Raw genomic sequence first — 62,422 nt, 5'->3', positions numbered from 1 at the left:
CCTCCCTCCCTCCTCCCTCCTCCCTCCTCCTCTCCATCATCATCATCATCATCATCATCATCATTATCATCATCATCATAATCCTTCACCTGCTCGCAGTCCTTGTGGCTCCTAACAATGTGCTGCGTCAGGTCCTTGACGTAGACTCCCTTCTCCAGGTCCTGTCACGCCCCCTCGTCACGTCCCCTCACGGCCGCTGCCAACGACACCTCCTTCAGGTCCAGCTTCCTGCTGGGATCTTTGCTAAGCAGGTCTCTGACCTGTCTCAGCCGTCAGCCCTGCAGAGCTCTGGAGCCGCCAAGGGCTCGTGGACCTCCTCGTTGTAGATCTCGAGGTACGATGCTCTGATCAGGAACGACACGTTCCGCATCCCATCGATCTGCAGGAGGAGCAGGTCAGCTGGGAGAATGGCGGTCGACCGTCGTCCCCGACCTGCTCGAACATGAAGGAGAAGGAGCGAGGAGTGATCCCTCGGAGCTCTGGGACCTCCCACACTCCCTGATTGCAGGAGCAACTCAGCGGCACACTGGCATGCTCCCCTCGTCCTCCCTCACCTCCATGGTGTGCGTCTTTCCTGTCCCGGTCTGGCCGTAGGCGAAGATTGTACCGTTGTAGCCGTCCATCACAGACTGGCAGATAGGAAGTCCGGTCGTCTCGAAGAGGTAGTCCTGTTTGGTGTTGGGAGGATACACCTGGCCAGCGGCGAATCAGCTCTGCCTCCTTGCCCTCTCAGGCACCGACCATGTCGAAGGTGAATCTCTTAGGGGGCTCGTTGATCTCCTTGGGAGGGTTCACTGCGATCTGTGGGGATTTCCATTATGAGGGGGGGACGGGGGGAGGGGGGGAGGAAGGAGGAAGGATGAAGGAGGAAGCGGCACCTCCCCAATCTTGTCGTCGATCTCTACGATCATTGTCTTCTCGTTTTCAACCTCCTTGGAGGAGAGAGGGCGGCATCTGACCACAACCTGAACGAGCGTCATTCGCAGTTTGCAGAGGCTATCACGAAAAGGGTGACTCGGTCTTACCCGGACAGTCTCTGACTTTTTGTCCATCATAGTCACACCCATGACCGCATTGGCGGCAGCTGCAAACAGCAGGCAGCTCGCAGTCAGCACCTTGCCTGCTCCACCACAAGCCTCTAGGTTCATAATTTTATCGCTGCCCTATCAGGTTCTGCCTCCTAGTCCTCCTGCTGGTCATCTTGTTCACCTCTCTCAGCCCAAGTTCTCTCCTCGGAGGTTCTAGAGCATTCTCACGGTCTTCTCAAGTGCAAGGTCTTGTCGCACATGCGGCGACTCTCCCATAGCTTCTTGAGTTCCTCGTTCGCACTCCTTACCTTTCAGCATTTCGCCCAGTCTTCCAACTCCCGCCAGACTGGCAGGTTTCAGTGAGACTACCCCACCCCCTTGCTTCTTCCAAGTTAGCCTTGCTAGAAAGGTTGCCCTATGATGGTCCTGTATTCTCTGATCAAGGTAATAGGAAAATGAGGGTATCATCACTACCACCAACCCCTGCCATGCGGATGACAGGTCAGTACCCCCACCCACCTAAATAGCAGAGAAGTTTGGGTTCACTCTGGGTGGTACCTTTCAAATAGCTTTCAAACTCTTTCTATCTGAGGTCTGCCATCTTTCCAGGTTCTCAATGACCAACAGGTCTACCATCTTTCTCGGATCACCTTGGCGACGCATTACAATATTGCAATGGGTGGGTGGTCCCAGTACCGGTACTTTATAGGTGAAAACACCTGGTGATATGAAGGCACCTTCACATTCTGAAGGGGTGGAGGTCCAGAAGTGATGCTTTGGGGAAGAGATTATGCTGAATCGAGAAGCGAGGACTGGGAGAACGAGGGAGACAGAAAGGATCTGGAAAAGGGAGAGAGGAAGGAGAGAGATGACTGAGAGGAGGAGAGGGGAGAGGAGAGGAGAGGAGAGGAGAGGAATGGGCATTGACATCCATGGCCATCAAACTTTCCTTGTTGCGGGCACAACTCTTGCAAATTTCGAGGAAGTGATAGATTGATATGATACGGTCTGTTTCCGTTCAAGACATGATGCTGGGTCGGCAGGAGTTGTGTGGTTGGAGGAGGACAATGCCGCACGACAGCCATGGTTGACCAGAATGCTTGTTGGTTGAAGGTCCACATGACCAGAAGTGAACAGGCAACTATGTGGAGAATGCCTTGATCAAGAACGCGTTAGAGAATATGAACAGGTTTAAAGTCTCATCCATCTTCGACTCCTTACTCTCAATCTTCCAGGGTTGCCAAGAATCAGCAAAAGCTTGTGACCAAGGAGCTTGAAATGATCGCATCGGTCTTGGCAGGTGCAGCGGCAGCATCATTCATGGCATCAGAATGACATCTTTTCGGGCTCCCCTAGACTTGAAGAAAGGAAAGCCAAGCAAAGACGTTGCAGGCACAGAGCTCTCAAGGTGTGCCCTGTCTTGCACGCTGAACTCCCGCATGCCCTGAGGCCTTCAAGGCTGGTTGGACGGATACAGGTCTTGAAACGGAAGCTGGAGGACGTGGACAAGGTGAAGGATGTGCTGCAATGTAGGGGAAGGATGTGACTGAGCTGTAGGAGGAAGATACAAAATTGGAACATATGGAAGCGAGGCTTCACCTGCTGAGGTGATTGGGAGGCGGCACTTGGCTGCGACTCTTACCTTTGTTTTGCCCTCTTCTTCCTCATTCCTACATCCTCATCAATGCTGTTGGATGGTGATGAAGTTGCTGATGATCTCATGGCAGAGAAAATCAAGAACATGTCGACGATACTCGATGCGCTATGTGACGTGATCGTTAGCTCGACTTCCCTTCACTCATCCCACTTCGTAGAAAGGAGAACAAGCGGTTGGACAGATTTCTTGCAGATCACCTCGCAAGGTTTGGGATGCTGGAGACTGCGTCTATGATTATCAAGGTGGACATGTTATCTCTTTGTTATGATGCTCGAGCCAGAACAATGATGCTGAGATGATGGCAACAGGAGGAGAACCTCGAGAGATTTGTCGATCTAGACATGTACAAGGAGGTCCTGCGCTTGTTACTTTGGATGCTGTTGGTAAAAACTTCTGTTCAGGCAGCCCCTATTCTTGCTGCTCTCCTGGAAGGGGACTGCAGTCCAGGTGAGCTCACAGATGATGACTGTGAAAGGCTGCTGTCTCCCATCATCTCACACGATCTTAGCCATAAAATGGTGCCAAGCAAACAAGACGAAGCTAAAAAAATCAAAGGTGATGGTGTGAAATAAATGTAATCGCCTGTTGACATCTGGGGTGCTCGTTGGTTTTCAACAGTCAAACCTTGAGTTTCAACTTCGATTACAAGCTTTTGTGGAGCTGGTGCGTAAAGAAGCCGTACAGGTTCACGTCAACCACTTGTCCTATTTCTTCTCATCTCTTGTTCACAGGAGGCGGTGCAGTATGCTAGGAAGCACCTCGGGCCTTCTTGCAAGGAAAACTTTGTGACCATTAAGAAGTATCTCCTAGCTCCCAGCCCTTCCACTGTGATCTGAGAGGTTGTGAAGGTACATGGCAATCCTGGCGTTCCAGAGAGACACAGATGTGATGAGTTGCTGGGATTTGAGTGTGAGCTGAGTGTTGGGGTTCAGGTCCAGCCCTACAAAGGATTGTTTGAGAATGAGAGGAGGATAGAACTTGCCAAACAGTTCAAGAAGGAGCTTTGCCTTCTCAACGCGATATCCTCCCAGGAACTTTTGCGTCAACCCCGTTCATCCCTGCACTCTGACATTCCTTGCAGTCCCTGCTGATGATTACTCTCCAAGCAGGTCTGACTTGTCTCAAGACAACTCGTTGTGTCGAAGTACTCTTCTCCTATCCGTCCATCGCTCTTGCTCACCTCTCCTCATCAGGACCCCGAGCCAAACAGCGGATGCCCCGTCTGTCATCCCGTCCTTGCTCAGATTGCTCAGGATCTCCCTATTGCGGTCTTTCTCCCCTCCTCTATGCCTCTCTCCCTAGCTCTTTCCCTCTCTGCTCTCGTTTTCAAGATTCCTCTCTCCCCCCGCCCGTCTATACTTTGCTATTGACCCGTCCTCACTCTTTCTCCTCCTCCTCCTCCTCCTCCTCCTCCTCATCCTCCTCCCCTATTCTCGCTTTCTGGTGTACCCATCATGTCCTGACTAATGCAATTAGCATCACATGCACTCAACTCTCGTCTGCAGCATAAGCGGGGCGATCATGAATGAGCACAACCCGTGAGTCAGAGTCGATCACCGGCTATCCTCCTCCCTTCTCCCTCACTCCCCACCCCTCCTCCCTCCTCCCTCATCGCCCCTCCCTCCTCCCTCCTCCCTCCTCCCTCCTCCCTCCTCCCTCCTCCCTCCTCCCTCCTCCCTCCTCCCTCCTTCGTCCCCATCCAACCCAGCCCAACCAGGTCTCTACACTTCTCAGCTGATGCTAGCTTGCAGTCCTATGGCGCTTCCCAATGGCAACGTGTACAGCACCCAGGCGCTTATGGACATGGCGGCATCCAACATGGTACCTCCTCCTTGGCTGCTTCTTCCCCTGCATTAACTCTGGTTTGACTGCTTTCTTTGGAAGGGTCAAGTCACATGCCCCAAGTCTGGCGATACTTATGACTTCTCTGATCTCCGCAAGGTATACATCTCGTGACACCACTGTAAAAATCGCCGCCCTGAAGATAGGCTCAACTTGCCCCACACTGTAAAGCTCTCCGAAAGAAGCCGACTCGATCTCGCGGTCGGCGGGGCGGCGGGGCTGCCGCGTAGCCGCTGTTCACATGCTGTCGTTGCTGCACAACAGTATAGAGCCGGGGGACTCGGCAGACACGCCGGACCCGGCGGAGCCTGCCCTGACTCAGTGTCGGAGTCACAGCCCGGCACGGGCCGGCCGCGGACCGTCGGACTCGGGCGGCCCGGGGCCGCCGCGGGCCCGGCGCCGACACTGTCACACTGGCCGCCGGCGCAAGCGTGCCGGCCGGCCGCCGCCTGCAGCCGGGTCCGACCCTCGGTGTCAGCCTTCGAGAGTGCCTGGGGCACGGTCCGACGGTCGACGGTCATGACAACCCTCGGACGCCGGCGGCGTCCGACTCACAGTACGGTACTGCTACGGTAGACTGCGGGAGGCTGCTTGACCCTGACACTGCGGCGATCACAGAGCCTCGGAGTAAAAGGGGCTTAGTACCAAAAACTTACTGTAGTACCGTACGCGCCGCGGCGGACGGCCGTACCGTGCAGCGGGCCGCGCCCGGCCCGGCCGGCCGCTCACGGCTGCGGTCCGGTCCGAGCCGCCGTCTCGGGGCCAGCCTGGTGACTGAGCCTGGCCCAGTAGAGTCACAGTTGAGTAATTTTAATCGTCACATTGTGTGCTGTACCGTTGTAAAAGGACGGCGTTTTTTTTGTCAGGGTGTACCCCTGCACACAATAAAATAACCCCACCCTGAGATTAAACGCTTCCAGGACCCCCTACCCATCTAAGTTATGCATGTTACTAGGTAAAATACCCACCCTTTCACTCATTAGTTCATACTACCCCTTCCAGGAACCATAGATCCAAGCACCCTACCATCTCTGATTTTTTGGTATCTCGGTCTATTTTTCACAGCCAGCGGTACCATGACCCACCCCCATATCCCTACCCTACCCTTCTCAGTACCCTACCCCCGGATCCCCGGCCGATCCATTTTGTTGACCCAAGGGACGGGGTACCACCGGTGCTTGATCACCCCTATCCACCATTGGAGCCGGTTATACCACTGTGAAATTGACCACTACCCATCAAGTGACTTCAAAGTACCCCTACTAATCATCGAGAGGCGAGTACCCTGTGGATCATGAGGTTCCTTGTCAAGTACCTCTACCCTCCCAACATGACTACAGGAGGAAAAACCACCGGTATCTTTGCGTCTTTCCATCTCCGAAGGGGTGGTGTAACATGACATACAGGTCCATTACGCAGAGGGGTAGGGGTAGGTACAATACTTCAAAGGACCATTGTTTTTGAAGTAAAATGCACGGGTACTTGTGCACAAAGATCTTTAGGACACCCATACCAACTAGACCACCCCCCTTCTACCACTGTCCCCACCCGTCCAATTTGAATCATTTTGGAGTAGAGAACCGACAAGTGAACAAATTTTAGCTGTTTCAAATTCTGGTATTGAAACATTCTTTTTTGAGGTGTTTTTGAATGAGGGGTACTTTGAAGTGGTATAATAACGTAATTGGAAGGGTAGGGTGAGGAAAATTTAGTTTTTGTTTCGATGAAGGTGTCACTCTTCAACCCACAACTCTCATGCAGAGTCCCATGCCACTCTTCGTCTGCTTCCGCCGCTTTCCCCTCCTCCTCCCTCCTCCTATCCCCGTTCCCGCTCCCTCCTTCCTTCTGCTTCTCCATCCCTCCATCCCTCCTTCCATTGAACCTCCATCCTCTCCCCCATCTTTTCGAGCAGCTCAAGGAGTCCAGAGGCCAGAAACCAACCAAAGTTCTTGACCTTCTTGTCTGAGAGCTCATGCACCAGCTTCTTTCACTCAACGTGCTCTGTAGTCTCCCCTTGTTCATCATCTACCTCGAATGCTCTTGGTGCTCTATATATGACGATTCTCTTTTTCAACACCTGATGTCGAGTCTTTCGCTGCCGAAACATTGGCCAGCTAACTCCTGAAACAACGCTGCCTCTATTCATGTAGAATTCCATGCCAATGATCGCTTTCTAACAGCATTGAGACCTCACCGATGAGCAAGCAATGACTGTGCTGTCAGGTTTCCATCAAAAACCCAAATCTTCTTCTCAATGTCTACTATAGTACAAGCACCTTATACTATTGGGGCAGGGTAAGTCCATCCTGCATGTTACTCCTCTAGCTCCTTTAAAGGGTCGAGCCTTCCAATCTCATCCGGATCTTCTGACCCCTCCCTCCCTCCCTCCCTCCCTCCTCCCTCCACACATTGCCCCTCTGCAACTTCACTAGCCTGTCCTGTCTAACCATTGTGTAGCAGCATTTTTGGAAGGCCGACCCCCGCGCAGCTACTCAACTACGACAACGATGCAGATGAGGTGAGCAGGAGAAGATGGTGGCTGAAGTCTGAGAATGCGTGCAGGAGTCAGACAGCAACTTCATGAACCTGGAAGACCTGGCGCGGTAAGATCAGTCACGACACCTTGCGATGTTTGCTCACGCATGCTCTTGATTCCTGAGACTGTGATGTATCCCCGGTGCTCACTCGTGCACGCAGGTATGAGGGAGAACACGCCACCCTGCGCAACCTTGGCACTGTGAGTGGAGGACGGGAAAAGGAAGGACATGAAGGGGGAGGAAGGGCAAGAAGGGAAAGGGAGGGAGCGAATTGACAGTTGGTGGGGGGCAGGTGACTTTCTTCGATCGGAGAACGCGTACCCGTATGCCTCCCGTGGATCTTCTTGCTCTTTCTGTCGATGTCTCAAGACCGATCGTGCGGGTGCGAGGAGCCTCTGGGCTGCTCGGAGAACCGTTGACGGAGTGCTGTTCAGGTCACCGACGAGAATATGCATATGTACTACAGCTCATGGCTGGACATGACAAGGTGAGACGTCAGTGTGAAGTCCTGTATCCTCATGCTCCTCCCAAGGAGCAACCTCAAGAATTGCGGGATGTACGATGACTCGCTGGACGACAAAAACAGCATGTGACAACCGAGCTCCGATGTCCTCTAGCGCTGACAAGAGATTGCAGGATGATCCCAGACGGGCTATACGACGACGACATGGAGGTGTCTGCTGTCTTTCTCGTCCCCCTTGTTGCTCATGCGGCTGGTGCAGGATGAAAGTGATGAGTCGGAGCTGGACGAGTCACCAAAGGGAGGGAGCATGCTCGACATCTGAGGCGAGTACGTCCTCATGGTGGCGAGGAGGAGATGGTTGTAGAGATTTAATTACAGAGGAAAGGTGAGAATCAAATAAATGACACTATCAGGACAAGCGTGCGGGTCACAGGAGCACGGGCAGCAGCAGCAGCAGCAGCAGCAGGAGGACAGTTCTGTTCTCACTGTGGCAGCAAGAAGAGCCCTCGTTCCAGCGCAGGCCTGCACTACCGTCAGAGTCGCGCGAAGGTGCGAGGACATGCGACCTGCTGGGCGTCGGTCGCGGGTCGCCCAAGGAGGCGACGGCGCTGCCAGGAGGTCACGAGATGGACTAGCAAGATGCATCACCTCATGCCGAAGCCTCCGCCCACCTTGCTGCGGAGAGATCGCTCCTTCTCCTCGAGCCTCCTGCCTTCACGTCACGAGAAGAAGCGATGCCTGTCTAGTCCTTACTTGGGCGGTCGGATATGGCGGAGAACCTGCAGCAAACACGGTTGTGAGGGTAGAAGGAGGGGAACGAGGAGAAGCAGGAGCAGGGAGAGAAGCAGGAGTAGGAAGAGAAGCAGGAGCAGGGAGAGAAGCAGGAGTAGGAAGAGAAGCAGGAGCAGGAGAGGCAGACCGGGTTGACGATGGTCTTCACGGAATTTGCATCCAACTGTACAAAAGGCTCATCTGTTGTTCTCGGTCGAGCCACGTGGTAGCCTGTGAGAAGCGTAAGAGGGAAGCAACAGGTGCCATAGCTCTCACCTCCACCCCAGAAGCTCTGCTTGTCTACCCGGATCCATTCCCCTGACAGGGGATCCTTCCTCCAGGGGATGCTTGTTGGCGCCCATGAGAGGCCCGACTCATAGTTCACCCTGCTTACTTGTAACTTCTCTTTTATCTCCTCCCCCTGCTCTCTCTTTCTCCTTCTCCTTCTCCTTCTCCTCTCACTTCCTCTCTCTTTCTCCTTCTCCTCTCTCCTCCTCCCACTCTCCTCCTCCTCTCTCTTCCTCCTGGTCAAACCTCGAAGCTGCCGCTGAGGCAGGGTAGATGGCGATCCGGCCATGGCTAACGTCGATGCTGCGCTCAAGGTGCTTGCTCTCATTGTCCAGTTGCTGGCGAGACTGAGGAGACGAAGAGAAGAGGAGCTGGCTTGTACCTTGGAGATGCGAAAGCGCAGGCTCTGCTGCTCTTGCGTGTCTTGCTGAGAGGACCGGATGATTTCGGACTCGAGCTTGTTGGAGAGCTCAGAGCAACTCTGGGAGCAGGTGAGCAGGGAGCTGCGGGATCGGGTGCTCCTCTTGCCTCTCTTGCTCTCTCCACTCGCTGCAGGAACCTTGCTTGCTTCGTCGCTGCCGTCCATGGCAACCCCGGCTGAGTCAGGCCGTCAGAGGCGACCAACACTTACATGTCAGCAGACTTTAGCGTAATATGACAGGATCCTTTCTGCTCCTTTCATCTCTCGTGTCTGCGGGTAGTGAGAGACAGGCGGGAGGAGGGGGCTGCAGGACCTTAAGAGCTGCTTCCTGCCGCCCCGTTGGCGTCTGGTCCATGTAGTGAGGGAGAAGCTCCTTGACCTGGTCCAAGGGCAACGGTCAGCCTTGCACGGTCACAACGTGATGCAGACACAAGACACCACGGAGGGGAGAGGGCGGTGCTGCAGGTGGTTGGCGCCATCATGATGCTCATGTTGCGGAGCACTTGCAGCGAGTCAGTGGAACGCGATCATGGCGAGGACCACCTCAGGTGTGAGTTGGGCTGCTGCGATTGCTCCTCGTGAAACTTTGTTGAGGTGATGAAGAACTCGTCGTCCATGTGACTTGGATCTTTGCAGAACACACATAGGGTGACAATGAGAATGGAGGACGTTCAGGCGCAAACCTTGATCTTCTACCTCCAACTTCTCGTCGTAGAAGGAGACAGCGACAGTTCTTGACGTGTGCGGCTGTGGCACGCGACTCACTTTCAACCATCAGCTCACCGCCTCAAGACTTACCCGTTGCGACATGGCAAGAGGAGACGAGGAGCGGAAGTCCGGGTGACTTCGAGCCGAATCGATCTGCGGCCATGTCAGACGGCAGAAAGAGAGCAAGAGAAGTCGTCACAGACACTCTTACATTCCTCAAATGCAACGACTCCATCGACAAGCTTTGCTCATGGCCTGGCGTTGGCCGTCAGTTGCTTCCAAGATACAAGCATCGTCAACACCATAGTAACTCATCGCTGACTCTGACCGCTGAACGTCCTGTAGAAGGATGTTCAATCCTTGCAGTGATTCTCGTGTTTGCAAGTACCTCCCGCCTGCTGCTTCGAGAGGAACGGCGGCTCTCTTCTGCCATCACATCCTGCAGGATCTTTCTCGCAAACTCCTCCCGCTGTCCCTTCTCTCCTACACCCAGAGCCTGTCGGAGCTCTGGGGGAGTCGTCGGTCTGCTCCAAGTCGTTCAGACACACACCACCTCAACTCTCACGGCAAGACGATCAAAGACAGCAACGAGCACGGTGAGGAGACATTCTGCTGATGGCAACAGCAGCAATGAGATAATAACAGTGACATGCTGGAGCAAGAGTCCGGGCTCTTCCCCCTGTCCCCAACTCTCGCTGGGACCTCTAGGAGGGTACCATCAAGAGATTCGCATGTTTCACTCACCGCACAGGAGCTCTAACATGCTCTTCTCGCTTCCTCCGCACTCTTGTCATATCGCAGGTCTATCACGAACGGATCGGATGATCGAGTCTCTTCTCCCAAGTTCAGTCGTTAGCTTCCGGGCAGGTTCATCATGACTGTTTGCTTCATCGTCATCGTCATCGTCATCGTCATCGTCATCCTCATCGTCATCGTCATCCTCATCCTCATCCTCATCCTCATCCCCGTCATGCTGCCGTAGGTCCTCAGCCTGGCCGATGAGGAGGCTCCGATGGCTCAGGCTGTCGGCGGCCGTTGGTCACGGCGGAGCTACCGATATCAATCAAGATTAGTTCGTTACTTGCCTGATCGGCCCGGCCCCGGGCAGCCCGGCGGTAGTCCAGAACCTGGAACTTTACTCAAAGTTAAGTAACAGTACTTTCTCGGACTTCACTCAGCGGCCCGGCGCGGCCCACTGCCCGGCCCGGCCGGTGGCACCGCCGGGCCGGGCCGGGCGGCTCAGCGGCTCAGAGCCTCGCCGGTCGGAAATCATGGGTAAACTTTGACAGTAGATGTCAGGGTCAATGAATATTGAAATTTTGAATCATGACCGGAACCGAGACCAATCAGTGGGGGGACGCAGTAGGCGTGTTCGGTACGCCAATTACATTTGTCCTTCAAGGTGTTCAACTTCAGCTGCCCTGCAAACACAGGATGCCCGTTGAGCGCCTCCTGAGCCTCCTTCAGCGTCTTCTCCTTCTTCCCCCATTCAAATATGGCACCATCGTTGTATTGCATGACACATTTGATGATCTCTACCATGCGCTGTTCCCCATCCCCCTTGAATTGCATGGCCGCATGGGACAGTTCAGATGGCTCTCCCACGCCTACTGCATTAGGTTCTTCATCGCCTGCTCCAACACGTAGTGGAGCGCCGTGGGGATCTTCAGCCTGCATAGGTTGCTGCATGGTTGATGCGCGCGCGATTGGTGAATACAAGAAATTCAAATTAAATTCGCGTTGTAAGCTCGCGGTACATCAAATTGGCCTCTGGTACAAATTATTCATCGTACATTAAATTGCCTCTGGTACAACAATTTCATGGTACATTAATTCGAAAAGCTCTCGTTTCAATAGTCGGTGGAAATGCAATTGTGGGTGTATTCCACCAACTTTTGAATTTGCAATTCTGGGTCCGAGGTCCCATATTTGATTTACTCAATTTTTTGATGTACCAGCATTCCACCTGTAATTGGCGTACCGAACACGCCTAGTGCCAGTAGTTTATGTTGGGCGCTAGGGCGCGAGGAAAAACCCAAAAAAAAACATGTATTGATTTATTCAAAAATGTTATAGACAACGGTTATTTATTTGGTGGCCTTAAATTTGAACTCAAAAATCAAGCAAAAAAAAGGGCGCAGGTGAGGGGAGATTTAAAATGTGACAAATGACCCGGTCCTTCAAAACCCAATTCTTTCGCACAGCTATCTGCACGATTTAGCCAATCAATGGAGCGAAATTTTTACAACTTCTACATTCAAATTTTAAATTGCAAGACTTTGGTACAACGTTAAGTACTACGAGTAGTGACACATAACAATTTTAATTTAAGAAGTAATGTAGAGCACGAAAGCCTGGAGATGGGTGGGGGGTGGTATACGTTACATCGCAAGATGGGTAGGGTACCACAGCACCCGTTTACTGACACTCAATCCCATAGGGTACTAAGGGGTACAGCCGGGAGATATTGCTGGTCGGCAAGCCATGGGGTCGCACACTACCGGGTGTGGATGCACCCCACTTGCCATTGTAGAAGCCGAAGCGATCAAACAAGGGGAAGACTGGGCATCTTTCCTCGTTGCTATCACAATCATCAGAGTGAACCCTGCCAGGGACACAGAATCTCACAGATTCCACCACAATTGCAAGTATACATATCGAGTCACGGAGAACGTTTGCATCGTGGCAAACAATGTCGGCACCGGCTGGGCAGACATGCTTGTATGAAGCCTCATGTGTTATGCGAGGGCAACCTGAGGCTCAGTTGAAAGTCTGCCAGTATTGCAACAAACCCTTTCATCATCTTTGTGCTAGTACTCTGAAAGGCACAGATGATATGAACTATTGTGGGCAATGCAACCAAGGAGCCCATAACAACACCGTGACTCAAAGAACACCTTCGAATAAACGGCGGGTCAGTGCTCGCACTGACGAAGAATTATTGCGTGTCTTCCAGGATCGCAGAGTCATTGGTTCAGGGGGACTTGATTTGAACATCCAGGCATTTCGAGAATTGCAGTCAAAAGTGGTCAGTCTTAGTACGCAGAGGAACTACGCATACCGCATTCATGCTATCATAGCTTTTTTCAGGTCTCACCCACGATATCATGCAGCTCTGAATGAAACCTTGGACGACCTTATTTTGCCATTGCCATACGATGCATTAGTAGCATTCTTCGGTTATTTGTCGCAAAAGGAGCGGGTCAGGGACAAGATCAAGCAATCAAAAGCGAAGCGCATGAAGAAGGGCACTCACCCAAATATGCAGATCAATGGCGATGACATGGAAGTCGATGATGAAGCCGAAGAGGAAGCAGGTCCATCACAGGCGCATGCTTCGTATGAAGATGAACATGATGATGAGATGGATGATGACGTTGAAGGTGAACAAGCAGGCGCCACCAGCAATGATGTTGAATTGGTAGTGGGAGTGACTGGCGTTGAAGACGTGAATTTTGTAACCAATGCAGCGGACAAACCGACAGTAGCAGTGTCTACGATACGAGGGTACAAAAGCGCGTTGAAGTACCTGTACCAATGTAGACACATGGAATTTGTAGCTAGGGACATGCCAGAAGGAGAAGCAGCAATGTGTATAGACGAGGTGTTGGACCGTTGCATGAAGTCTTACACGAAAGTAGTTACAGAGAAGAAATCTCGAGGAGTCATGCGCATTCATGAAGGCAGAACGGGGATAAGCATGGATGAGTATATCTGCCTGTGCAGAATGTTTAGGAACGTGAAACCTCGTCGAGGCAGTACAGCACCCGGAGACACGTGGATATTTGGATGGACATGCACATGTCTCATGTGGAATCTCATCTGCAGGAGTGAGAGCCTTGACATCTTGCATCTGCAGCATTTTGATTGGGAGAATGATTACATGAAAGTAGTGCTTTTGCGCACGAAAACTGACCAAGCCGGGATTGGGACTGACTTGAAAAGCACCAGGATCAAGCATCTTTTTGCCGCACCCCACAATCCAGAGATATGTCCAGTCCTCACTCTTGCTTTGTACACCTTTGCCACTCGAGGCGTCTTCCTTGCCAGGGAGGGAAACAAGCTGCTGATGGGGCGGGATCAGAAACAGAGGTACGCTCAACTCATGCAACGCATGGCATCGCAAGCTGCAAACGACCAGCATGGCAACCTGGACAATGCTGGTACACATTCATTGCGGAAGGGAGGAATCACCCATTTGCTGGGTATGATGGATGGTCCCGGTGCGACTTGCAGTGCTGTTTGTCAGCCGGTTGTTAGTGACAGGACTGTTGCCAGGAGCTCCAACAGTGTATATCCGAGCCAACTGGAAGATAGGTATGTGTGCTATGAAATCGCGGAACAGGGATAACAAGTAAAAATGTGGCAGGAGAGACGCAGGATCGCTATATCCTTGGTGGAACGGGTGGAGACCAGTTCGCAGGCAGGATTCTTGCTGGCAACGACAGCGGAACGGCAGACTTTGCTGTACTTCCACCCCACTTCACAACGGAAGGATTGAAGCAAATAGAAGAGATCGGATGGGAGAGGTTCATATCAGGTTACGGCAGTTTCCCGGCAGGATTTCAAAAGTGTATCCGCTTCTTCCTTGCAAGTATCTTATGGCACCTTCCAACTCTACAGGAATGGTTTCCGCACAGCAACGATGACATATGGGGCATGCCGATGTTCGGAATGTTTGGACAAGGCAGTATGGCAAGGCTGATGTCCTTGCGAGAGCATATCATCGTGTCTTCGCACAGGTGTACCGATTGCGGCATGTCAGCTAGTGGTACTCCAACCAAGACAGAAATATTGAAAGGCATGAAAGAGATGAGGGTTGAAGTGCGAGATGCCATCAAGGAGGAGATGAAGGTAATCGAGGAGAAGATGGATGAGAAGATGAAGGTAATGGAGGGGAAGATGGATGAGAAGATGAAGGTAATGGAGGGGAAGATGGATGAGAAGATGAAGGTAATCGAGGAGAAGATGAAAGAACTGGACCACAAGTTTGACGATTTCAAAACTGTGATCAGGGACGAACTGCGAACGAATTTAGGTTTTGTTGCTGGATGGATGAGGGATGTACGAGGTCCCAGTGGAGGGCAGGTTACATCTGGAAGCATGGACTTCACAGATGCTTTCCGCATCGTCATGCAACAGGTTGCCAATATAGGACAACAGGTGCAGCAGATGGGCAATATAGGGGAGCAGGTGCAGGCCGCCGTGGGTGAAGCTATGCGACAGATGGTACTGGGTGGAGCAGGCCATGTCATGATGGCACATGGGGTGAGCAACGTGATGGCAGATGCTGACTCGAATGGAAGATTGAATGAGAGTGAATCGGAGGAAGGTGCAGAAGTGAGCAGGGAGGGGACACCGGAGAGGAATGCGGTGCTGGTTTCATCACCAGGACTGGGGGATGATGGCAACGGTGAGATACAAGTTGGAGGGGATGACTTCGAATGGGAAGGATGGGGGCCTGGCAGACACATGGTCCCGTTGGCTTGGCGATTTCCTTTGCGGTGCAGAGTTCGAAATATGTTCATGTGGTGGAATTTGGGGCAAGATGTCATCGTGGAAGGACAAGTGAGGAGGATTCGGCCCTTAAAGCACCTCAGTCAGGTTCCTTTCTCCGCAGACGTGAAGGATGAGAACACGAGGAAGAATGTATACAAAGCATATCTTGTGATGACCATGGTGGAAAATATATGCCGAGAGCAAGGAGTACTGCAAGGAAATGAGGGGATTATGCCTCACAACTTCTGTCAGTGTTACAGAACAGGTTTCCGTACGCTAGTGGAAAGGGCGTACGGAGATGATGCATGGACGGCGATGGCACAGAGAAAGAGGTACTCGCAATACTCATACATCACATACTACAAGCACTTGGTGGAATATCGCCAGCAGGTTCGTATTGAGATGTCACTGGCAGTTGAAGACCATCAGGTAGAGGCGAATAGAAATAGTGAGAGTGGACAAAGGACGTATGCAGACATTCTCCAGAGCACGTAGTGTAGAGAATTTACAGTTCGTTCCTGAATGAAATCATTGTTGAGTTGATACATCTGTGTTAAGCCCTCATGTGGAAATGGAATGTTGGAAAGAATGAGTCTCGCTACGATGCCAAAGCGATGGTAGGTTGTGATATACTCAAGGGTACTTTTTGGGATGATGATGACAATGAGAGCAACAGACAATGCAGTTGATCAGGTATCATACTGCACTGCAAATCAAGGGGATGGTGGATAATGTGACAGGGAAGGGATGCCGGAGTATGCTTTGTTGGAGTTGAGGTTGTGAGATGCCGTGGCATCAGCTGCCATCTGGCATGTTGGTGATGGATGGTGATGGAGGAGACATTCGCATGAATCACTGTCTTGATGACAAGCTAAACATGATCTGTGGAGTGCATATTGTCATGTACGGCATTATGGATTTTCATGCACTGATGCCAAGCTGGATTCAGGGTCAGTTATGTTCCAAAAGGAACGTTGCGTGTCAACCATATTCCACAGTAATGCATATCGTCAGGTGTTACAGGTTCATGATCATGGGGGCAAATGAGGTACAGATTCATGATCATGGGGGCGAATGAGGGGTGAAATGGAGTTTGAAGCTCAGGGGTTTATCATGATTGGAGAGATGTTACTTCTTTGGCATTGACCACATCTAGATGCTGCATATTGATGAGTGATGACAACGTGATGACAACGTTCCCACCACCATCAGTGAATTGTCTGCACACTGGAGTGCAAGGCTGTGACGGTTCAGTGCAAGTCCGAGACGGGACAGTCAAACCATGAGCAAAGCCAGCATGTGCGACTTGAGCACTATCGGACTTCAAAGGCAAGTCAACCTTGAATTTGAGCTGTCGTCTTGATACTTGGAGGGAAGATCGGGAGCCTGGATTCAGGGGTCATGTGATGGGTGAGGAGGTGTTCCGACGCCCACAAGTACCTGACCAAGGCGAATGCGCAACCGCAACGATCCGCCATGAAAGCAACGCCGAAATGGCTAAGTGTGAAAGACCTGGTACAAATTTGTACCAGGCATGTGTACCATGATTGTCGTGGAACTTGAGTGGAATCTCTGGATATCCGGTACAGTCCTTTTGTACCAGTAAATACGTCCTACAACAGTAATAAAATGCGCCTCTTTTTTTTTCGTGAAGTATAACCCTTTTTAAGTTAGCGCCCTTATGAGCTCAATGCTTTTATAGGCTATGAGGTCGGGTGGGGAGGGGGTGGGGTCATTGTGGTGATCAATAGATGCTGGCGGAGGCTAACGATCATCACACGCCCGACCATGATAGTAGGGGTCCGGCAAAAAGAATAAAAACAGAGGGGGTGGGTCCTGGTCGATAGACGTAGCCTGAAATAGGGGGGAGTACCCGGACTGCAGACTAGTGAAAAGAGGGTGGGGGTGTGATCAATCTGGTTGGTGGGGTACTGCTAAGGGCTTTCAATGGGGTGGGTGGTAGATAGTGCGAGCAAAATCTCAACACATGGGTTATGCTCCAGGTTCGAATCTCTTTCGGTGTTAATTCAGGACCGGTACTTCTGTGGGTATTACAGGGGGTAGGGTGTGCTCTACAATTATAAAAAGGGAAAAAAAGAGAAAGGGAAATCCCCTGCCCACCCACCCCTGGTGGTAGAAAGGAAGCTCTGAGCGTTAGGAGGGAAGGATGACTCAAATCTATCGGAGCTCAATTGAGAGAATGCAGAGCATTGGGCTTGATTGGAGGGGAAAGATTGGACAGGAGGAAAGTTTGGGGTAGGGGTTTAGGAGGGATGCGATTGACAGTGGGATTTCCCCGCAAGGGAAGGCCGAGCGCAGGAGCCCTTGGCGGGGGCAGGATGGAGGAGATAAGGGGGAGAGGGAGGGCGATAAGGGGGGAGGACTACACGATTCAACGAGACACACTAGAGGGTAGCAAGGTGTTAAGGACAAATCAGAAAGAGATAGTAGATCAGGTTGTTAGTCGAGAAGATGAATGGATGATGAGTGCGCGAAAGAGCTCGACAATGTAGTGCTTCGCAAGATTCATCAAATCGAACAAAAGTTGTTTTTGAGGAATGATTGCGCTATACACGAATGTAGCATGCCGTCTGATGCATAGGACCACAATGTTTGCACTAAAATTCTTTGTTTGATGATGCGAGAATCCAGCAATGCTGATGACCTGCTTTCTAGGTTGAAGTGTGGTTGCGCAGAAAGCTTCACAGTCGATCCAAAGGCATCGAGATTGCAACAACGTAGAGTTTTGCCGATCGGACGTAAGAGGATTTGATGCAGAGATTTGCCTCTCGAACAGTGTCAACAGATTGTTGAGCCTGAATAGGAACTGAGAGAACATCGTACAGTACAAGACATGATCAAGATTTGGATGTCAGATATCCAAAGATCACCCTCGACTCAGGAGGTCAAACTCAGCTCAGACTCTCTTGAAATCGAGAGAGAAACGGTGCAAGAATCCGAGGAGCATGCTTCACACTTGGAAGATGAGAAGACGGCAACCAAGGAGCATGGGAACGAAAGCTTTCATGCTTCACATGACAAGGCTACAATGGACGCGAGAGCCTCGGAGATTGAAGAGTTCTCCCGCTTTAGGACTATGCTCCAGAGCTCCTTTCTGAGCTACAGATCTCCAAACACAACTCCAAAGCAATACATCAACCATGTTCAGCTTTTGGAGTCCTTCAAAGATCTCTCAGAGGCGATTGGTGACCCCAAGACCTTCAGCATCCCCAACAAGAATTGTGCGTGCAACCAGTCGTTCCCTTCAGCGATGAAGAGTGACGTTGCCTCCAAGAACTCTTCTCACAGTCATTCTTCGTCTCTACGATGCGAGTGCGAAGGTGTGCACGGTATACTAGAGATGCACGAGAATGGGCCTTCCCAGAAGGGGGTCAAGGTGCGATGCATGATCCGAAGACATCAAGGAAAGATGACTCTCGGTATCTTCCATGGCAACTACCTTGCATCGGAGATGGGGTACATTTTGCTGGAGGAGGCATATGTCACAAGCCACCTTGAGAAACCCCACATGTTTGCTATCGGACTGTGTTCAGCAGGAGAGTACTTGACGGATTCCGAGATCTACTTCTTCTGCAAGACGAGCAGGTCTCGGGACAAGTGGGTCGAAGCTCTGATCAAGGCTGGATGCAGAGGCAAAAGCTTCTTCCCCAAGATATCCAAGACTCAATCCCTTAAGTGAGCCCCCCGCTGAGCCGCATCACACGAGTCACGGACTGAGTCGGCGGGACCGTCGCTGTGACTCCGAGAGCCCGCCGCCCCAATGGCCCGGCGGCGTACTCCGACGTGACTGCCCCCGCAGCCGCCGAGCCTAAACTGAGCCTACCGTACTAGCCTTGAAGTTGCGGTTCACTGAGTCAGTATACCGGTCCGATCTTCGAGTCTTTACCCGGCCACAGTCGTGCGTTCCAAAGTTCAGTTCCGAAGCCTGAAGTTCACCGACCGTAGCCTACCGTACTGCCCTGGCAGGCTGCCACGGTCCGACCCGGCCGGCGGGTAGTACTACGGTACCGTAGTACTGCGGCTCCGATCGCCGGGACACCCGGGAGTGAGTCTCGGAACCGTTAACTTGACGAACGGCGGTGACTCCGCCGAGGCTCCGAGCCTGCCCCGGCCCCGGCGGCCTGCGTGCCGCAGACCCGTGCTCCGACAATCGGACTGGCCGCGACGGTGACGGGCTGCGCCGGCGGCAGCCTGGCAACTTGCGTCGGGCCGGGCCCTCAGTCATCGGAGCCCGGCCGGCCCGGGGGCGGCACGGCGCCGTGCGCCGGCCCCGCCGGCCGCGCCGCGCCGAACTTGCGGCCTCCGGGCCACGGCGACGGACCGTGTCCGGCGCCTTCGGACCGGGACTGCTCCGCTCGGAGTCCGACGGCCAGTCGGACGGTCACGGCGGGTGCGGCCGCGGGACCCCCGGTGAGTCCGACGGTCACGATGCCAGTGGCGGGCCCGGGCCCCGGGCCGCGGCGGCGGGCCGGGGCGGCGCCGGGCTGTACGGCCGGGCCCCGCGGGCCGCCCGGCCGGGTCACCCGGTCCTGGGCCCGGGGAGCCTCAGTAATCCGGCCGCCCGGCCCGCCGGGTGACGGCCGCGCCGTTCCGAAGTTCATCCATGCCACTGGCCCACTGCCAGGCTGAAGGCCCGGGGGGGTCGATCCAGGCTCCGAGGCTCCGACTCACTCCGAGGCGCCCTCAGGCTGGCGGCCGCACTTGACCGTGACTCTGTGATAGTCACCGTGGCACCGTGTCACTTGCCATGATTCAGTGTCCGGTCCTCGTACTGATTTTTAACTTAACTTTGAGTAATCTGTTACAACTTTCAGATGTTGTGCCGTTTGCCTAAAGTTGACCAATGATCACTCGGATGAGAACTCGGGGCCCCTGTCACTACTACCCCACCCCCCCTCACTGAGTCAGCCCATCATGACCGCCGGCCATGACCCCGGTCAGAGTTTCAAGTTTGCAATAGTTCACTTCCGAGTCACCTACTACCCACAGTATCTGACTACCCTCCGAGTCTCATGATTCTGACAACCGGGTACTACCGTTGGCGGAAGCCTACCACCCCCGGGCCCACAACTTGCTGAGCTGGGCCGGTACCCGGTCCGATGATCGATTATTGCGACTGAGGGTGGGGAGGGTGGGTCATACCCTGGCAGGCCCGAAAAAGCCTGGTGGCGCCGCGTACAGTCGGTGCCGCCCCTCCTCAGTACCACCCCACTCAGTTGCACCCCACCCCCTTCCTCTGCAGTGACAACCCCATATGGACCTACTCCGACTCCTGTCCGACAGGGGTACTCGGCAAGTGACCCCGCCCCCCCCACCCCCCAGGGAAGTTGGCCCGGCCAGGCTGGCCCCAGACGGTGGTCTTCCTGATTTCCGAGATCGGCCCGGAGTTCGGCAAACACGGTCAGGAAGAGCCCTACCCCCTGACCCACCAATGGCGGCTTCCTCCATAAGTACCCACCCCTTAGACCTATGACTGCTCGGTTTGAAAAAGGCACCCAGCCTCCCCCACCCCCCTTGGCATCACATTGAGCCGTCCAGGCCTCCATGCGGCTGAGCCCAGCCCTGAACCCTCCGACTCCCCTCTGGCTATCTGATGTACCCCCCACACCCTACCCCTCCCAATAGTACCCCCTGTTGCAATGACCCTACTTTTTGAATTGAGAGGGATTTGGGGGGAGGGGTCCTGAGAGAGGGGGTGGTGTGTCCGCTCTTGCGCCAAATGAAGTGATGGAGAGGGGCAGGAAGGAGGGAAGCTGGTGCGAGGCAGTGTAAGACTTTGCTGGTAGTTACACGACAAGTGCGATGGTGATGAATGTGAACTCCGAACAGAAGAAATTACAGGGAGAATGAGTAGAATTACAGCTAAAATACGCTGAGTAGTTTGAAGGGCAGAAGGCGCATGTCAGGGATGGAGCTGACCAAGGTAGAAGATGGGATGAAGAGGAGCGGGGAGTAGATTGTACCATATGAAATCTGGAATTCAACAAAAAAAGGAGCTGATCTTTACGGAATTGCGATTATTATGCTTCCAAAGAGCAAAAGCGACAATACGAGAATTTGAAGAACTTCGAGACGAATTGCACCAAAGCCTGATCATCCTCTGACAAAACGTTACAGGTGTATATGTACATACCTGTCAAGGGGCTATTGAACGACGGAATCTCTTGATAGAGCAGTTTATTTCCGGATCTTCAAAGCATGCTTTGCTAGTGTCCACCGGGTGAGTGCGTATTGAAGCTGTTGGACGTTCAGCGTTGTCTGTCGTACATCAGCTGCGGCTGGCATACAGCGGGAAACCTGGACTCTGAGCCGACTGCTCGACGACGATGCTGAAGATTCCACATGGGGTACGTGTATAGCTGTCCTACCATCGACCGTGACAGGCTAACTTGCGCAGTGGCAGGCAAAGGCAGACCATGCGAGTTCGAAGGAGATCCCACGTGTTCAAGAGCAGAAATCAAAGCCCTCCTTGCAAGCAGATCAGTGTCATGACAAACGCAGCGGAGCACGTCTCTTGTTCCGTGACAAACGAGGCAAATCTATCTCCAACGATCATTGCACCTGCAACGAAGAGAAAGTTCAAAACAAGGGCTTGTGGGCATTTGCACATTCGCCAGCATCGGTGGAAGAGAATGGGAGAGAACGGAAGAGCAAGACAGATCATGTCTATAAGAAGAAGGGTCGGTACTGGAACTTTAGGAACGAAAGGCGATTCAAGCCCATGTTCTTGCATAACAAGGGGTTCTCCTTGTTCGATGTGGTTGGAGGAAGCACAGAATCGAAGCTCATCAATCAAGTGTTTTCCCTCACAACAGAGTTGAATTATGTCAGGGCACAGTTAAATAGTTTGCAGCCATGTCTTGCCCTGGATGCAGAGGAGGGCAAAAAGCCTCAAGAGGCCTTTTGTTGTGCTCATGAGAATCCTATTGACTCGATTCTTCGACAAGAGTTCATCGAGAATCCAAGTTTCGTGATGCACCAGACCAAATTGCAAATGCTGCAAAGTAAGCTGGAGGAAAAAATGCTTGAATGCAAAATGCAAAGCAAACAAATAGAAGAACTGAAGATTGAAGCGCAGAAGAACTCAGCATCCCTGCGCGAAGTGTCTGAGCTTGAAAGCAAATTTCAGCAGTGCATGGAGAGTTTGGCGATGGCAGAGAGCCAAGTTTCGCAGGCATCAAAATGCTTCGAAAGAATTGAGTCAACAGAGTTGATTGTAAGTGATTTGGAACACACTACTACAAGACTCGCGCAAAGCTTGGAAAACGCCGACGAGAAATTGGATTCGAAATACCAAGAGGTAGTAATTGGCATAGAAAGGCTTGAATCGACAATGGAATCTTTGCACCGTTGTATGTTGGTGGAGCAGGAGACAACTTGCAGTCAGTTGGAGCAGTTTAGAGCATCGATGATTCAACAGGAAGCGTCGCACGCAAAAGAGGTTGAGGTTCTAAAAAGCGAATCAAAGATGAATCAATCACAATTATCCAACATGCTTTGGGAGCTGGAGACATACGTCAACCAATGCAATACACAAGAAGTCGCGCTCTCTCACATGCAAAGACAATGTGTCAAACTGCAGGCAGAGTTGTCGGAGTCCTTGAAAGACAAGGCCGCCCTCAAAGAGCAGCTGAAACAGATGTCGGAGCAGTTGGCGGAAGCTCAGAACCGTTGCTCTGAGATGGAGCGAGATCGTGAGCAAGAAAGAATGGAAATCATCAACTACAACCAAGAGATTCAGAACCTGGGGGATATGGATGATGATGACTTGTCAGATGTGGGGGAGGACGTCGAGAGGTCCATGGCCTATTTTGACTCCTGTTGTGAAAGCTCGAAACGAATTTCCCACCATGACATCTTGGCGATGTTTGTCAGCCATGGTTCAAACGTGGCCGAGTCGATGAACCATCGGATCGAAGCTTGCATCGTTCAGTCAGACGAGACAATCAAGACTCTTCAATCCGTCGCAGCCGATTCGAAGGCGCACGCATTGCAGGACATGAAGTCGTCGGCTGCAACGGAGAGCAGCGATAGTCCCACGGGTGATTTCGTGGATGTAATTCTAAGGAGAATGCGCAAGAACGGGGAGATAGCTGATGACACTTTGCAAGTCATGGATGAGTTGCAACAGCAATTCTTTGCGAATGAGGAGAAACCCTCAACGAAGAATGGAGAACCAGTTGTACAGGACAGCAGCTTGGAGGAGCTTGTGATGGAGCAGGTAAAAGAATTGAACAGGTTGATGACAATGGCAAAGAAAGCATACGAGACAACTAGTGCCTCTGAGAGCTCCGATGAGACTCTTGACACGGTGAGTACTTTGCTGCAGGTGAAGATGAAAATGACTAGCGGTTTCAGGAGGTCCATGACAAGGATCGAGCAACGTCCCCCGACAGGGCGAAGATCATTTACATGTAGCAATACTCTTCCTCTTGCTCTGAATTGTTGCAAGAATCATGAGAAATGGCGTCGACTCAAACGCAGACTGAAGCTGCGCTGCAATCATTGTCATACGTGACATGTCAGTCTGATCACTCATGATTGTATTTGCAAGTGGCAAAAAGCTTGTCTAGAAGTTAGAAGCTCTAGAAAGACTTGTTTGCAATCTCTTTCATCTCCTTGGGAACATCAGTACAGAAACCTTGACGGAGGCAGCCGACTACTGCATCCACCGCGTTGATGACTGCAGCCTGCAAAGGAAAGGGTATTCCAGAAAGATGGAGGAAGATGAAGCAGTTGAAGGGAAGAATAGGATGGAAGAGATGATCGTCAGATTGTCAGGAAGGAGGAGGCATCATGAGGAGAGGGAAGGAGAAGTAGCGAAGCAAAGATCATAAGAGACAATGAACAGTAAGAGAAAGAAAAGAGAGTCAGGAGAAGTAGCGAAGCAAAGATCATAAGAGACAATGAACAGTAAGAGAAAGAATAGAGAGTCAGGAGAAGTAGCGAAGCAAAGATCATAAGAGACAATGAACAGTAAGAGAAAGAAAAGAGAGTCAGGAGAAGTAGCGAAGCAAAGATCATAAGAGACAATGAACAGTAAGAGAAAGAAAAGAGAGTCAGGAGAAGTAGCGAAGCAAAGATCATAAGAGACAATGAACAGTAAGAGAAAGAAAAGAGAGTCAGGAGAAGTAGCGAAGCAAAGATCATAAGAGACAATGAACAGTAAGAGAAAGAATAGAGAGTCAGGAGAAGTAGCGAAGCAAAGATCATAAGAGACAATGAACAGTAAGAGAAAGAATAGAGAGTCAGGAGAAGTAGCGAAGCAAAGATCATAAGAGACAATGAACAGTAAGAGAAAGAAAAGAGAGTCAGGAGAAGTAGCGAAGCAAAGATCATAAGAGACAATGAACAGTAAGAGAAAGAAAAGAGAGTCAGGAGAAGTAGCGAAGCAAAGATCATAAGAGACAATGAACAGTAAGAGAAAGAAAAGAGAGTCAGGAGAAGTAGCGAAGCAAAGATCATAAGAGACAATGAACAGTAAGAGAAAGAAAAGAGAGTCAGTGAGGAAATCGAGCAGGTCAAAGAGCAGCACTGACATCCTCGCCGTTCTCCTTCACGTAGAAGACTGTCCCGAAAAAGTTCCTCAGGCGCGTCCAGAACACAGGAGGAAGGGCAAGCTCCACCCCCTGCCCGACGTTGAAGTTCAGGATGTTTGCCTGACCAGCCTTGCCGCTTCCTCGATCGACTACCATGACAATCGTCTTATCGTCAACCCCCCAGTAGTCCTTGATAGCAAGCCCTGGCGTTTGCGGGTACCTCTGACACAGGACGCGCATCTTATACCCTGTGTCTTCCTCAAGCTTTGCAAGCAGTTTGTCCATCTTCGCCACTTGGCCTTTGGTGAGGAACTTCTCCAGGTCGATCACGTTCACTTTGGGTCCAGGAGGAAGCAAGTCAGGGCGGTTCACTCCCTCGGGCCCTCGACCCCTCTCCCTGCTTCCGAGGGGGACCGATCGCCCCGCCGACAAGTCCGCAAGGGCTTGTGAAGGGGCAGCAAGCACAGCCAGACTACCGAGAGCAAGAGCCTGCTGGGATCTAGTCACTGAGGTGTCTAGGTAAAACAGACAAACTGCAGGACCCAACAAAGGCGGTTGGAGGTCTGCGAGGCAGACAGCAGGATCGCAGTAGGAGAAGGGATGAGGAAGAAGGAGAGGGAGCGCATCTTGCTCACCTGCATGAAGTCTCTTCGATCCACCGCCATCTTGAGGCTGCTGTGCGCGCAGCGCGAGGCTGGACGACCCTACGAAACCGTCAAAACGCCTTCGGGCGGGAGGAGCTGGAGCGTGGAACCATGGGGGAGATCCTGCAGGACGACGGGGATGCTGATGGGAGGGAGAGGCATGATGGGGAGAGAGACGACGAAGTCAGGAAGGAAGACGCTGGATGGAGCGACAGGACGAGCAGGGCGAGTCCGCGGATCCAGAGCTGCATGGCCGCCGGCACGGATACCACAGTTTCGGATACTCACGGATACTTGCGGATACCTATGGATACTTGGGATATCGCTGTGGATACTTTTGAACCTATTAGGGAGAGGGTTGTCAGTATTGTGGTCACCACCCCACCCCTCATAAATCCTAAATTTGTTGATATTGTAGGGGTACTTGGATGAAAGGGTACCACCCCCTACCCAATCGTGAGCGCATCAAGTTGTGAGGAGACAGAAGCACCTACTACCCTGCCTTTGTGACTACCCACCCTACATTGGTGGAAAGCCCAGAAAGTTAGTTGACAAGTCCTTTGGGCATCCTGTATGTTTGAGTTTCTTGGTTTTCACTTATTGGCTCAATTATATTATCTCCATTCTATTGAGCTCCTCCTGCAATGATTTGAACCATCACCACCATTGCGTCAATATACCCCCAGTATTTTGAAACCACTACCCATCATTCCAAAAATCAATATTGCCGTCATATGACCGGTCAGCTCACAACCCCTACCAGCCTCATATTGTTCACTACCCCTGCATGATAGGATATTTGGTCTCTTCTAAATGACCCTCCATGTACCCCCCACCCCATCCTTCATACCCCCTACCCTATGATCTGCTAAAGTGACCAGCCTATGCATTTCAAGACTGAACGGAGAGCAGAGGGAGGAGAGGAAGAGAGGGGAGGAGGAGACGACGAAAGTCAAGCTCGGATGCGAGAGAGTCAGGAAGATGAGAAACGGTGACCTCATGCATTGATTAGGAGCCACAGGCCAAGTAGGACAAGAGCAGCGCTGAAAGACGGGAATAGGATGTTGCAATAGCGTGTAACTGAAAGCAAATGGATCAAACGTTTGTGAGGAACTTAGAGACGTGCAGAGGTACATTCAACGAGTGGCATTAAAATAAATAGGAAGAGAGCACAAGAGCTGCAGGCCTGAGCATGCACGGTTGGGTGCTTAGTCGAACACATAATGAAGTACAATCAGAAGAGGGAGATTGAGATCTCAGTCTATGGGATGATGTAACGCACAAGGCGATGGATTGATGGAAACATGGACGGTCATGATGGTCTTGAATCGATGACATGAATGTTCATGGTGAGAAGTGCCCCTGAAGCTGCCATGGTGGCAGATGATTGGCGGGCTGAGAGGAGGGTTGTTCAATGCTCTCAAGAGGAGCGCTAGCATTGTGAGCGGGAGGAGCGGGACTCTGGCGATGAAGGTGAATCTGAAAACGATCATGCCATGCTCGCAGTCCCTCTGAGGGAACTGTCTTCATGTCATTGTACATTGATCCTCAAATCCCCATCACCCCCTTCTGCCTTGAGAAGCTCGCACCCTCTCGCTACCATGCTGCCTCTCTTCATGCATGACTTGGACAGCAGAGCTTTCCCGCTGCCTCCTCCTCCAATGCTTTCTCCTGCGGGAGGATGGCATTGGCTCCCTGCTCCAGGATGTTTTCCGACTCTCCCTCTGCCAGGACGCCGACCATCGAGCTGTCGCAGGTGCCGCAGCTGTGTACCCGAGATCTGTTCCTCATGTCATCCTGCAGCAAATGGCGCGAGAATATCACCAGATGTCCAATGACGCTCTCCTTATGTATGTAGCCCAGGTGATGCAAGCGGGATGAGGAGGCGGCTTCCTTACTGCGGATTGGGAGGGGGGGAGGGAGTGTTTTGGGGGTTTGGGGCGGGGATGGTGAGGGAAGACAGAGGATGGTCAGCTGGAGAGAAAGGTGTGACGATAATCTTTGATCTGCAGGGGGATCACGATGCTCATCGTGAGCGACTTCTGCGAGAGATCATGGTGAGAAGTTAGTGCCCAACAAACTCGGACGAGTCGAGCTGGGGAAGTGTGACTGAGTTGACTCCCGCTGGCTGACAGGTTGTAGACAACGTCACCTGGAAGGATGCCCACAAGAGATTGAACGAGATGGAGGTTTGGGATCTTCATCCTATCTGCCTCTCCCTCCCCAGTTTCGTTCCTCCGCCTCGTCTTCTTGCTCTTCCCTTCCCCTCTCCTTTCCCCTCCTCTCATCTCTCTCTCCTCCCCTCCCTCCTCTTTCTCAACGTCGCCCTTGTCCTCTCCTTGTTACTCCATCATACAGTATTCTCTTCCTCGTAGATTCTCCCTGTCTTGGAACAAACTCTTCTCTTGCTTTCCCTTTCCTCGTCACGTTCCGTCTCTCTTGACAGTCTGATTAGGCGGCCAGCAAGCGCGGCATGTTCATCGCGACTGTGCCTTTCAAGACAGGTGACCCAAGAAAGTCGGATATGATAAGAGCGACGAGTAGGATTGAAGAGCTAGAAGTAGAGACGTCATTCTTCGAGAAGGAGAGGGAATAGAGCAACGGAGGGTGGTTGCAAGGGGAACAACATCAGGAAGGATTGAGAATGAGGACGCGGAAGCGGAAGGGCAAGGAGAGGAGAAACGATAGCGGAAGGGGAGGGGGTATGCAGAATTAGACGGGGAAACGACGGGAGGGGAGGACTCGATTACTCGCTGACTTAATCTCAAAGGCATCGCACTTGGTGTTGTCGGATCGATCGCTGCAGTCCCGCTGGTCTTTCAGCTCGATACAGCTCTCTGGTTCAACGAGTACTTTGTGAGTCCCTCCTGCCTCTTGCGGCTTGCTCGTCCTGTCTCTCAACTTTCCTTTCTTCGAGTTCCGACTATACATTGCTACTGCCTCCTCACTGCTCCCGTCCTGTTCTCCTTCTCTGCTTCTCCTCAACTGCGGTCTAGTTTCCTCTCTCTGTTTGTTCCAGTCTCCCTGTTCTGCACTTTCACTTTCTAGCTCTCCTCTGCTCTTTGCTCAGCACCTTAGCTTCATCGTCGTTTGTTAGCTTCTCTCCCATCTCATCGCATCTCTTCTCAACTCCTTCTCTCTTTCCCATGCTCTCCACCTGATCTTTCCTGTTTTATCCTTTCGCCTGCTCCCTCCTTGGTGTTTCGATGGTTCTCACGCAGTAGCAGGTGACGGCCGATGTGGCAGAGCCAGAGGACCTTGAGACTTGGCTGGAAGTAGGAGCATGGTGAGCTCAAGAGAATGGAGGTCCAAGGAAGGAAAACAAGGAACAGGGGGAGAAGAGAGATCTTGATGAATGGAAGGAGGCAGGCAGGCAGGCAGGCAGGCAGGCAGGTAGGCAGGCAGGGAGGAGGCAGCAAGGTAACAAGTCAGGAATATTGGTAGCAGAAGGAGGGGCCCCTGGTGCTGCATATGTTGATCTCAGCCGCAGGACTTGGAATTGGATGGAGCCGCCTATCGGTCAGCTGTCCTTCCTCTTGCTCTGCCTTCAGGTCTTGAACTCTCTTGCTCGTGCTCGAGTTGACCTCTTCTCGCTAGTTTGCCCGTAACCAGATGCTCAACTATGGAGCCAAGCCTTACACTGCTAGATTGAAACAGTGAGCCGATTCTTGTGTGTTGGCTGTTCCCGCCCTGTGGATGCTTATGAAAAGAACAACACATCCATCCCTCTGTCTTGTCATGAGAGTTCAAACTGTGGAGGTTTCTTCTAAGTAACAACACTTGTCGCAGATATCGGGCTGGAAGACTCTGCGGGTTATATCCTCAGTACAGCAGGTCGATCGTCTCTGAGTTTGCCATGTCATGCAAGTGGCATGACTGAGGGGACAAGTTAGACTGAAAATGAAATAATTACCAGTAGACTGAAGATGAAATAAATACCAATCAGCTCAACAACTGTTTCTCGTCATCATGCTCATATCCACATCTTTGTCATGTTGTTCTCACCCACATCTTACACAAACAACCACTACTTAGACCAGTTTGTTTCATCGCATGATACATTTCATTAAAAAGAATAAAAAGTTATCTCTGTACAGCATCTCCCCCCCCTCATTCGTGCGACTCTCTTAGCAAATGAGCAGCATCCGTGTACAGCAGGCCTGCATTGTTCCCAAGGTTCACTCTGGCCTTCTCAAACTCTGCATCCTTTGCCTCGATGCAGGGCTGGATTGGAGTGAAAGATTTTCGTCTGAAGCTGCTCAATTCCTCGTCCAGCAGTCCTAGCTGAACCAAGTATGTCGAGCTCGATGATCTCTTCATGGAGTTTCCCAGATTCCCGCTGCTCTTAACATGCGCTGAGCGAGTGGACGATCTGGGCGAGGAAGACGCTGAAGATGCAGAAGACGAGGAAGACGAGCTCTTGGTTGTCTTCAACCATTCCGAAGCTTCATTTCGCCCTCCACAACGCAAGAGCTCCTCATAGAAGTACTCATCAACCAGGCTCATTCCACCTCGCTGCTTCATCGCCTTCAGATTCATGGCTGGAACCTTGGAGGCCATTGCAAGGAAGTTTGGTTCGTGAATGGAGAGAGAAGCCGATAGAACTTTGTGTTCGACTTGGGCGAAGGATGAGGGCAGTAGAGGATGCAGTCCCTGGTAACGAACAGAAGGGAGATAGGAAGGAGAGGAGCTGTCGACTTGAAGTCAGAGAGCAGGAGCAGCAGCACGGGCAGGACGTCGATGGACCGGAGGAAAATATGGAGCACCGCTAGAGGATAGACCTTTGATTTTAGGCAGCTACAAGGAAGATCTTATGGGGGGTGGTAGCTGGTCAGAGGTGGGGTAGTCGATAATGGGGTACATACTTGTGGCTCTGTGACACATTCGAAATGACGTCTTTTCGACAGTTAAATGTGTTTTGAGGCTGTTCCCGCCTAAGGCACGCGCGGCATGGCGATTCTGTTGATGACAAATAGATGACAGTTTGCTGACATTTAATAATGTTTTATAGACTAATGGTCAAAGGTCAATGGCACATTCTTTTAAAAGGTTGGCGTACTGTTGCAGTACACATGAAATTATTTGAAATTATTTTATTTCTTCATCCCTTTGATCTCTCATATTTGAAATATTGTTGATTAAGTTTATACTCGTTTCAACAGGTACATAAAAGAAAAGGTCGTAACTGGCCAACTTTGTTATGCGGTGATTATCAGGGTTGTAAGCTGATGACTTTTTTTTAATAAAAATGTTGTAGAGACCATACCTATTCTTTTTTAACAGGCAAATTGGCACGGGAAAATCTTGTCACTACCCCTTCTTTTTCCATCGATCAGTACCCCCTTCACTCTATCTAGCAAGGAAGGGGTGCAGAGCTTCGAGAGCAGCGATTGCATCCTTTCGCGGTCACCTCACTTTTTAAATGTTATACTTTTAAAATGTTTACTCTCCACTTAGCACGTCCGCACCTTCAATGTAAACCCGGGCGTTCCGTGTATTAGTAATATAAGCTGATAAAGTCTTTACATGCTCGTTATAAGTACCTGGATCGTTCTGGTTCCACAACGATTGAAGTCCCTCGCCTTCAATCCGACCCCTTGTCAATGCCTGCCTCAAATGACCACCTACCCCCGTTCAATCCAACAAAGTACCCACCCTTGCTAGTTTTGAGCTTGCACCCTACCCTTCAGGTGGTTAAATTGGACAGCTCAACATGTCCTGGTACAAAAATAAATCTCAGACAAATCTCTCTTCTGTGTCTGCCCCATGATCTCTGTACCTGTACTTCTGAGAGCCCAAAGGGGGGTAGGGGTAGCTTTAGGGGATTTGACTAAAAACTCCCTTCGACTCCTTTCAATACCGTACCGTAATTAAGTAAAACGTTTAGTCAAGTCAACTCTGTGGGCTCAAGGAGTCGCCGCCCTCAGATATTCTCTGAGGCGGAGTTCCGTTTCTTCAGTGATAACCGTCGAGTACCACTAGTAAGCTCGCCCCGGGGATTTTAGATATTTGATCTGAAGGCATCAAGGTCTATTCGAACTTCAATATAATGAATAAAGCTCGAGCATAAGAGGACAGCAACTTCTTCAACCTTGCTTTTCCTGCGCACAGTAGGAGCTAGGGGAGGGGAAAGGGATGAGGCGGAGAGGAGACGGAGAGGAGGAGCGAGGATGAGGAGCGAGAGAAGAAGCGATAATGGCAGGTTGACGGAGGATGGTGATGGTTGAAGGGAAGCCAAGGCACAAGAGATCTTTTAGCTCGTCGATAACAGTTTGATCGGCTTGACGTCCTGTTCCGGTTTATTCCCAATGGATTGACTATGATTGCTCGCTTCCTGTAGGGCAGCTTTCTGTTGCAAGGATCACGATGCCGGAGTTGCCGGAGGTGATCGAGAAAACGTTGTGGGGTGACACAGTCCTGTCCTCCTTCGTCCTCGTCCTCGTCCTCGTCCTCGTCCTCGTCCTCGTCCTCGTCCTCGTCCTCGTCCTCGTCCTCGTCCTCGTCCCACCTGCTCACCATCATCTACCAGTACTATTGCTCTCAGCTCCTTGTGTCTGACGGTATGGCTTGTCATGCTGCAGGTGGAAAGGGCGAGAAGAGTACTCGAGCGCTTCTGCGTTGGGTTTGTCGTCAAGGTGAGTTAATTTTTGCCTCCTCCTCCTCTCCCGCTTTCTTCCCGCTTTCTTCTCCTGGTTTCGCACTCCTTTTCCTTCCCTCGCCTCGCCTCGCCTCACCATGTCTTCATTGTCCTTTCCCTGGTTTCATGTTTCTTGCTTCGTCGTCATCTCCTTCGATGTCAACTCATTACTCGTCGTGTCTCAGTGTTGCCAAGTCGTTCAAGACAACAAAGTCTTCGAAGGAGTTGCCCCCGACACTTTCAAAGAAAGAATGACTGGTGATCAGTTGGCGCCTTGCGTGCTGCTCCTGCACCTGCTGTCGCGCATGTTGCTGCTGTTTGCTCATGATCATCGCGATTGTTCAAGATGTGATGTGAAGATTCCAGAAAACGTGTGGTGACCTCAAATGTCATATACACCCCGATGCCAATCAAGTCGCTGAAGGATCATTGTGTGTTGTTGTTTGTGCTGACTGCAGGCAGGAGCTGTGCTCATGCTACATACCAGGGGCCACCATCCTAGCGGCAAGGAGGAAAGGAAAACATCTATGGCTAGAGCTCAAGGAACGTCCTTGGCCACTGATACACCTCGGCATGACTGGTGAATGGAACATCCTTGTCCTGAGCGATTGTGACTTCTTCTCCTTCCCTCCTCCTACACCTTCCTCTCTTCATTGTCTTTCCCGCTATATGTGTCGCCTGCTCCTGCTCCTGCTCTCCTGCTCCTGCTCTCCTCCTCCTCCTCCTCCTCTTCCTCCTCCTCTTCCTCCTCCTCCTCCTCCTCCTCCTCCTCTCCTCCTCCTCTTCCTTCTGTTCTCTTCTCCTCCTTTCCTTTTGCGACCAGGGAGTTTTGCTGCGGTTTCCCCTGATGGCACAAAGGAGGTTGCCGAATATGTCAACTCTCGGGTGAGAAATGACGTGGAGAAGAAAGGGAAAGAGAGACAGGGGAGGGAGGAAGGGGACGGGAATGAACAGGCAGACGGAGGGCGGCGAGAAAGGGGGGGACACAAGAGGAAAGCGGAGGGAATAAGGAGGGGGGGGGGGGGAGCAAGGGAGGATCAGGGAGAAGGAGGATGTAGGGAGAAGGTGAGTATTGAATCAGGTGGATGCGGAAAGTTGGCCGCCGAAGTTTTGGAAGTTTCGACTCGTCATGGAGGTGAATAGGAATTTTACTTTGAGAACCATGTTATCATCTTTGCCGTTGATCTCTTGTCCCTGCTCGTCCTGCTCGTCTTCCTCTTCCTCTTCCTCTTCCTCCTCCTCGTTCTCCCTCCTCCTCCTCGTTCTCCCTCCTCCTACCTGTCCTCCCTCCTTCCTCGTCTTCCTCTCCTTTCTGTTCCTTCACCCTCCACCCCCTCCTTGTTCTTCTTCTCCTCCCCTCGTCTCTCTTACCCCTCCTTGCTCTCCTCTCTCTCCTTACGTCTCTTCCTCTCAGAACGGCAACGATGTCGCTTTCATAGCCATCCGGCGCTTTGAGCGCGTGAGGATGCAGCAAGATCCTAGAAGAGAGTCTCCTGTGAGTGTGACGGCAGCCCTCCTTTCGTTTGTCTCCTCCACCACCTCCTCTACCTCCTCCTCTACCTTTTCTTTCCCTCACCACTCACCACCTTCTTCTCTTCCTTGTTCTGCTTCTGTTGCTCTTCTCTACCTTCCCTCTTCACCTTCCTCGCCCTGTTCATTCCCTGTTTGGTTTGTCTCCTTCTTTCTGCTCCTCCACTCCTACTTTTCACGCGCCAGCAGGTCAAAGACCTCGGGTTCGATCCTCTCACTGACATGCTTCCCCTTGCCGACTTCAAGGACGAACTGCTATCACGCTCAGGGTATCTTCCTCCTCCTCCACCACCACCTCCACCTCCACCTCCACCTCCTTACCATCATCACCACCATCACCAACTCCACCTCCTCCACTTCCCCTCCTCCTCCTCCTCCACCACCACCACCACCACCACTGCCGCCATGATCACCACCACCACCTCCTCCTCCTCCTCCTCCACCACCACCACCTCCTCCTCCTCCTCCTCTTTCAAATCCTGCCTCCTCTGGCTGTTCTTGCCTTGCTTGTCACAGCTCTTCTTCCCATCCCAGCTGTGGTTCTGCTGACTGCGAGCAGCCCAGTCAAAGGAGCTCTTCTCGATCAATCCTTCTGTGCGGGTGTTGGAAATTGGATTGCAGATGAAGTTCTATACCAGGTGACAAGATGCATCCTTCCTCCTTTCCCTCCTCCCTTTCTCCGTCTCCCTCTTATCACCTCTCATTACCTCTCTTCTCCTCCTCCCTCTCCACCACCTCCTCCTCTTCCTTCCTCATGTTTTTCTAGGCGCGCCTCCATCCTCAAACCCCCTCCTCCTCGCTCTCGTTGGAGCAGGTGAAGGTCAGCTGAAGTTTCGCTTGCTCACTGGAAGGTGGAGGTGGAGGCTGTGTGGCAAAGTCTGCAGATGGTGATCGGGAAGGCGTGCGAGGAGGAGGCGGACAGCAGCAAGTTTCCTAAGGACTGGCTGTTTCATTACCGGTGCGAGAGGAGGAGGAGGAGGAGGAGGAGGAGGAGGAGGAGGAGCAGCAGCAGCAGCAGGAGTGGGGGAGGAATGGAGTCAGTTTTCGGGGGAGATGGAAAGGGAACATCGGGCAGCAAGAAGGTGACTAAGTGATTGAGAGTGAGAGCAGGTGGAACAAGAAACAAGCGTCCAAGGTAATGAAGAGGAGAACGACTGAACGAATTCCTACCCGTTGAATCCAAACATGGATCTGAATAATCCCTCCCTCCCTCTCCCTCCCTCTCCCTCTCCCTCTCCCTCTCCCTCTCCCTCCCTCCCTCTCCCTCTCCCTCGTTTCCTCCCTCTCTCTCCCCCGCCCCCGCTCCCCCTCTTTCCCGCCCTCTCCTTCCCGCTCCCTCCTTCCCTCACTCCCTCACTCGCTCTCTTTCGGTTTGGTTTCTCTTTGTCATTCTTCTCATGTCAGACGCTCGAGGGTCATAACATTTCCTTCCTGACTGTCGCGTGAGTTTTTCCGCCCATCAGCATCCACGATGCCTCTGCAATCTCTCAGTCCTCCTCCTCTTTCTCCTCCTCCTTCTCCTCTTCCTCTTCCTTCTCCTCCTCCTCCTCTTCCTCCTCTTCATCCTACCTGTCTCATTTCTCTGCAGTGGTCGAACGACCGCATGGGTTCCAGCGCTGCAGAAGAAAACGACTACTGGTGCACCGCATGCTGAGACGCACACTCCTCGTTCTCCTGTCCACCCTCCTCCCCTCCCCCTCCCCTCCTCCCTTAGCTCCCCTCCCATCCCCTCCCCTACCTTTCCCCTTCTCCTCTCTTCTCTCCTCGTCCTGCTCCCCTCCCCCGCCCCTCCTCCCTTTAGCTCCTCCCCTCCCATCCCTCCCCTACTTTCCCCTTCTCCTCTCTTCTCTCCTCGTCCTGCTCCCCTCCCCCGCCCCTCCTCCCTTACGCTCCCTCCCCTCCCCTACCTTTCCCCTTCTCTTCTCTTCTCTTTTCTCCTCGTCCTGCTGGTTGCCTGGCTTTGTCCTCTTGTCTTCCTGCACCTCTATGGCCCTAGCTCTCTCCTCGCTCTCTTACCTCCTACTCTCTCAACAGCAGGCCAACAAGTTGTCGGGAAACGCATCAAGAAGGGAGGGGAAGAGAACAATCCAGTCAAGAAGGAGGAGGGGGAGGAGGAGGAGGAGGAGAGGGAAGACCAAGATATCAGCATATCAAGGTTTGTGCCTGGACGATTGAACGGTGGACTGAAACAGCATGTGGAGTAGGAAGAGGAAGAGAGGAGCGGGCGACGACGAGCGCACGCCAGGAGGAGCGCGAGGAGGAGGAAGAGGGAGGAGAGGAGGAGGGGGATCAAGAGGAGCGAAAGCGAGCAGGGGTACGACCGCGAAGGAGGAAGGAGGAGGGAGTGGGTCAAGAGCAGTCAAGGAGGAGCAGGAGAAACTCAACTCAGAGGAGGAAGAAAAGACAACGCGAAAGAACAGAAGCGGGAGGGGAAGGCAGACAGAAAGCGCAGAGAAAGGAGGGGAAAGAGGGGAGCGAGGAGGGAAGCGCAAGAGGGGTGGCAGGGAAGGAAGGGGAGGGAGAGGAGGAAGGAAGTGAAGGAGGAGCAGAAGGCACTAAAGTTTTACTGGAAGCCGCCGTTGAAAACTTCGTTGGCCTCTGCCTCCATCTTCTTCATCTTGTCTCCTCCTCCTCTCTTTCCCTCCGCAAGCTCCGTCGTCCTCCCCTTGTCTGCCATCCCCACGATGGCGTTGTCCCGCTCGAGCTTCTCATGAAGCTTCAGCTGCCTGCTGTTGCGTTAGAAAAAGAAGAGAGGAGGGGAGGGAGCAGAGGAAGAGGAGAGGGTGAGGAGGAGGATGGAAGGAGGGCCGAGGACAAGCACTGAGGACAGCATGGGACAGGACGGCATCTTAGTCGTTGGACCTTCTCAGCTCGCGCTCTTCGCGTCTCTGCATCTTCTTTTGATTTCTCAGCTCGCGCCTGACCGCCTCCGCCTCAGCAGCGCTCGAAGTCGGGAGAATGTCCGCCGGCTGGTAGTCCGCCGACTGCAATCAGATGAGATGAAGCAGAAGAGAAGTGAGAGGAGAGCGAGGAGAGAGAGAGGAGGAGAGAGGGGAGAAGGAGAGAGGGGAGGAGGAGAGAGGGCAAGTGAGGAGGAGGGGAAGGTGGCAAGGAGAAAGATCAATGAGGGAGGAAGGGAGCGAACAGCGCGAGAGAAGAAAAGAGCTGCAGGCTGATGGAGGGAAGGAGGAAGGAGAAAAGCACAAGCGAGGTTCTCAGGGAGGAGGGGACGGAGGCTGGGAAGAACGGACAGCAGAAAACGAAGAAGCAGGAGCAGGAGCAGGGGCAGGGGCAGGGGCAGGGGCAGGGGCAGGGGCAGGGGCAGGGGCAGGGGCAGGGGCAGGGGCAGGGGCAGGAGCAGGAGGTACCCGGGGAGGAGCCTGAAGGGCTGCCTTGTCATTCCTCGCTGATCTCTTGTTGACGATCTTGGCGATGCGTCGCAGAAGCTCCTTCCTCCTCTCCGTCGCCTCCTCCTCCCCCTTGCTCAGCACCTTGCGGTGGAACTTGAAGCCCAGCGCCTGGTTGGACTCGCAGACTCCCTGGCACATCAGGGGCACGTGCGAGGCCGGGACGTGGTGGAGGTTCAGGTCGTGCAGGCCCGTCATGAACTCGCCGACGCAGACATTACAGAACTCCGTGGGCTTGTCACGGCTGAAGTAGTGGACGAGCTGCGACCAGAAGGCATGGTTGAAGTAGTGAGGAGCAAACTCTTTCTGTCCTCTGTTCACAGTCGAATGCCCTCCCCTGATGTCCCAAGGCTCATCGTCGTCGGAGTACTCAGTCACGTTCAGCCCCCTGCTGTACCTCCTCATCCTCCTCCTCTGCTCCCGCTCATCCTCCGTCTCGTTGTAGATCCCGCGAGCGAACCCTGCCCTCCTCCTCTCCCATCTGTGCGCTACCTCCATGTCGTCCCCGACACACTGCTCGGGATGCTCATGGCACCTCCTCGCGATCGCCCGCGTCTCCTCGTCGTAGTCCTCGTCCGCAGGATACGCCTTCCTCCTCTTCTCCTCGTCCCCTGGCTCCAGCCGATCTGCTGGATACCTCGGCCTCCTCCCTCCTGCCAGCGGGAAATGACGGCCAGTCATATCCCTCCTGTACCGAGGAGCGTCGTCGTAGACCCCTTCCACCCCCTCGTACGCGTTCCGAGCTGACTCCCGAGCTGATGCTGACTCAGCTGCCCTCTCAGCATATCTCTCCCTCCTCGTCCGCCTCTTCCCTCCCTCCTCGATCTTCTTGGCCACCAGCATCGCCGCCTCCTTCACCACCTCGGGAGCAAGCTTGCTGGCCACCACATCCGCCACCCCTCGCTCGCTCTGCTTCAGCTTGTGCTCGTAGCTCGCTCCGAAGCCCTCCCGCTCCGCCAACCGCAGCTTCTTCTGCAGCAGCCGGTTTCTCACCTTCTCCTTCCTCAGCTGCTCCACAAGGCTCTCGACCTTGGGCCTCTCCTCCCTCCCTCCTCCCGGCAGTCGGACCTTCTCCCTCCGGAACAAGGAGGAGCTCGACCCACGGTTCGCTTCCCTTCCTGCATCATCAAGTCACTTCCTCCTCCTCTCCCAAGCACAGCATCAGTACCTCGCGCGTCTCTCCTCCCTCCCTCCCTCGACGAGGGCCCTGAGTAGCTCGGGGGCTTCAGCGCGGAGTCGATGGAGGCGACGGCCGCGTGCAGCTCCTTGTCCAGCTGCGTCTTCTTCGCGCTTCCTCGCAGCCTCTCAAGGTCGGAGGCCCCCGACGGGGTCAGGCCGAACTTGCTGTTCGCCTCCTCCTCCACCTCCCGCGCAGCCTCGTTCGCCTCCTTTCGCTCCTCCTCCTTCTCCATCGGAGCCCTCAGGCTGTCCACGCGCCCCTCCCACTGCTTGTCCATCAGGTGCTCCACGTGCCGCAGACTCTTCCTCAGCCGCTGCTGCTTCGCTTCCTCCCTCCTCGCTGGCACGGGCTTGCTCGCGATGTTCCCACCGAAGGGAAGGCCAGCAGGCGGGTGCCACTCCTGCAGGAAGTCGCTGGGGCTAGTGGGCACTGAACTTCCTCCTTCCCCGTGCGTCTCCGCCCACGTTCCTGCTCCTCCCACCGCTGACTTGCGGTCCTGGAGCTGCAGGAAGTTCAGATGTGAAGGAAGGATCAAGGAGAGGAGGAGACAGGAGGTGGGAAGCTGGTGGGCAGAGCAGGGACAGGAGGAACAGAAGCAGAAGCAGGAGCAGGGGAGGGAGAAGGGAGGCAGGAAGAGGAGGGAGAGAGGGAGCGATGAAGAGAAGTAGCCGGCAGGACCTGCTGAGGAAGGGAGGGGTCTGCAGTGGCGAAAAGACGCTTGGTGGGCAAGTCCTGCAGGTCCGTGCTCATAAGCATGTCTGCTGCTTCCTTGGCCTGCTTCTCCATGTGCATCTGAAGGGCACAAAAGGATCAGAGCGGGAGGAGGAGGAGGAGGAAGAAAACGAGGACGAGGACGAGGACGAGGACAAGGACGAGGACGAGGACGAAATGGTTGCAGTGGCAGACAAAGATTGGGATATGCATGGTGATGAGGATCAGGATGGGGAAATGAGGAAGAGCAAGGGGAAGGGAGGAAGGGGAGGAAGAGGAGGAAGAGGAGGAAGAGGAGGAGGAGGAAAATACGAGGGAAAGGAAGTGGGAGAGGGAGGCGGAGAGGACGAGGACGAGGACTTGAGAGTCTCGTCACCTCCTTCTGGTTGAACAACTTCCAGTCAAACACTTGCGAGCTCTCAGCCAGCTGCGGCAGCAGCAGTCAAAGAAGAAGAGGAACAAGTGGAGGAATGAGGAGGAGGTACCGAAGTCGTCCTCGCCCGCCACGTCACTGCTCCTCCTCCCGGCATCGTGTCGTACCCTCCCTTCCATGCGTCATCTACAGGCAGATCTCAGTCAGATTAGCAGGAGAGCAACGGAGAGGGGATGAAGTAAAGGGTGAGGTGAAGGCATCCAACATGAGGATCGCGATACAACGATGGACAAGTGCAGGAGTGCAAGAACGAGGACAAGACGCAAGGGGAGGATGAGGAGGAAGGAGACTAGGAGGAGAGGATGGGCAGCTGCACCAGAAAAGGATAAAAGAGCAGAGGAAAAGACAGGACAGGACACCTGCTATGCTGTCCCAGTGGAGATAACCCGGAGTGGGCTGGCCCATCATGTCCCAGTTGGTGGTGGCAGCAGCAAACCCGTCGATGTAAGCTCCGTTGGCCCTGACGAGCAGCAGTGAGGGCGAGAAGAGGTGGGGAGGTGGCGGTGAGGTGGAAACAGTCGAAGAAGAAGCTTGAAGCAAGCTTTGAAGGGGGAAAGAAGGAGAGGAGAGGAGAGGAGAGGAGGAAGAGGAGAGCGGACGAGGAAGAGGAAAGGAGAAAGTTTACCAGTCATGGCAGGAGCCAGGGACATCGCAGTCGGTCACTCGCGGCATCTCGAAGTCTCCCTGTGCAAAGCAAGAGGTAAGGGAGGAAGGAGAGAAGGAGAAGAGGAGGAGAGGGAGGAGACAAACGACAAGAGGAGAGGAGGTGAGGAAGCAGCGCAGCGGAGGCTCGTACAGGGTAGTAGAGCGAGGAGGTCTTGGCCTGTCCGAAGAGCTGGGGGATGGGGCCGAACTCCCTCAGGTACAGCAAGAACCTTCAAGGATGCATGAGAGGAGCCGCACAAAGACTGCAGGCCCTCACCGAGCTCGGTTGATCCTCGTCTGCAGCTCGTTGGAGCCCGCAAACGCCTTGAAGACTTGTCAGGTAGGAGCTGCTGGGGTGGCAGGCAGGCAGCCAGTGGGATGGAAGAGGAGGGGTAGAAGGCCATGAAGAAGGAGGGGAGGGGTGTAGAGGAAGAACCTTGTCGAGCTCTTGCTGGACGCTGTCTTCCTTGCCTGTCTGGCTCATCTGAAATGAGAAAGTCAGCTGAGAGAGAGGAGGAGACGAGCTCGGCACCTTCACCTGCTGCGAGGCCAGCTGCTGCCCCTCCAAGCTCTGCTCAAGCCCTTCAGCTGGAGTTGTCAGGCAGCAGCAACCTAAACTTACCCTGACGGCGACAAATCCCACAACTTGAGGAGGAGGAGCCAGTTTGGAAGCAGCAGTGCACAAAGCGCTATCCTGAGACGAGGCGCAGGAACTGAAAAGCACAGCATCATTAGAAGCATGAAGCAAAAAATGTGAGCGAACTGAAGGAGAAAAACGAGGAGGAGGAGAGAGAGTGGACGAGGAGCAGCAGCAGCAGCAGGATGAGGAGGAGAATGACAGAAGGGGAAGGAGCTTGGACCTGAAGGGCTGCCACATGGGAACATAGTCGTCCACCTTGATGGCGCTCTTGCGCGACTTCCTCGGGAGAAATTTCTCGAGGATCTGAAGGAGGCAGTGAGGAGCAGGAGAGTGGGTAGAGCGCGAGGGAGGGAGGGAGGGAAGGAGCGAGGGAGCATGCGGTGACCTCGGCTCTCTGGTGATCGAGCTTCTCCTGCACGTGAAGAGATCAGACGGCAGCTCGATGTCACTAACATCTCACTTGTCGCGCGTCGAGGAGGCGGTTGGTCTCATAGAAATAGTCCCAGCCTGCCTGCGCCTGTTGAGGAAGGTGAGCCAACGCGAGGAGGAGGCAGATGAGGAGAAGGAGGAGGCGAATGAGGAGAAGGACGAGCATGAGGATAAAAAGAGAAAGGGAGGACGACGAGGAGGTACCTTGTTCCAGCGCTCAGCCAGACCTTGCTGGCCGTTAGCCTCAGCAAACAGAGCTGAAAAAAAAGAAGTCAGACCACAAGAGGTTGATGTCAAGGTTGTCAGAGCCAGACCAAGTGCTTGCATGTAGTCCTTCTGCCCTGCGTCCGTGTCCCGACTCTCAGCCTCCCTACCGGCCAGCACCTGCTTCTGGCAGCATCGCAACGAGTGAGCACATGTAAGGAGCACGGCAAGGTAAGAGCCCTGACCCACCTGCTCAGATCGGAGGCTGTCCTTGCCGCCCTTGGCTTTCGAGTGTTCTGAATTTCAATCAGCACGCACATTTCTTATCGCACGCGCGACAACCCAGCCAGCGGCCGCGAGTAGCCACCCAGTCACGGACAGCAGCATCACGATCAGCCTCGTGGAAGCGCCGGAGAGCGTCTGCGCGACCGTCACGATCCTCGAGCAGACGAGGGTCCTCCCTCCCCTCACCCATGTACTTCAAGCTCGCGCCCAGCACAAGCGCTCGGCTGTTTGCGGATGTTGGCATCGGGGCCTGCCTCTCACTCTCTCCTCCCCGAGCGAGCTGACGCGATGCTTCTGGATGGCTCGGCGCTGCCGACGCCATGAAAGCGGCCCTCCTGCCACGTCCCAACATGCCAGCCCGTGACGTGAGTTGTCCGTTGTCGTTGTATCCTGGGCCGTAACTGCTGTACATGAGATGCTCTGCCACATGCGTGAGTGCAGGCTCCTTCGATGGGGATCACTTACCCAGACGAGGAGGAGACCCCAGTTGCACCGGCAGCGTTTCGTCCTCAACCCTAAATGATGGTAAGGGTGGGATGAAGGAGAGATGAGGGAGCGGGAGGGAGGATAGGGATAAGAGAGAGAGAAGACAGAACAACGAATTGCAAGCACAACGTGAAGTAACAATGAATCAAGGTATGAAGTAACAATGAATACAGGTATGAAGTAACAATGAATACAGGTATGAAGTAACAATGAATACAGGTATACATTGGGGTGAAAACAGGGAGGGCAAGTTGACAGTCATACGAGGATCACAGAAACGCAGAGATGTTGAGGGAGTTTATGAAGGAGGGGAGGCGGAGGGGACAGGTCTTACCCTCCAAACGGGCTGATGCTGTCAAGAGCAATGTGGGATGGGTAAGGACGAAGCATCAGCGACGCTATCGCCGCCAACGCCATGACCGCGCCAAGCCATGCCCAACCTCTCATCCCTTTCCCCGGCATCATGCCTCTTCGCTCTTGGGATTACCCACATCCCCGCACTGATTCAGCACCCGGCGGGCCGGCCCACGGCGACGGGGGCCGGCCGGGCCGGCGACGCGCTGCCGCGCGCGGACCGTTGCTTACGGTGACAGTCTTCACTCAAAGTTAAGTTAAAAATCAGTACTGGGTAGGGACGGTGGCTACCATTGAATGCTGACTCTACTAGGGGGCACGAACAGAGTACCCCCCACTGGTCCTATGATCCTACGTTGCTACCCATAGCCAAAGACCGCCGCACTGCAAAGGAGGGTCCCTTGCCTGGTATAAGAAGGGGTGGGGGTAGGGGGACTTAGTTGAGCAGGGGGGTAAGTGTAGGGCAACAGATGCACCATGACAGCGACATGTTCTCAAACAAGATCAGGTGAAGAGATGGCGATGATGAGATAACAGCTGATACCGTGATTGATGATACGATAACCATTCAGCTGATACATTGATGATACGATAACAGCTGATACATTGATAATACGATGACAGCTGATACATTGACTCGATGATACGATTGCAGCCGATGTATGGATGATACGATTGCAGCCGGTGTATGGATGGTACGATGGCAGCCGATACATCGATACCTTAACTTTGAGTCATGAATGATGATGATATAAGAGGTGGTGCATTGATGATGAGAAGAGAGTTCATACATTGATGATGAGATAAGAATCAATTTCTTGACGATGAGAGGACTGAGAATCGAGGGATTGATGATGAAATGAGAAGTAGAAGTAGCGGAGAATATTCATGTTTGAGATGAGAAGTAGTGGAAGTCATCTTTCCACGTGCAAATATCTCAATACACGTTGTCTCTGTGTCATCCTTCATCATACAAACTTGCAGGTTGGCGTGTGGGATTGTTACCATTTCAATAATCTTCTTTCTTGCGGCGGATCGAATACTGCCGTCGGAAACCAACTCATTGTTGGGCAGCTTTGAAGAGAATATCACTGCTGACTGGAACTCAAGCATGAAATCCTATGGGTCTCATAATCAGACGGCAATCCGATTTCTATTGCCTACTGCGCTATCCCTCGGAAAGAACGAAACTGGAAACCAGAGCGTCTCTGCTCAGACTGTGGGAAACCTTCTTCTGCTGAACTCCAGCAGACTATTGCATGTAAATGAATCCAACAGGACGACCAACGTCAGCTTGAACTTGAGGTCACCTGTGGGCCCAACTGCAGAGGTGACACAGACGATCGTCAAGTCGCTGAACAAGCCCAGCCTTCCTTTCAGCAACTCCTGGTTAAGCTCGGGGTCTGCCAGGAAGACCATGGGAAGGCAGCAGGGGCGGAAGCGGAGGAGAAGGTGCCGGCACGTGCTGGTTAACTCGCAGGGGGGAGTGGGGTCCAGCGCTTTCATGGACTTGCTGAAGAGTTCGCACGTCGCTATCAACTCGCCCGAGGACGCCGACGGTTTCAAGCACAAGTCCTCTGATCAGTTTCGTCACACGCAGGACGAGATCGGACTGAGAGGGCTCGATTGCGCTTCCAAGGCCATGATCATCGTCGGGGACCCGCTGCACTCGATCGAGAGCGTGCACCGGCGATACAGTGTCGACCATCTCAACAAGTGGAGGGACATCGCACATCGCAGCCCCTACCCTGAGGGCACGAGGCTCTCCGACGTCTGGGCTGAGATCGCGCGTGCGCGGCAGGACACGACGGGGGTGTCGAACTACATCACTAGCTGGATGAGAGCTACACGAGAGCGGAACTGGCCAGAGCTGCGTCTGGTGACCACGAGATCGCTGTACGAGCATGCTGTTGACCATGCAAAGTACCTTGGGGTGGGGGATCACATGCTGAAGCCCTTCCGGGCACTGGCCTACAGGCCCCAACCCTTCAAGACCTCCGCCCCGCCATTGGTGCAGGAGATCTTCAAGCCCATCAGGTTGCAGATCAACAAGCTTGAGGCTGAAACCTCGTCTAGTCCTTGACTGGTTCAATAGACTTTCCGGCGCCCTCCACTGAGAGCCCAGCTGCTCACAGGCAGTTACCCCTCCCCGCTTTCCCTTTTCCCCCTCCCCACCGTCAATAAATCACGGAACGACCTTAAGTAGTAGTATATTTACAAGTCAAAGAAAAGAATCAATCAAGTAGTGAGAGCTTCAGAAGCGATGAGACGTTTGCTCGTTGGAGACCACAACGTCGCTGGTGAGCGTGAAGCCGGGGGTTGGCTTCTTCCCTCCCAGAAAGCTGAAGCAGCCAACCCGGGGAGGAGCAGCCTTCCCTGGCTTCATGGCATAGTCAGCGTCATCCTCCGAGGCAAAGAAAGCAGCAGCAGCCTTCTGAACCATCGCCTCCTTCTCCGCTCTCCGATCTATCCAACCCACAGCTTCCCCCTTCGCCTGCTTCCTCACGCAGCTTCCGTACGCCTGGTGCACCAGGGCATGGAGGGTCTTCCTCATGTCGGCTCGCTGCCCTGCGGTCATCGCCCGCCAGTTGTGCGCTGCCTCCTTCTTCACTCCCTCGATGCTCGGCATGCTGCTCGCGTACCGGCTCGCCCGATGCATCTTGAGGCTGGTGATGTTGATCCAGACCTCGTACAGGCACAGCCCGTGGGTCATGTAGTAGTACTCCGAGGGGAGCTCGCTGCTCTCATACACGTTGAGTGTCTTCATTGGAGCCGGCCAGGACCCGGCCCGCAGGTCGTCCACTGCGTCCTTGGAGGAGAGGAACCAGCTGGTGCACACGGCCTCGGGGCTTCGGAACCCCAAGGTCGTCCCTTGGACACTTCCGGCCTGCACCAGGGCCTCCGCGTCTCTCACGATGGACTTGGCCTGCTCGAAGTAGTTGTCGATCTCCTCCGGAGTGAGGACTTGCGCTTTGTCAGCTCCCTGGCTGTAGCTCGTGAAGAAGGAGATGTTTCTGAGAGAGGCTGCCTCCTTCACCAGCTTGTTCTCGCTCCCCGTGTAGTGCCACTCGCCCGTGTTCACGTCGAGCCTGTAGAAGGGCAGAAGCTTCCACCCGTGCTCTGCGACGAACAGAACGGCATCGATGAGGAAGCGAGCCATGTGGGGAGAGATGAAGAAATTGAAATTGATGCGAATAAAGCCCGGCTTGATCCCTTCCTCTCCTTGCAGTGCCGTCTGCTCTAGGCACAACGCGGACGCGGGTGAGATGTTGAACAGTTTCTGCCCGTAAGGACCAGCGCAGGAGCAGCCTGCTCGGCCTTGCACGCCGAAGAGATCGTTGAGGAGAGAAGCGACGAAGTTGTGATGAACCAGCTTGTTCCCATGTGCAACAACGAAGGAGACGATGCTCAGTCGCGCGACGCTCGTGTCCCCAAGAATGATGATACTCTTATTCGCCTTCCAGGCAGCAAGGGCTTGAGACCAGTAGTGGTGCTCTCTCTCCACAATCGTGCTCGGCCCTACCTCCATCTTCAGTCGGAACACCAGCCCGCACCGGATCGCTCCTACAATCTCCGGCGTCCCTCCCTCCTCCCTCTCCTCCACCGAGTCCAGGTACTGATGGCTGATCTCAGACACAAACAAGACGGTCCCTCCGGCAGGTGTGACCGGAGCTCCACGATTCTTGCAGGGTCCGTATAGGGAGTCCTTTTTGAACACGAGGACCCCGGGGGTCGACGGCCCCCCCACGAACTTGTGCGGAGAGATGAAGACAGCGTCCTTGTACGCCAGAGGCCTCGAGGGGTTCATGTCGATGTCCACGTAGGGCCCAGCAGCCGCGTAGTCGAAGAAGGCGAGGGCTCCGTGCTCGTGGAGAACAGTCGCAACCGCCTCCACGTCCGTCAGGATCCCCGTAACGTTGGAGGCAGCCGAGAAAGATCCGACCTTGATGCGGCGGTTCTGGTACTGCCGCAAGACTCTCCTGAGATGGTCCAAGTCCACCTGGCCCGTTGCGTTCAGCTGCACCTCCACCACGTCTGCGCCGCTCTCGCGCCATGGCAGGATGTTGGAGTGATGCTCGTACGGCCCGATGAGGACTAGGGGGGCCTCCGGGGTGCCGGCCGAGTCTTTCCAGTCCTGGCGATGCATCAGGAGCTGTGCAGTCTTGTAGATCGCAGCCGTGCAGCCGGAGCCTGTGAACACCACGACGTCCTTGTCTTTGCGCCCGTTGACGCTCTCGAGGATGATGTGCCGTGCTTCTTCACGGTACTTGGAGGTCTGCCGCCCCGTATGCGACACAGTCGTGTGCGTGTTGGCGTAGTGCGGGAGGACTGTGTTCCTGATCGCATCCTCGATGAAGGTGAGAGATCGACCGGATGCTGTGTAGTCGGCATACGTCAGCTTCCGCGGGCCGAATGGTGTGTGAATGGGCATGCCGGCGCCGATCACCGATTGCTCGATATGGCTGACAAGGCTTTTCTCCTCCGCTAACAAGGTGGACGCCATGGAGGCCGATCGGCTGATGTTGTCCGACCTCTGCTGGGGCTCAGGGGACAAAGAGAGCTTGCTGAGGTGGCCCACAGCTACTTCAGCCCTGATCGGCTCCCACTGGAGGGTCGACAGTGAACCGAAGTTTGTCCCGACCTCAAGCACATCGGATTCTGAGAGGTTGACAGAGGGAGACGACGACGACGAGGTCATGATGCTGACAGGAGTAGGTGTGACTAGCATTCACCTGGGAAACAAAAGGATCAATGGGGCTTCAAAGACAGATACGGGATGTTTCCGTCCTTGCTGTCTAAGGTAATGAGGTTGTACATCTCATCCTTCTGACGAGCTGAGTACTCCACCCGCATTTCTCTGCGCAAATAGCGCTGAATACAGTCTTACAGGTCTCAATCAGCTTCGAATGCTACAGCTCTGGTTAGGTTGCTGTAGCGCAATTGTGCCTTGGCTACAACAGCTCACACTCTCATAAGGTCTCAGTCCTCGCTACGTATCCCCCCTTTCCTTCAACCTTGATCTATAGTTTCATTCCTTTCTCCTTCTCTGTTCATTCCGTTGTCCTCCCCCCCCCCTCTTCTCTCCCTCCCTCCCTCTCGCCCCCATTTGTGCGTTGAAATCTATAAAGCAAAGGATACCCCTGTCCGTCTAAGGTTAATTGATTTTGACGTAGTACCCCTCCTCGAAGTCGACTCGCTTTGAGTACCCCTACGATTCCCATTTGAAATACCCCGTTGTATCACCCACCCACCCCCTCTCCTAGACCTCATAAGCAGCGTACCAGTTTATTATTCATTCCCACCCCAAGCTCAGGTGTATCTCTTCAAGTACCCCACCCACCAATCAAACCCTCAAGGACGGGTACACACTCAAATATTGAGCTCGTTCCGTCCCCGCTGACGTCATGGACGGTCACGAACGAGCTGTGACCCCACCCCCTCTCCTGGACCTTTTCAGTACAAGATCATACCATCCCTTCACCCTCCTCAGAACTTACGGTTCAGAAAGTGAATGGACACATCTTTTGTTCTTCATTCTTTTTTTGTGTAGTCAATTGGGTGGAAGTACCCCTCCATCCCACATACAAGGGGTGGGTCAGTACCGCACGTCCGTGACTGTCGATGACATGTTAACTTCTTTGCAACTATGCATTGTGGGAGAAAGACACCGAAAAGCACCGAGTATGATCTACAGTTCATTTGTCTATCTATGACTTCTGCCCCCGATTGAGTCTGAGGCAGCCCCTTAAAAAAAGAAAAAAAACAAGCGGGGGGGGAGGAAGGGAAGGGAAACCTAGCAAGACCTGAGACATGCTGGGAGCAGCAGGAGCTTCTGATCTAGTGGCGCTCAGCATCGACCATCCAAGGGAGATGCTCCATGGTATCGAACAGAGGGAAGCGATACATGCCCAGATGCAGGAGGTACATCGCAACAACCTGTAAGTAGCTTGCTCCCGACTTGTACGTTGAGCTTACCTTGTTCCTTCAGGTTGAGAGGGGCGTCTTCCGCCAACTCCGCCAGTAGGATCGACCCCAACCGCAAGGGCAGGAAGTTCTCCGGCGACGTGCTGGTCAACGGGAGAGCACAAGGGAGGAGCGGAGGATGCGGGCGGAGAACGTGATCCATGAGCTGGGACTGGTGCGGAACCCCTCCATCCTCCTGCTGGACGAGCCGACGTCAGGCCTCGACTCGGCGGCGGCAGAGAAAATCATAGGCGCTCGCGACAGGCTTCAAGGCCCAGCCAGAGTGCATGGCGCTCGTGTACATCATGCTGTGCGCTATCATCGGCTTCATGTTCTGGGACCTCCAGCTGGGGCCGTCGGACATCAACAGTCGCATCACCATGCTCTTCTACGTCGCGGCTTTCCTGGTGTTCATGTCGGTGGCGGTGCTGCCCTTCTTCATCGTGGAGCGAGCTGTGTTCCTACGCGAGCGAGCCAACGGCTGGTACATGGTGCCGGCCTACGTGCTGGCGACGTTCCTCATGTCGTTGCCGGGGCTCTTCATCATCTCGCTGGTGAGCACGTTGCTGGTGGTGCTGCCGTCGGGGCTCAACGGATTTGGGGTGTTCCTGGTGGATCTTTTCCTGTCGCTGGTAGCAGCGGAGGCGTTCATGTGCGTGGTGGCGTCGGTGGTGCCTCACTACATCATCGGGATCGCGCTGGGGGCAGCGGTGTACGGCTTCTTCATGTTGTGCGAGGGCTTCATGAAGATCAAGGACGACATCCCGGACTTCTTCATCTGGGGGTACTACATCGCGTTCCACACGTACTCTTTCAGGGCGTTCATGGTGAACGAGTTTGAGGGCATCAAGTACTTTGTCAACAGCCCGCAGTTTGCGGACGGGAAGGCGGTGCTGAAGTTCTACAACATGGAGGACAAGCCTGTGTGGAAGGATCTTGTAGTGATTGCGGGGTATGCGATTGGTCTGCAGCTGATCTTCGGGACGATCCTGCAGGTGTTCCACAAGGGGAAGCGGTGAAGCCTTGAAAAGGGATTTTCATGTCGAAGTGTCGTGTATGTAGTGATTGGGATTCGAGCATTTTTGACAATTTTTCTTGAATTTTCCGTGCCTTGTCAATATCTTTGTTAGAGTTTCAATCATGTTTTTAAAAGCTTTTCAGCCTTTGGATTTCGCATATCGTTGCGCAATTTGGTGTATCGTTTGCAAACAGCTGTCATTACTAGTTGACACATTGCTCCTATTGTTGGATTTCATTCCGTGTTCCTGCCTTTCCTTTGCTCGTTTCTTCTTCACTTCCTACCAAGGTGCGACACTGCTCGGATGTTTTCGACAGCGTCCAAACTTGAAGCGGCCGCATGATAGTGTGCAGTTGTGACAAGTATATCAGTTACTGTTCAAGGCTATATCACGTCATATCACGTGGCTAGTAGTAGCAGAGCAGGTGCGGTCGCTACTACTCAGTGACTTGCACTACTTAGTAGTACTACCGTACTGATGTGATCTGAGTCACCAGTCGAAGTGACCTCATGTCGCAGTAGCAGTGATATCGTTAAGTTAAACTTCGGGACAGTACGAGGACAATCAGGGGAGCTTCTTGAACTTGATAGTCAGTTAACTTTCACAAGGCTGATACTATCACATTACCAATGATCAGACGATGGGACTCCTAGACCCACTGAGAAATGATAGACGAACGCGAGTGAGTTTGATCTTCACTGTACAACATAGGACCTGACAATTCAATGCCAAAAGTAAATCTAATTGTATTTCGGTAACTAAACAGCTTTGAACAACATCAATCTAAGGATGCTGAAACATCGAAAAAAATCTATTTCGAGTTGAGGGATAATAGGATCAGGCAGTAACTGCAAATAAGAGAACCAACGAGTATGGCATGGCATTCCCGAGCTTCACCGCTTCCCCTTGTGGAACACCTGCAGGATCGTCCCGAAGATCAGCTGCAGACCAATCGCATACCCCGCAATCACTACAAGATCCTTCCACACAGGCTTGTCCTCCATGTTGTAGAACTTCAGCACCGCCTTCCCGTCCGCAAACTGCGGGCTGTTGACAAAGTACTTGATGCCCTCAAACTCGTTCACCATGAACGCCCTGAAAGAGTAGGTGTGGAACGCGATGTAGTACCCCCAGATGAAGTAGTCCGGGATGTCGTCCTTGATCTTCATGAAGCCCTCGCACAACATGAAGAAGCCGTACACCGCTGCCCCCAGCGCGATCCCGATGATGTAGTGAGGCACCACCGACGCCACCACGCACATGAACGCCTCCGCTGCTACCAGCGACAAGAAAAGATCCACCAGGAACACCCCAAATCCGTTGAGCCCCGACGGCAGCACCACCAGCAACGTGCTCACCAGCGAGATGATGAAGAGCCCCGGCAACGACATGAGGAACGTCGCCAGCACGTAGGCCGGCACCATGTACCAGCCGTTGGCTCGCTCGCGTAGGAACACAGCTCGCTCCACGATGAAGAAGGGCAGCACCGCCACCGACATGAACACCAGGAAAGCCGCGACGTAGAAGAGCATGGTGATGCGACTGTTGATGTCCGACGGCCCCAGCTGGAGGTCCCAGAACATGAAGCCAATCATAGCGCAGAGCATGATGTACATGATGAGGCGGACGAGGAAGATACCCGGGTTACGCGCGTTGTTGAAGAAGGCTCGGTGCGACAGAATCATCAGCTGCACCAGGAACCCGTTGGTCTTCTTGTGCGGGTGCACCTGGTGGTCGATGGGCCTGGCCAGCCCCGCCGCGAGCGCCATGCCCTCGGGCTGGGTCTTGAAGCCTGTCGCGAGTGCCTGGATGTCCGCGTGACCCTCGAAGTCCGTGTTGGCCAGCCTCAGGAAGAAGTCTGCCGGGTTCGAAAGCCCCGGGCAGGGATACCCCATCCGTCCAAAGTAGTCCACAGAGTCGCTTGCCGCCCCGAAGTAGAGGCACTTGCCCTGCGACAGCAGACAGAACTTGTCGAAGTTGGCCCACACCTCTGACGGAGGCTGGTGGATAGTGCACACCACCGTCGTCCCCATCTTGGCCAGGTGCGACAAGTGGCCCATGATATTCTCTGCCGCAGCCGAGTCGAGGCCTGACGTCGGCTCGTCCAGCAGGAGGATGGAGGGGTTCCGCACCAGCTCCACCGCGATCGACAGGCGGCGGAGCTGCCCTCCGCTCAGCCCCTTGCGGAACACGTCTCCTACGATGGTGTTGTTGCACGAGTCCAGCCCCAGCACATGGATCACGTTCTCCGCCCGCATCCTCCGCTCCTCCCTTGTGCTCTCCGAGTGCGGAATGAGCAGGTCCGCCGCGTACGCCATCGTCTCCTTGACCGTGAAGGGCGTCTGCAGCGCGTACTCCTGCTGCACGTACGACGCCACCATGCTGAACGTGTCGTCTCGCGGATACCCGTTGACCAGCACGTCGCCGGAGAACTTCCTGCCCTTGCGGTTGGGGTCGATCCTCCCGGCGATGGCGTCAAGCAGGGTGGTCTTGCCGCCTCCCGAGGGCCCGCAGATGGCGAGCATCTCCCCGGGCCGGACGATGCCGGAGATGCTATCGAGGATGCGCTTGTCGATGACCTCGCTCTGGCCGGTCTGAGGGTTCTTACGGCTGACGCGGACGTCGTAGGTGAGGTCCTTCCACGAGAGGGTGACGGGGTTGATGTGGAGGGCCTTGTATGCGAGGGAGTTGGCGGAGGAGGCGCCTCTCAACCTGAAGGAACGAGGTAAGCTCACCGTACAGCTGCTGCGTCGGGAACTTCGACTCCCTCCTACTTACAGGTTGTTGCGATGTACCTCCTGCATTTGTGTGTATTGCGGGATCTCGGGTGACATCTGAGACTGTGCCTCGTTAGTGGGTATGGAGTAAGAAAGGTTGCTCGTCGCCAACTCAGCCTGCATCCTAGCATGCGCCTCTGCCATGGCAGGGGAGGGCTACTGGGAACCCCTGTAGTGCGCAGGAGATATCATAGCCCCCTCGTTCCCCCCACCCACCCCTCCTGCTTTGGACGCATATTGACTGTCAAGTTTACTTCAGAAGTACTCCATGATATCTAGTAGGTGGGGTATGAGAACTAAAAATGTTAATCACTGGGCAAAGAGGGGTGGTTATTCCCAGGAAGGCAGGAGAAGGTAGGGTCCTACTGTAGCTTGGCTGGTCGGGGTTTCCCTGCAACAGGCGCATCCTAGATTTGCAGTCACACACCGGGTGGGGGGTTACCCTGGTGGTAGTCAAAGGTATCACCCCCACCCCCCTCCACCCTCCCCGACAGGGTTTTTGAGTTTTAAAATTTGAACTCGGGCACTGACGATCCATGACTGCCCATGACCTCTAAAACACACTTTTATATTCAATGGTCAGATCAAGAAAGGCGCGGTAGTGTTGTTTACTTAACTTTGAGTAAAGGATGATATTAATTAACTTTTCACTTTGACTAAAATAATGAGTCACGGCCGACTCTGTACCGGAATTGTTCCTCGTTTTATCACTACTACTTGTTTTTTGCCCCTACTTGTAAAACCTACTGGTACTGAAACTTTACTCAAAGTTAAGTGTTTTTCTGCCGGCCCGGCCGGCCCCAGAAGTTCCGGCGGGGCCCGGGCCCCGGGCCCCGGGCCCCCGATGCCGATCCTCATACTCCCTCGTGGAGCACCCAGGCATGGTGGGGCGCATGTCGAGGTGCTTGTACAGGACCCTGGCGGCGATCATGGTTGCATCGACAGCATGCACAGGGTGGGGGGAGGAGCAGGAGAAGCAGGAGCACGAGGAGAAGCAGGAGCAGGAGCAAGGAGAGCAGCAAGAGTGGCAGGAGCAGCAGGAATCACAAATCATTTTTCTCCCATCACGAAGCCCTGCGGAATATCGGGAGACAGAACTGGATGTCTTTGTTCAAGGGAGCACACGACGCTGTTCATGCATTCCGCACAGACTCGCAAGGATCTTCGATTGAGAGGAGGGATGATGGAGTCGCCAACAGCGATACCAGGTACCTTCCTCTGCATGTCCCCACGTACTCGCCGCCCTTGGCCTTCTTGTTCCGCTTCCTCTTTTTCGTCTCGCTCGCTGGAGTGTGTACTTGCTTCTCCTCTGATTGAGCGGAAGAATCCGACCTCCACAGGATCGAGTCGATCCTCAACGGCTGCCAGCTGGGGCACTGCCTGCTACGAGTGACGACCCTCTTCTCGAGCGCCTGTCGCTCAACTTCTTTCTCTAGGTCAACAGCAGCGAGGGGTACTTGGAGTTCTTCGAGAAGATCCTGGGGATGAAGATTCTGAGGAGGGAGACATTTGAGAGGAGAGGATGCGCCCATGTGACCAGCGGGACGCGTGACGTTGCTCGGCAGGTTCGGACAGATCAACATCTACAGGAACAAGGTGGAGGACCCGAGCTGGAACGAGACGGAGCTGGATGAGGCAGGGAACGCTCCTATCGTGCGAGATCTCGCCAAGAAGTATCAGAGCGAAGTAAGCCTTACGCACACGGAGGAGTTGGAGTTCGGCGACAATTCGACGACGGTACCCGCCATGGCGAGGGGGGCCGGAGCTCTGACCCCGCGATCAGAAGCCCTTCATGACGGCCAAGGCCTGGCCCGCTCAGCCTCGCAAAGACTTGAGCGCAAAGAGCGTGAAGAGCATGTTTGGCTATGGGGCATGCGAGCGGCACTTTACTGTTGAGATCTACTCCGACGACTCTGCCAAACGGTGATCAGAGAGAGGATAGGAGGAGAGGAGAGGAGAGGAGAGGAGAGGAGAGGAGGAGCAAGGAGGAATACATAAAGAAAGTGAGTGCACAAGACAAGTGAAAGGGAGAAGTGCGAGTAGGGCAGGGCACGAGTGAAAGGGAGAAGTTCGAGTAGGGCAGGGCACGAGTGCTTTCAATCAGGAGGGAAGTTAACGACGTCGCAGGTGGCAAAGAGACAGCAAACTGATTTCCTTGACTGTTGATCCTCGTGCTTTGAAAGAGCAGCCAGTGCTGGATGAGAACGCGACAACCTGCTACAGGGAAGGGAAGCTTGCTGTGAGAGGACGACGAGGCTCCTTCCTCTTTTCTGACCATAGGGTGAAGCAGACATGTCTGAGGGCCCCGGGAGGAGAATGTTTTCACGTCGGCAACGCAGTGCAGGAGAGGAGAATGGGGCAGGAAGAAGAGGGAGGCGAAGGGACAATGGAGATGACAGATGACGTGGAGCAGCCTCGAGCCATTCTTTGCATGTCTCCCTTCGCTGACAAAATACAACGCATAACACTAGGTCTTAGTCCTCCTTCTCCCCCCTCCTCTCCTATCTTTCTGACGGTCATTCTTCTCACGGAAAACAAACTCCTCAGGTGTCTCGGATTTGGGAAGCTCGATGGATTTTTGGATTGGATTACTTTGCATGCAAGTCAGGGATTACACGGTAGCTTTTCAACCTCCCTTCCGATCGCTCACTTTTTGTATTTTCGCCCTCCCTCCTGTTCCCTCCTCTCCCTCTTCATGTGTTCTGTCTCGTGTCTTGTTACCATGACTTGCTCCACGGAGCAGCCAGAAAGTCGGCGGGTCATACTGGGATGGGGGAACGATGGAGGGGGAGTTTCATTGGAGCTTATGGAAGTGGAAGAAATGAAGAGAAAGAAAAGGAGGAGGAGAGGGATTCCAACTATGGACTATGTTCAAGACGACAGCGAGATGGCGTACCTGTACGTATCGTGCAGGTGATGAAGAGCTTTCAAGTATGATGTCATGCGACGAGCTGTCTCGATGCCCTACACAAGTTCTTCTGCTCGTATTGATGAATTGCAATGCGATGACAGTGAGTGCTGGAGCTGTGACAAATACGTGAATTCGACATATTGTGGGATGAACCACATACATTTTCAGCCCCATACATTACATCATTCGATTCATTGCATGATTTCCATTTGATGTGTTGACGTTCTATCAGTCTGGAGCAGTTCATCTTCTTCAAGACCGTTGTTTCAGCCTGTGTTCAGAAATCAGGAGGAAACTTTCGATCCGCGCTCATTTATGTCACTCGACCAGAGACGGAAGAAAGGTCCTATCCCTCCTCTGCTGTTGCCCTCACCCCCCTCCCCCCCCTCCTCCTCTACCACTATTGCTCCTGCTCCTCTCATTCTTGCTCCTACTCCCACACCTCCTATCCTTGCTCCTGCTCCTGCCTCTGAGTAGGTCAGGACGAGAACTTGTATGCGAACATGACAGGACTGTCACGAAGTTCTTTGCTTGACATCTGCTCGAACTGCAGGAGGCTGGTAGAAGTGATGGTCCTGAGAGACCCAGATGAGCACGAGATTTGCTTCATGGCGCATGAGGACTACTTCGAAGCTTTTAGAAATGAAGCGTGTGTGGATATGGTACTGCTGATGATGCTGGGAATGATGGAATTGGTTACGATCAAAATGATGATTCTGCTGCTGCTGCTGCTGCTGCTGCTGCTGCTGATTCATCATCATCATCATCATCATCATCATCATGGCAAGACGGAGGAAGAGGAGGAGAAGAGGGTTGGAATGGATGATGCTGATGCTGATGCTGACATCGACGACAACGACGACGTCTGTGATAACATCTTTTTTGTCAGACTGGAGGATCACTCACTCTCACAGTCTCCAACCTAACACGCAGGTAAATTTCTCGACCCCCTCGTTTAGTTCCCCATGACTTGAAACATCCGACCCTTTCCTTCCATCTGCCCTGCTTTCCTCTCCGTACTCCTCGCCTCGTCTCTCCTTGCCTCACCGTTTCCCCCCTCTTTCTTCTCGCCTTCTGGCTCCCTCCTTGTGTGTTCTCCTACCTTGAGCTTCATCAGCATGTGATCTTGAAAGCAGGTGGGCGAGAGAGAGAGAGATGGCGATGCCTGACGACGACGGGCAACCGAGGAGAGGCTATGGATTCAGCGACTGCCAGGTGAAAAGGGAATGAGAGACAGGTTTCTAGTGGGCAGAACAGAAAACACGGGGAGGGCGGTCAGACGAAAAGTTGAGATGATGAGCAAGAGTATGATGATGATGATGATGGTAGTGAGGAGGAGCAGGAGCAGGAGCAGGAGCGGGACAAAGAAGAAGGACGAGGACGAGGACGAGAAGAGGAGGAGGAGGAGGAGGGGATTTGTGGCCAGATGCTGAGATGTTGTCGCTTATGATGTGGCATGCCGGTCTATCATAACCGTGATCATCAACACCACCACCACCACTACCACCACCATCAACAACAACAACTACACCAACACCAATATCATCACAAACATCATCATCAGCAGCATCAGCAGCATCAGCATCATCCATCATGCATCAACACGATATGATGCGATATTAAAAGAATACGTTGAAAGTTTTCACAACTCTGATACGGAGAACAGGATGATCAGCGGCTCTTCAATCTCCTTGCTAGGGTTTCAACTTCTGACCTCGGGAAACTTTGAAACTTTTGACTTTGCAGTTTTTAGAAAGTTCAAGACTTCTGGGACCAGGGAGTCCCGACAGACATCAACTTCACTCGAAGTACCTGCAACATCTCAGACGATGCCTTCAAGCTGCTCTCCGAGCCCCGACCTACTGCCCCTCCTCGACCCTTGTCGGCTGCCGGTAGTCATAGTAGTCACGATCATCTGCATCATCATCTGTATCATCATCCTCGTCGTCGTCACCACCATCATCATCATCACCACCACCACCACCACCATCACCACCATCACCATCATCTGTTGCTGCGGCGTCTGCATCAGCAGCATCAGGATCACAAACAAGTGTATCGTTTCCATCGCCATTCATTCTCTATTCAATCCGATGTTGGATATTGCTTCAGTGATCATGCATGACATCATTTTCCTTTTGATTCATGTTTCTGCATCATTGCAGTAGTGTCGTTGTTCGTTATTGTAGTAGTATCGTTGTAATCGTGCACGTTAGCTCTATCTTTCTCACTTCAATCTCCACCACCATCACCAGCCTTGCGCTTCACTCACTTCAGCTGCAGAGAGGAGACAGGAAGTGGTGGACCGGAGCCTCGCCAAAGAGCTCGCAGAGGAGTCTGATCATACTTCCGACGTGTCATGTGACCTTGATATCTTACACATTGTCTCCTGACGTGATGCAGTTGAGGGGCCTCAGCCGAATGGTGAGACCTCATGGATGATTTGTTGAGCAAGACAAGTCAAAGTTGCAAGCTGAGAGTAGATCTCCAGAGGATTGGAGCGCAAGTGCTGAGCAGGAGGAAGAAGAGAAGGGTGGGGCAGAAGGCTACTTCAACAAGACAGAGTCGATGTTCAAGAGGGATCGAGATCAGTTCTTGCAGCAGAATGCCAAGTACGACCAGGTGAGGGGCAGAGGCTCGTTGTGAACGGGCTGCTGACGTCATTGCAGTACAACCAAAGTGGGTTGGTGAGTGAGGAGATAGAAGTGAACATGGACGAGGAGATCAGCGATTCGTCTGTGCCGGATGTCAACCAGTTCAAGGACGGGCTGTCAATGGTAGCAACCCCCTCGCTGCCTCCGTGTCCTGACGGCCCCGGCAGAATCAAACGGTCGCAGACTTTGACGCGAGTCGTGTGGGGACTAGAGACCACTGGAAAGATGTGTACGAGAACGAGCTGAGCAACTTCCATGCTACAGGTAGCGGCCCAGGCTTCCGAGAGGGGAGGACGGAGACAGATGATGGAGAAGGAGGAGACAATGGGCGGGGGAGAGCGAAAAGAAGAGAGAAGAAGCAAGATAAACAGTAGGAGGAAGGAGGCGTGATGGCATAGCACGGAAGGAGGAGGAGGAGGAGGTAGTGGATGGACAGGGAAAGAAGAATGCTTTTGGCTATCCTCAACTTGTTTCAAGGTGATCCTGGAGAATGCTGGTTTGAGGAAGAGAGCAAATGCATGCAGAGAGTCTCCTGGAAATCTCCTCCCTCCCTCGACCTTCGCCCCCCCCCCCCCCCCCCCCACCCTCCTCCTCCTCCTCCTCTCCTCAACCTCAACCTCTTCAAGATCTCGTCTTGATTGCCCATCGTCGCGTCAGTTCTATGCCTCGATCATGCTTTCCTCTCTCCTCCCTCTATCCCTTCCTCTTGTTTTGTTGACCTCTGACTCTCAACTCTCTTGTTTCTTACTTCCTCCCAGCCCTCAGTCCTTCACCCCTCCTACTTTGATTTCCTCCCGTGCTGAATCATCTTCAAACGGCATCTTCTTCCCCTCCCCCTCCTCCCTCTCCTCTCCTCCCCTCCTACCCTCCTACCCTCCTCGCTTTCCCGCCTCTCCTCTCTTTCCCTCCCCCCCCTTTCTCTCCTCCTCTTCCCTCCTTCCCTCCTCTTTCTGCTCATCATTCCTTAGCTTTTTCTTTACCTGCTCCTGACTTTCCCTTTCCAGGTGGGTCCGCAACGAGTTCTTCACGGAATCCTACAAGACTGCGAGGATCCTCGACGTTGGTACAGGGAACGGGATGATGCTGATCGAGCTTGCCAAGTGATACCTCGCTCCCCTCTCTCAACAAAGCACGCTGTCCTCTTCCTCCTCGTCCTTGCAATCGACATCTGAATCTTGTTTGTGGTTGCATTCCTTTTCGTCGCTGTCACCATCATCACCACCACCACTACCACCACCACCACTACCACCACCAGAATCACCATCACCACCACCATCACCACCACCATCATCATCATCATCATCATCATGTCATTCTCCTTTATTTCTTATACTGTGCCTTCATCTACACCACCATTTGTTTTTCCATCATCATCACCTCCACCATTTTTTCATGTCGATACTGTTCCTCTCCGCTTCATCGTCAACTTTGTTTTCTACCACAACATCATCGCTCCTCCTTCAATCTCTCGTAACCATTCTATGTTCCTTTACATCCCTGCCGCTGTACCAGTACGTCGATCCTCCTCACCTGCTTTCTCAAGTCCTGCCCTCTTTCTCCATTCTCCCACTCCGTTCCTCCCCTCCAGGCTCTTCGTCTGAATGTTTTGAGCAGGTTCGGATTCCGCAGGCTGACTGGAGTGGACTACATACCGCAAGCTGTACGTCCACGAGATCGAGGGAGGGGGAGGGGGGGGGGCAAGCGGGAGGCAGGAGGCAGGAAGGAGTGAAAAGGTGGGAGAGGGGAAGGGGGAGGGTCATGAAAGGGAGGAGAAGGGAGCAAAGTCGGAGGCTGGAAAGAGGAGGTTGGAAGCGAGGGGAGGAGGGAACAGGGAGGAAGGGAGAAATTCATAAGATGTGGTTACAGGTGGAGCTAGCTAAGAACAATATCAAGGCGTCCAAGGAGGAAGGTGGACCTCTGTATGGCATGCCTGACTTGAAGTGAGATCGATGCCACTGCTCTCTAGCTGAACTGATTTATCTCTCCTCCTCCTCCTCCTCCTCCTCCTCCTCCTCCTCCTCCTCCTTGTTTCCCTCCTCCTCGTTTCCTTCCTCCTTTCTTTCCTCTCTCTCCCTCCCTGCCTCCCTCCCTCCCTCCCTCCCTCCCTGCCTCCCTGCCTCCCTCCCTCCCTCCCTCCCTGCCCTGCCCTGCCCTGCCGATTTCTTCTCCTCTCCGTCCCACCTCTATCCGCCAGTGACCTGCACGTTGAGATATTCGTCGACGATCTTCTTCACTCGAACCTTCCTGACGAATCTTTCGACGTCATTCATGACAAAGTTGCCCACATGCTACTCCCTCTTCCCTCCTTCCTGCATTGTCCGATTTCTTCTTCTCTCTCTCCTCCACTTTCCTCCTTCGCTTCTTCCTTCCTGTTCATCTTCTCCCCCCTCCTATCTTCTTCCTCTTCCTTCTCCCTACTGGGCTATCCTTCTCCATCTCTCTTCCTCGCCTTCCTCACCCATCGCAGGGGACCTTGGACGCCATCAGCTTGAGCAGCAAGGAGCATGTCAGCGCTTACCTCCTGACATGTGCCAGGCTCACAGTCAAAGGTTCTCCTTGTACCTCGCCTTCGCTCCTCTACGCCATGAAGCCCTTGTGCTCCCGCACCCTCATCGTCATACCTCCCTCCCTCCCTCCCTCCCTCCCTTCCTCTCATGCTCTGCTCTTTCCCCTCATGCCTTCATCAGGAGGTCTCCTCGTGTTGACAAGCTGCAACTTTGCTGGGGAGGAGCTGGAACATCTGCTGGAGGAGACGAAGAGGTTCAAGCGAGCTGGGGGGCTTTCATACCCGACCATCGAGTTCGGAGGGAGACGAGGGTCGAGAGTGGTGTCGCAAGCGTACAGAAGGATCTGAGCGAGTGAAGTGAGAGGAGGAGAGCAAGAGACGAACAGGTGTTTCATTGTACATGTGAGCTAGAATACATGACAGCATAAGGCTGTCCCCCGTGAACCAGACTAGGTCACGTGAGCCTCACTCCAGATGGCAAGCTGATCGCTCGATGGTGCTTGAGGGAGACGTTCTTGTAAGTGTACAAGTCCTTCGTGATCTTGAGCTGCAGGCAGGACCATAAGAGATTGCAACGCTGCACTGTCAGACTTACAGTCTCTATCTTCCCTCTGATCCTCATCTTCCTTTCCTCCACCTTGTCCAGCAAGTCTGCAACAAGGCTCGGTCAGCTCTCATGCAGCCCGCCATGCACGGAGGGGACTCACCGAGAACGCTGGTGGCAAGGGAGTGCTTGAAGAAATGCTGGATCATGTTGCACTCGTCCATCTCTGATTGCAGCTTCTTGAGGGAGGCCTCCACTCGAATGATCTCCTCCGCATCCAAGTGCTTGTTTGACTTTCTGCTCATCCTGCAGGACCTCTTCCCGCCTTCCCTCCTCCTTTCCTTTTTTCCCCGCGTGCAGCGCGACGGTAATCTGATGCTTGATGGCCTCGCTGCTCGCAGTGAAAGCAGCGAGCTTCTGTGCGCTCTCGGCTAGAGCAGACCTGACTTGTTGCCGGTCCTTGGACGGGTCGCCTTCTTTGCCGGTTGCTGCCGTCCCGGTGGAATCTTCTCTCCTGCGCACTCTGCGCATGTCCAGGCTTGTGCTTCCGGCCTATCTTGAGAGACAGGCTGTGGTGAACGCATGGAAGTGTCGATGCTCAGCAGAGCTGCAAGACTGGGCTCGTCACGTTGAGTCTCATAGGATGCATTAAGGAGCGACTGACTGATATGCGACCCGTCGTATGACGCGGTCATGGAGGAATTCTAATCCACCAGGCAGGAGCTGAAGGAGCTCCTTGAGTACCTCTGTCCGTGCGTTGTATGTGGCAAATGATTGGCTGGGCTCCTGTTGGCCGCGACAACCGTTGTGATGCTATGCAACTGGACGTGTGGTTATGGTCTGAGTTTTATGAGGATATTTGAGGGAGTTGTAGGTGCGATGAGGAGGATCTGTCAATGCATTATTTGAATGTAGGAGATCAGCCAGAGAAGATTTGAAGATTTTCATGAAACACAAGTCAGGGAACTCAAAGAGAAAGTCAACTATGTTTTGAATACAAACACAGTACATAGTATCTTTCTTATTGATTGTTTTATCAACTCAACAATTCACTAACAGCAAGCTTGAATTCATGACAAAAAGCTTAACGGCAGGTATAGTCTGAGTCAAACATTGCGTATGCGAATTTTCCATACTCCTTGAAGATGTACTCATGCTTGCCTGAGACCGGATTCTTCTGTCGCGAGCAGTAGTTTTGCTCTGTGGGATAGACAGGAAAATTCCAGGTCTTGGAGGTCCACAAGAAGTTCACGTTGGCTTCAACTTCATAGCGATGACCGATCTTCATGTTTTGTCCTGACCTCTGCCTCGAGCCACATCTGAATCCGAGGTAAGCTGATCCTGAGAGGATCAGCTCTGCCGAAGCAAAGTACGGCCCCACGCGCAGAGAAGACCAACCAGTGATGAGAGGGTTCGAGCTGAATCCTCCGACCGAGCACGTGAAGTACTCCTGCTTACTAACAGCGCTTCTCACAGACATGCCTGCGCTCAGAACTGCACAGAAGTTTGCGAGGGCGCTCGGCAATCTCATGGGAGGGCATCTACAGATGTTGACGCTGACCAAGATGCTTCCAGAAGCAATCATGTATGGCCGCCGCGAGTTGAGCCCGCGGATTTCTAGGTCAATGTCCCCGGCAAAGGAGGGGCAACCGAATCCGATCTCCGCCTTCATGTACAGGGCGATGTTG

General features: G+C 53.4%; 20 protein-coding genes across 20 annotated transcripts in view; 12 read left to right on the top strand and 8 right to left on the bottom strand.

Annotated features, from left to right (window-relative positions):
• The window catches only part of GUITHDRAFT_141045 (kinesin-like protein), a gene marked incomplete at both ends in the record, with an annotated part of 6,153 nt that extends 5,005 nt beyond the window's left edge, over nt 1–1,148 (bottom strand). Inside the window, 8 exons of the mRNA XM_005829661.1 lie at nt 90–161; nt 192–260; nt 314–379; nt 433–498; nt 555–692; nt 742–801; nt 879–965; nt 1,026–1,148. Coding sequence (XP_005829718.1) covers nt 90–161; nt 192–260; nt 314–379; nt 433–498; nt 555–692; nt 742–801; nt 879–965; nt 1,026–1,148 — 681 coding nt within the window. The remainder of the gene's footprint in view (nt 1–89; nt 162–191; nt 261–313; nt 380–432; nt 499–554; nt 693–741; nt 802–878; nt 966–1,025) is intronic.
• A 905-nt stretch (nt 1,149–2,053) lies between these two features.
• Nucleotides 2,054–4,641, top strand: GUITHDRAFT_111306 (hypothetical protein; the record flags this gene model as incomplete). The annotated part of the gene is made up of 18 exons (XM_005829547.1): nt 2,054–2,114; nt 2,166–2,217; nt 2,264–2,328; nt 2,385–2,436; nt 2,487–2,538; nt 2,586–2,635; nt 2,756–2,794; nt 2,843–2,927; nt 2,994–3,038; nt 3,087–3,203; nt 3,304–3,369; nt 3,417–3,484; nt 3,534–3,594; nt 3,767–3,829; nt 3,879–3,953; nt 4,162–4,223; nt 4,437–4,506; nt 4,570–4,641. 18 exons carry the CDS (start codon nt 2,054–2,056, stop codon nt 4,639–4,641), a joined length of 1,155 nt encoding a protein of 384 aa, XP_005829604.1.
• Nucleotides 4,642–6,748: 2,107 nt separating this feature from the next.
• GUITHDRAFT_153492 (hypothetical protein) lies at nt 6,749–7,941 on the top strand. The gene is made up of 9 exons (XM_005829546.1): nt 6,749–6,822; nt 6,985–7,045; nt 7,090–7,130; nt 7,225–7,264; nt 7,357–7,446; nt 7,499–7,551; nt 7,597–7,653; nt 7,701–7,737; nt 7,787–7,941. The coding sequence occupies exons 1-9, from the start codon at nt 6,782–6,784 to the stop codon at nt 7,847–7,849; spliced, it is 483 nt and encodes a 160-aa protein (XP_005829603.1). The 5' UTR covers nt 6,749–6,781; the 3' UTR covers nt 7,850–7,941.
• Nucleotides 7,942–8,009: 68 nt separating this feature from the next.
• On the bottom strand, nt 8,010–10,509 carry GUITHDRAFT_141042 (hypothetical protein; the record flags this gene model as incomplete). Its single annotated transcript, XM_005829545.1, has 17 exons — nt 8,010–8,049; nt 8,094–8,135; nt 8,176–8,235; nt 8,281–8,306; nt 8,447–8,529; nt 8,575–8,684; nt 8,833–8,933; nt 8,969–9,067; nt 9,321–9,386; nt 9,446–9,509; nt 9,551–9,635; nt 9,691–9,754; nt 9,806–9,868; nt 9,927–9,970; nt 10,018–10,054; nt 10,104–10,239; nt 10,460–10,509. The coding sequence occupies 17 exons, from the start codon at nt 10,507–10,509 to the stop codon at nt 8,010–8,012; spliced, it is 1,170 nt and encodes a 389-aa protein (XP_005829602.1).
• A 3,303-nt stretch (nt 10,510–13,812) lies between these two features.
• Nucleotides 13,813–14,616, top strand: GUITHDRAFT_153490 (hypothetical protein; the record flags this gene model as incomplete). The annotated part of the gene is made up of 3 exons (XM_005829544.1): nt 13,813–13,938; nt 13,994–14,032; nt 14,085–14,616. Coding segments are annotated over exons 1-3 (680 nt in total), but the record flags the coding sequence as incomplete, so codon positions are not given.
• A 342-nt stretch (nt 14,617–14,958) lies between these two features.
• On the top strand, nt 14,959–15,757 carry GUITHDRAFT_153489 (hypothetical protein). Its single transcript, XM_005829543.1, has 2 exons — nt 14,959–15,373; nt 15,602–15,757. Exons 1-2 carry the CDS (start codon nt 14,969–14,971, stop codon nt 15,707–15,709), a joined length of 513 nt encoding a protein of 170 aa, XP_005829600.1. The 5' UTR covers nt 14,959–14,968; the 3' UTR covers nt 15,710–15,757.
• Nucleotides 15,758–18,068: 2,311 nt separating this feature from the next.
• Nucleotides 18,069–18,914, top strand: GUITHDRAFT_141041 (hypothetical protein; the record flags this gene model as incomplete). The annotated part of the gene is made up of 1 exon (XM_005829542.1): nt 18,069–18,914. One exon carries the CDS (start codon nt 18,069–18,071, stop codon nt 18,912–18,914), a length of 846 nt encoding a protein of 281 aa, XP_005829599.1.
• Nucleotides 18,915–21,561: 2,647 nt separating this feature from the next.
• Nucleotides 21,562–23,568, top strand: GUITHDRAFT_141040 (hypothetical protein; the record flags this gene model as incomplete). Its single annotated transcript, XM_005829541.1, has 3 exons — nt 21,562–21,582; nt 21,639–23,473; nt 23,565–23,568. 3 exons carry the CDS (start codon nt 21,562–21,564, stop codon nt 23,566–23,568), a joined length of 1,860 nt encoding a protein of 619 aa, XP_005829598.1.
• A 194-nt stretch (nt 23,569–23,762) lies between these two features.
• Nucleotides 23,763–25,676, bottom strand: GUITHDRAFT_95599 (hypothetical protein). Its single transcript, XM_005829540.1, has 4 exons — nt 25,529–25,676; nt 25,410–25,478; nt 24,775–25,266; nt 23,763–23,925 (listed from the first exon to the last, which is right to left on the bottom strand). The coding sequence occupies exons 1-4, from the start codon at nt 25,667–25,669 to the stop codon at nt 23,821–23,823; spliced, it is 807 nt and encodes a 268-aa protein (XP_005829597.1). The 5' UTR covers nt 25,670–25,676; the 3' UTR covers nt 23,763–23,820.
• Nucleotides 25,677–27,123: 1,447 nt separating this feature from the next.
• Nucleotides 27,124–29,298, top strand: GUITHDRAFT_111299 (hypothetical protein; the record flags this gene model as incomplete). Its single annotated transcript, XM_005829539.1, has 10 exons — nt 27,124–27,174; nt 27,222–27,281; nt 27,431–27,475; nt 27,554–27,607; nt 27,874–27,922; nt 28,189–28,274; nt 28,646–28,704; nt 28,909–28,969; nt 29,016–29,074; nt 29,208–29,298. 10 exons carry the CDS (start codon nt 27,124–27,126, stop codon nt 29,296–29,298), a joined length of 615 nt encoding a protein of 204 aa, XP_005829596.1.
• A 168-nt stretch (nt 29,299–29,466) lies between these two features.
• GUITHDRAFT_153484 (hypothetical protein) lies at nt 29,467–29,886 on the bottom strand. The gene has a single exon (XM_005829538.1). The coding sequence runs from the start codon at nt 29,736–29,738 to the stop codon at nt 29,529–29,531; it is 210 nt and encodes a 69-aa protein (XP_005829595.1). The 5' UTR covers nt 29,739–29,886; the 3' UTR covers nt 29,467–29,528.
• Nucleotides 29,887–31,784: 1,898 nt separating this feature from the next.
• GUITHDRAFT_141036 (hypothetical protein) lies at nt 31,785–35,239 on the top strand (the record flags this gene model as incomplete). The annotated part of the gene is made up of 13 exons (XM_005829537.1): nt 31,785–31,802; nt 32,000–32,053; nt 32,241–32,431; nt 32,514–32,635; nt 32,879–32,940; nt 33,137–33,190; nt 33,470–33,550; nt 33,775–33,854; nt 34,145–34,223; nt 34,352–34,405; nt 34,437–34,543; nt 34,696–34,720; nt 35,174–35,239. The coding sequence occupies 13 exons, from the start codon at nt 31,785–31,787 to the stop codon at nt 35,237–35,239; spliced, it is 993 nt and encodes a 330-aa protein (XP_005829594.1).
• Nucleotides 35,240–36,148: 909 nt separating this feature from the next.
• On the bottom strand, nt 36,149–41,871 carry GUITHDRAFT_111297 (hypothetical protein; the record flags this gene model as incomplete). The annotated part of the gene is made up of 22 exons (XM_005829536.1): nt 36,149–36,311; nt 36,448–36,569; nt 36,954–38,110; nt 38,161–38,674; nt 38,851–38,964; nt 39,260–39,310; nt 39,369–39,442; nt 39,703–39,776; nt 39,942–40,000; nt 40,113–40,191; nt 40,239–40,285; nt 40,398–40,445; nt 40,500–40,532; nt 40,584–40,674; nt 40,822–40,904; nt 40,987–41,013; nt 41,062–41,118; nt 41,235–41,287; nt 41,345–41,420; nt 41,484–41,530; nt 41,577–41,654; nt 41,706–41,871. 22 exons carry the CDS (start codon nt 41,869–41,871, stop codon nt 36,149–36,151), a joined length of 3,213 nt encoding a protein of 1,070 aa, XP_005829593.1.
• Nucleotides 41,872–43,470: 1,599 nt separating this feature from the next.
• On the top strand, nt 43,471–44,442 carry GUITHDRAFT_141034 (hypothetical protein; the record flags this gene model as incomplete). Its single annotated transcript, XM_005829535.1, has 1 exon — nt 43,471–44,442. The coding sequence occupies one exon, from the start codon at nt 43,471–43,473 to the stop codon at nt 44,440–44,442; it is 972 nt and encodes a 323-aa protein (XP_005829592.1).
• Nucleotides 44,443–45,423: 981 nt separating this feature from the next.
• Nucleotides 45,424–46,863, bottom strand: GUITHDRAFT_73768 (hypothetical protein; the record flags this gene model as incomplete). Its single annotated transcript, XM_005829534.1, has 1 exon — nt 45,424–46,863. A coding segment is annotated over one exon (1,440 nt), but the record flags the coding sequence as incomplete, so codon positions are not given.
• A 1,307-nt stretch (nt 46,864–48,170) lies between these two features.
• Nucleotides 48,171–48,481, top strand: GUITHDRAFT_111294 (hypothetical protein; the record flags this gene model as incomplete). Its single annotated transcript, XM_005829533.1, has 2 exons — nt 48,171–48,298; nt 48,349–48,481. The coding sequence occupies 2 exons, from the start codon at nt 48,171–48,173 to the stop codon at nt 48,479–48,481; spliced, it is 261 nt and encodes an 86-aa protein (XP_005829590.1).
• Nucleotides 48,482–48,610: 129 nt separating this feature from the next.
• Nucleotides 48,611–49,342, top strand: GUITHDRAFT_111293 (hypothetical protein; the record flags this gene model as incomplete). The annotated part of the gene is made up of 1 exon (XM_005829532.1): nt 48,611–49,342. The coding sequence occupies one exon, from the start codon at nt 48,611–48,613 to the stop codon at nt 49,340–49,342; it is 732 nt and encodes a 243-aa protein (XP_005829589.1).
• Nucleotides 49,343–50,235: 893 nt separating this feature from the next.
• On the bottom strand, nt 50,236–52,263 carry GUITHDRAFT_111292 (hypothetical protein; the record flags this gene model as incomplete). The annotated part of the gene is made up of 2 exons (XM_005829531.1): nt 50,236–52,054; nt 52,121–52,263. The coding sequence occupies 2 exons, from the start codon at nt 52,261–52,263 to the stop codon at nt 50,236–50,238; spliced, it is 1,962 nt and encodes a 653-aa protein (XP_005829588.1).
• A 957-nt stretch (nt 52,264–53,220) lies between these two features.
• Nucleotides 53,221–58,788, top strand: GUITHDRAFT_111291 (hypothetical protein; the record flags this gene model as incomplete). The annotated part of the gene is made up of 18 exons (XM_005829530.1): nt 53,221–53,327; nt 53,685–53,856; nt 53,903–54,042; nt 54,247–54,358; nt 54,410–54,590; nt 54,667–54,737; nt 54,863–55,032; nt 55,263–55,373; nt 55,584–55,897; nt 55,945–55,963; nt 56,167–56,245; nt 56,784–56,922; nt 57,314–57,391; nt 57,434–57,454; nt 57,522–57,652; nt 57,700–57,807; nt 57,852–57,913; nt 58,689–58,788. 18 exons carry the CDS (start codon nt 53,221–53,223, stop codon nt 58,786–58,788), a joined length of 2,115 nt encoding a protein of 704 aa, XP_005829587.1.
• Nucleotides 58,789–60,644: 1,856 nt separating this feature from the next.
• GUITHDRAFT_111290 (hypothetical protein) lies at nt 60,645–61,039 on the bottom strand (the record flags this gene model as incomplete). Its single annotated transcript, XM_005829529.1, has 3 exons — nt 60,645–60,737; nt 60,786–60,841; nt 60,898–61,039. The coding sequence occupies 3 exons, from the start codon at nt 61,037–61,039 to the stop codon at nt 60,645–60,647; spliced, it is 291 nt and encodes a 96-aa protein (XP_005829586.1).
• Nucleotides 61,040–62,422: the final 1,383 nt, after the last annotated feature.

This window comes from Guillardia theta, assembly GCF_000315625.1.
Source record: "Guillardia theta CCMP2712 unplaced genomic scaffold GUITHscaffold_51, whole genome shotgun sequence".
NCBI classification, from domain to species: Eukaryota; class Cryptophyceae; order Pyrenomonadales; family Geminigeraceae; genus Guillardia; species Guillardia theta.
The sequence above is the reverse complement of the archived record's forward strand: the minus strand, read 5'-3'. Positions and strand labels throughout refer to the sequence as shown.

Bases quoted from the DNA above. Each gene is read 5' to 3' on its own strand.
- GUITHDRAFT_153492 (XM_005829546.1), top strand. From the start codon at position 6,782: ATGTCTACTATAGTACAAGCACCTTATACTATTGGGGCAGG. The intron at 7,046-7,089 runs GTGAGCAGGAGA...GAATGCGTGCAG, and splicing joins ACGACAACGATGCAGATGAG to GAGTCAGACAGCAACTTCAT. The intron at 7,131-7,224 runs GTAAGATCAGTC...TCGTGCACGCAG, and splicing joins AACCTGGAAGACCTGGCGCG to GTATGAGGGAGAACACGCCA.
- GUITHDRAFT_153489 (XM_005829543.1), top strand. From the start codon at position 14,969: ATGATGGCACATGGGGTGAGCAACGTGATGGCAGATGCTGACTCGAAT. The intron at 15,374-15,601 runs GCATATCTTGTG...GAATATCGCCAG, and splicing joins CGAGGAAGAATGTATACAAA to CAGGTTCGTATTGAGATGTC.
- GUITHDRAFT_95599 (XM_005829540.1), bottom strand. From the start codon at position 25,669: ATGCAGCTCTGGATCCGCGGACTCGCCCTGCTCGTCCTGTCGCTCCAT. The intron at 25,479-25,528 runs GTTCCACGCTCC...ACGGTTTCGTAG, and splicing joins CCTGCAGGATCTCCCCCATG to GGTCGTCCAGCCTCGCGCTG. The intron at 23,926-24,774 runs GTCAGTGCTGCT...TTTCCTTTGCAG, and splicing joins TGAAGGAGAACGGCGAGGAT to GCTGCAGTCATCAACGCGGT.
- GUITHDRAFT_153484 (XM_005829538.1), bottom strand. From the start codon at position 29,738: ATGAAGAGATCATCGAGCTCGACATACTTGGTTCAGCTAGGACTGCTG.